The sequence below is a fragment of the Phyllobates terribilis genome, unplaced genomic scaffold, assembly GCF_046119375.1.
Source record: "Phyllobates terribilis strain yellow unplaced genomic scaffold, ASM4611937v1 Scaffold_267__1_contigs__length_2608826, whole genome shotgun sequence".
NCBI lineage: Eukaryota > Metazoa > Chordata > Amphibia > Anura > Dendrobatidae > Phyllobates > Phyllobates terribilis.
Genome location: NW_027363027.1, coordinates 1,532,216 through 1,604,304, shown reverse-complemented (window position 1 = coordinate 1,604,304; position 72,089 = coordinate 1,532,216).

The following is a 72,089-nucleotide window of genomic DNA, read 5'->3' as shown; positions in this document are numbered from 1 at the left end:
AAAGAACACAGATACACGCTGTATAAGACAATGGGATGGAAACAAGATTTTAAAAGGAGTTATCAAACACTTTTATACTCCACTGGATAGGTCATTAATATAAGATAGGTGGGGGTCCAACCATCGGCCCCCCGATGATCAGCTGTCATCACCTCTGGCAAGATGCAGGCAATGTTCAAAGTGGAACAAAACCGCTCCGTACACTGCGGCCGCTGCCGGGTGCAGACCAGCTATTGAGGAGTACCGGAGGTGATCTGCAGCACCAGGCAGTGGCCACTGGGGTGCGCTCTGTTCACAAGTTACATCCGGCCGTTGCCAGAGCTATAAACAGCTTATTGGTGGGGAGCCAAGAGTCAGACCCACAACGATCTGATATAGACCACCTATTTTATGCATAAATCATCAGCATTAAAGCATTAGAGAACGTCTTTAAGAGCCCTGCATTTGACGCGCCCCTGGGCCTGTGTCACGCTGCGTTGCGCATGCGGGAGCCTACCCGGAGCCGGATCAGTGGAGGGTTGTAGTCTCGTGGCGGTGACCCGGTCCGTGCCCAGGGAGTCAAACTAGACGGCAGTCTATTAGTAGTAAATAGTTGATGACTACGCCACCCGTTGAGTGCAGCCAGGGAGCTGCTGCTGCAGGGCAGACCGCTGAGGCCGGTGGTAAGATTGTGCAGCGTGATAGTATAACCCCCAACGGGAGGGGTATGGCCTCAGGGCAGCCGACGTGGATGATGGGGGTAGCAGGAACCACTCAGAGACGGTACGGTGTAGTTCAGGGTCTTTACTGGTAACAACGATAGACCCTCCCGGAGTACTTGCTAGCAAACGGGGCCTGGTCAGTCTTTGAGCAGATGGGATCTCCCCTGGCCAGGCGTAGTTGTAGGCCTCACAAACTGACTGTACTCTTCTGGCTACCTTGCTAGAAGCTGATGTAAGTAGCCCACGTCCCTGAGTGTACCGTGTGGTGCTCACCCGTATGGCCGGTGACTCGGGGCCTTCTAATGGCTTCCGCTCCACGATGGCGGTGCTGGTCCCACGCGTGTGACCGTGCCTTCGGGCTTCTGGGCCAGAGGACCTGAAATCCCCTGCCTGACGGATTCTGCTGCTGGGTAGAAGTTAGTCCCCACAGCCTCGGACTCCGGGTCCGGTAAAGAATCTTCTTAGTCAGGGCGAGCGCTGCAGCTGCCAGCCCCTGACTCCTTGGAACTCTCCTGTTTCCTATGCTGCTTCTTGTCTCCACTCTCCTTGTCTGACTCACCCTGCCTCAGCCCCGGGTTTATACAGGGGAAGTTCTTCCCCTCCCAAGACTGGGCAGGAGGTGTGGCATGCACAGGATCCCTGACCAAAGGACCTCCCACCTGCTCTCAGACATAACATTACATTACTGTGGAAAACCAGACCCCTGGGGTGCCACATTCCCCCCTAGTGAAATTTAGTACTCCGGGACTAAACACATTTAGAAAAACATAACAACGTATAACAATAACAACACAATAAGAAAAACACATAAGATGGTTGCGGCGTGTCCGCAACCGGGTGCAGTCTTTGAAGAAAAGCAAAGGTGTCCATTTCACCAACACAGGGAGACGTAACCAGGTAGGGGTCTGTCCTACCCCGAGTCCTTAACAGTCTCTAGTCCATCCTGGGTTACGCTCCAACTATATACAAGGATTCCCGGTAAATCCACCAAGGTTTCCTAAAAACAGCTGGAAACACAAAATTATTCACAAGCAACAATACACAGAAAAACATAAATAAAACAATTTATACACTTTAAATTCTCCAGCGTGCGGGTAACTGGCCTCTAGTGGCCCGAGTGGACCTACGGAGCTGACTGTCTGGCCCTGAACTACAGGGTGTAGGAGCTGTCAAGGGTAAACTGGGCAGCTGTCTACCGGCTCTTTGTCTCACTAGGGGTACGGCAGGCTCACTATAAGCAGAGGGTTGATTCTCCTGTTCTGCTTGTGTGGAGTCTTCTGCCTCCTGGACCGGCTGTTCTTCCAGCTCTACCCGTTGCTCCGTAGGTTCTTGGGATGATGGTTGGAGGAAGGTGAGTACGGGTACCACAACTGCACCATTGACTTGAGTCCAAGACTGAGGGAAGTCCCCGAGCACGGTACTAACCATATCTTCCCTTTCTTCCACGGGTCGATGGTCTTCTTGTTCCTCTTCAGGGTTCCTCAGTTGTTCGGGACACTTCTTCAGGTGGTCCCGGGATACAATGGCTGTGGTTTCCCCTCCGTCTTTACTGATGGTACAGACCTTCGGGTTCTCGTGGCTTGAGGGCAGTACGGTGTACGGGTCCTCCTCCCACTGGTCATCCAACTTGTGGAGCCGTCTTTTCCTCTTCAAGACCTGCTCTCCGGGTACCAGAGGAACAGCGGGAGCATACTGGTTGTAAGTCTTCTCTTGTCTTTCCCTAGCCTGACAGAGACTTCGCTCCACGCTCTCTTGTACTCTCCGGTACTGCTGCTGCCTCTCTGTGTCCCAGTCTGTTTCTGGTGAAGTGTCCTCAGGTGTCAGGACTCCCATTTCCAGGTCAACAGGTAACTTACCAGGTCTCGCCCTCATTAGGTAAGCCGGGGTACAGTTGGTGGAACCTACCGGGATGTGGTTGTATAGGTCCACCAGATCGGGCAACTTCTCAGGCCACAGACTGCGTTCTTCCAGGGGCAATGTTTTTAGCAGATCCATTACCACCTGGTTCATTTTTTCACAAAGTCCATTAGTTTGCGGATGGTAGGGTGTCGTCCTTATCTTCCGGCAGCCATACAGATTGCAGAATTCCTGGAAGACCTCCGCTTCAAAGGCAGGTCCCTGGTCCGTCAGCACTTGGTCCGGGTACCCGTGTGGACGGCAGAAGTGCTGCTGGAAGGCTCTAGCTGCTGTTTGAGCCGTTAAGTCCTTGACGGGGACGACAACCAAGAACCGGGAGTAATGATCCACGATGGTTAACGCGTAGACGTAGCCACTTCTGCTTGGGGTCAGTTTTACATGATCCAAGGCTACCAGTTCCAACGGTTGCTGGGTGACGATGGACTGCAGGGGAGTCTTCTGGCTGGCCCGGTCCTTCCTTCTCAGATTGCACGGGCCACAGTCTCTGCACCACTTCTCGATGGTTCCCCTCATGCCTACCCAGTGGAACCGCTCGCGCAGCAGGAACTCCAGCTTTTTCCACCCGAAGTGTCCAGCTCCGTCGTGGTATGCCTCCATCACCATGGCTGCGTCTCTTCGTGGAACCACTACTTGCCAGAGTAGTTCATGCGTCCGGGAGTTGACCATTCTGCGGCACAACTTCCCCTTGTAAAGGAATAGTCGACTCTTCTCCGCCCATAGTTGTTTGGCTTCCTCCGGAGCGTCTGGTTCAATTCGAGCCTCCGGCCGAGTCAGCATCTCCTTCACCAGTCGGACGGCAGGGTCGCTGTCTTGCGTTTCCGCCCAGTTGTAGTGGGGTAAGGGGTTCAACGTAGCAGCCTGTTTACCCCTTACCCGGTGGGAATACTGGATAGTCCCATGACGGTGGAACGCAGGGAGTTCAACTTCTTCCAGTCCCTCCGGATCTTCTCCTTCGTCCGGCAGGTTGGGCATCCTGGACAGGGCATCCGCGTTAGTATTGGAGCGTCCTACCCGGTATTTGATTGTGAACTCGTAGTTGGACAGACGGGCCATCCACCTCTGCTCCAGGGCACCGAGTCTTGCCGTGTCCAGGTGTATCAACGGGTTGTTATCCGTGTATACGGTGAACCGGGAAGAAGCGAGGTAATGCCTAAAGCGCTCGGTGACTGCCCATACCACGGCCAGGAACTCTAGCTTAAATGAGCTGTAATTCTCGGGGTTCCTTTCGGTGGGTCGCAGTTTTCGGCTGGCATAGGAGATCACTCGTTCTCTCCCCTGCTGAATCTGGGATAGTACGGCTCCTAGCCCGATGTTACTGGCGTCGGTGTAGAGGATGAAGGGCTGGCTATAGTCTGGGTACTCCAAGATTTCATCCCCCGTGAGGGCCATCTTCAGCTGGCGGAAGGACTCTTCTTCTAGCTCTTCCCATTTGAAGGGCGGCTTCTGGTTCTTGGCCTTCCGGGACTGGCCTATCAGGAGGTCCTGCATAGGCGCTGCCTTTTTGGTGAAACCGGGAATAAACCTTCGGTAGTAGCCTACCAACCCTAGGAACTGCCGCACTTCTTTTACGCTGGAGGGGCTTGGCCATCCCTTAATTGCGGTGATCTTATCGGGGTCGGGAGCCACTCCGTCAGCGCTCACCACGTGTCCCAGGTATTGCACCTTTGGTTTCAGGAGGTGACACTTGGAGGGTTTCACCTTTAGGCCGTAACTCGCCAGAGCTTCGAACACCTCCGCCAGGTGTTTCAGGTGGTCCTCATAAGTTTTGGAGTATACGATGACATCGTCCAGGTACAACAGGACCGTCTCGAAGTTTCTGTGGCCCAGACAGCACTCCATTAATCGTTGGAAGGTTCCTGGGGCGTTGCAGAGTCCGAACGGCATGCAGGTGAACTCACTAAGTCCCATCGGGGTGGTGAATGCGGTCTTCTCCCGGTCCGCCTCTGCTACAGGAACCTGCCAGTACCCGCTAGTGAGATCCAAGGTAGAGAAGAAGTTAGCAGACCTTAAAGCAGCCAATGACTCCTCTATCCTTGGTAAGGGGTACGCATCCTTGTGTGTGATACGGTTGGTTTTCCGGTAATCTACACACATCCTCATGGTGTTGTCTTTCTTTTTGACTAAAACTAGTGGGGCTGCCCAGGGGCTACAGCTATCCCGGATTACCCCAGCCTCCTTCATGTCTCTAAGCATCCCCTTGGCGTGTTGGTAATGTGCAGGGGGTACGGGTCGATACCTCTCTTTTATGGGAGGATGATCTCCCGTGGGGATGCGGTGTTCTACCCCCTTGACTCGCCCGAAGTCTAACGGGTGTTTAATAAACACTCTCTCATACTCTTGAACCACCCGATAGACTCCTTGTTTCTGATGTGAGGGAGTGGAATCAGTACCCAAATGTAGTTGCTGACACCAGTCCTCCATGTCTTTCTTAGAGCCGTTACCTTCCTCCGGGTGAGATGGAGGCAAGGGTTCCACAGATTGTATAGAATTTTGATTAGTGGTATATAATTTGGCTAGCGTGGCATACCGGGGCAGGTACACTTCCCTCTCCCCGATATTTATTATGCGAATGGGCACCCTCCCATGGCGTACATTGACCACCCCCCGTGCTGTCAAAATGGTGGGCCTACTGTCTGAGTAAACTGGTTCTACCATTGCCTGGTAATCTCTTCCTCTCAGACCAATAGCTGCCCGGCACCAAATCATCATTTCACTTTTTGGGGGCATGGCAATAGGAAAAGGGTCACACATTCTTACGCTACCAATCTCACCGCCGGAGAGTTCCACTTGTTGCCGTTGCATCAGTGCCCGGATCTCTTTCTGGAGCACCCGCTGCTCGCCGGAGCTGGCGTTCTTGGCAACCTGCTGTAAAAGGAAAATCACCTCTGCAAGACAATTTTCAATTACGTTAGTTCCTAGAGTTATTTTTGGGTGACTCTCATGTTTATCAATATCTACAATGATCAGTCCCTGTGCGGCCAGTTCGACTCTACCGATTTTGAGGGCCACCTCCTTAAATCCGATCTGTGGCACGGGCTGGCCATTGCTGGCGATGATACTCAAGTCGTCGTCAGGGTAGTGGGTAATATCCGAGTCATTCCAGTACTGCTTGAAGAGCACGTACGGGATGGTGGTGACCTGTGACCCGGTATCCAGTAGGGCACTCATGGGAATGCCATCCAGTACCACAGGCAAGACTGGACGTCCTCCCACATATCTGTCGCGCCAGTTCGATGGGCCTGGTGATCTTTTTCCTGGGGGTTGGCCCTCTACCCCAGGTTGTGCCCGTTTAAAGAACAGTACCTTTCCATATGTCCGGGTTGATTGCAGCGGCGGCAGATGGGTCGTCCGTCCTCGCTGTATCGGTCACTGGGTCTTCCTCTGGCCGGTGGGGTCCTCCTTGGTCGACGCCACGGGATGTCCTCCGGTCCGGATGCCAGCTGGATCTTCCCTGGGGTGGAAACCTGTAAAGACTGCACAGTTCGGGTTAGCGCAGCAACGCTCTTAGCTAGCTCTTGGACCTGATGGTGTAGGTCTGGAGCCGGGTCATTGTCCAAAGCCTGCGCATCAGCTCCCACAGGCCCTGCTGACAAGGGCGCCGCCTCCTGGTAGTAAGTGGTAGTGGGGCGTCTGTGGGTCACAACGCCACCTGGTGCCGGTTCTCGGAGCACCCGGATGGCTCTGTCCTTGAACTGTGCAAAGTCCAGATGGGGATCCTGTAAGGCCATTGCCCGCAACTGGGTTCGGTGGGCATTGCAATATAAACCCTCTATAAATTGTTCAGTCAACAGCCTGTCCTCGTTTCCCACCCCATCAGGGTCGGTCTGCTTTATGGCCCTCAGGGCCTCTTGTAGGTTTAGTGCATAGTCCCTTATACTCTCATGCGCTCGCTGCTTGCACCCGTAGAATCTAAGCTTAATCTCGGCTGAGGTGCGGGTATCAAAGGTGTCCTTCAGCCGGGTTAGTATCCCTGCGACAGTCTTCCTCCCAGGTGGCCAGGATTTTACTTCCCTTTTGGCTGCCCCGGTTAGTTGGGCCACCAGGATGCTCACTTTTTGCTCTTCTGTGAGGGGGTACACCTGGAAGAGGCTATCCAGCTTTTCTCTAAAGTCATGCAGGGTATGTGACTCCCCTGAGTACTGGGGTAGCCAAGCTGCTCCCGGGATATAGGGCATGGTGAAGGGCATAACTGCAGCAGCGGTAGCGCTGGCGGGGGTTGGGGCAGTGAAGCTCTCCTCCGTATCCGACATCTTCCTCCCCCCTAGTGGACCGTGGCCTACCTTGCGATGATCCTCTTCCGTAGGCCGCGGCTCCGCAGTGGATCGTCAGGGTTGAGGACCTTCCGTCGCGCTCCTGTGACGTCGGCGTCTGCTGGGCTCCTTCCAGGACCTTACGCAACGTCCGGACGTGAGGCGGGGCTTCAGTTCTCGCGCGCTTTCGGAGTCCACGCCCCTCTTCTTCCCGCGCGGCGTCCCCAAGATGGCGTCCAACGGCGGGAAAACTCCACGGATGGCGGGAAGAAGGCCGAAGATGGCGCCGGATGGCGGGAAACTTCACCGATGGCGGGAAGAAGGTAGAAGATGGCGCCGGATGGCGGGAAACCTCCACGGATAGCGGGAATCTTCACCACTGGTAAGTTTGAACAGTCTTTGCTTTTCAGGCACGCAGTACCCGGTGGTTGCGGGCACGAAATCCTGCCGACTACGCCAAAGTTGACGCGCCCCTGGGCCTGTGTCGCGCTGCGTTGCGCATGCGGGAGCCTACCCGGAGCCGGATCAGTGGAGGGTTGTAGTCTCGTGGCGGTGACCCGGTCCGTGCCCAGGGAGTCAAACTAGACGGCAGTCTATTAGTAGTAAATAGTTGATGACTACGCCACCCGTTGAGTGCAGCCAGGGAGCTGCTGCTGCAGGGCAGACCGCTGAGGCCGGTGGTAGGATTGTGCAGCGTGATAGTATAACCCCCAACGGGAGGGGTATGGCCTCAGGGCAGCCGACGTGGATGATGGGGGTAGCAGGAACCACTCAGAGACGGTACGGTGTAGTTCAGGGTCTTTACTGGTAACAACGATAGACCCTCCCGGAGTACTTGCTAGCAAACGGGGCCTGGTCAGTCTTTGAGCAGATGGGATCTCCCCTGGCCAGGCGTAGTTGTAGGCCTCACAAACTGACTGTACTCTTCTGGCTACCTTGCTAGAAGCTGATGTAAGTAGCCCACGTCCCTGAGTGTACCGTGTGGTGCTCACCCGTATGGCCGGTGACTCGGGGCCTTCTAATGGCTTCCGCTCCACGGTGGCGGTGCTGGTCCCACGCGTGTGACCGTGCCTTCGGGCTTCTGGGCCAGAGGACCTGAAATCCCCTGCCTGACGGATTCTGCTGCTGGGTAGAAGTTAGTCCCCACAGCCTCGGACTCCGGGTCCGGTAAAGAATCTTCTTAGTCAGGGCGAGCGCTGCAGCTGCCAGCCCCTGACTCCTTGGAACTCTGCTGTTTCCTATGCTGCTTCTTGTCTCCACTCTCCTTGTCTGACTCACCCTGCCTCAGCCCCGGGTTTATACAGGGGAAGTTCTTCCCCTCCCAAGACTGGGCAGGAGGTGTGGCATGCACAGGATCCCTGACCAAAGGACCTCCCACCTGCTCTCAGACATAACATTACATTACTGTGGAAAACCAGACCCCTGGGGTGCCACACATTTTCAGAGCCAAACTTCAGTGAACATCTAATAACCAATTACAAGGTCTTTCTTAGGACTCGTTCACACGAATGTATTTTCAGTAGGAAAGTTGTCTGTGGAACAAATGGACGGCACTCAGACCAATGGGATTCAATGGGAAAGTGCAGAGGAGTCATTTTTCTTTTTTGTCACTGATCGAATCTGTGTGTGAGCAAAAAATAAAGAAAGAAAATGGCAGCATGTCCTCGTTTCATCCGTCAGACAAGATTCACCCATTCAAGTCTATGGGTACAGAAAAAAATCTGCTTTATACAGATACATTGCAATCCTGTAGCCCTGGAAACTGTAAATGGTTAAAAAGCCAGATTAGATCTGGACTGCACATGGACGACAAGTGAGGAAAGAATTCTCCCACTTTTCTGGATGAAACTCTGAATGATATTTTATCTGCTTGTGTGAACAGGCCCTTAGAGGTCTCGACAAGACGGAGGAGCTGATCCAGAGTGTCCAGGGAAAGCTAGCAGTCCAGGTAATGGCGGATACGGAGGCAACCATCCACATCGTGCTCCATGCCCTTCTAATCTGACCTCCGTGACAGTGATGCTCAGTGTAAAGCCTGAGCTCAGGAGATGTGGGCTCGGACCCTGTTCAGACACACTGGAACTGATCAATCTCCATTCAACATTATGAAGGTAAACCTGGAGCACTGGCCCCACTCAAATATATTGTATTATGGTCAAATCATTCCCTTTAGGAGCTGAGTGCTGTGTAATAGAGGGGGATAAGGCCCCCCGTATACAGCCATCTATTCTCTGATAGGCGAGAGGGCAGAGACGTCATCTCCTCCTTTCTGATAATGTCCCCTGTATCCTGGTGACAGTGATTGTGCCATCCCAGCAGGTGACACTAGAGCCGCTCCCCGCTCTTAGGCTATGTGCCCATGTAAAACCGTCTGCCATGCAACGCAATGTGAATTGGGATGTGCTGTGCACATGATGCGTTAATTAGCGCGCCGAATCCGCATTGCGCTGCAAAACGCAGCATGACCATTTCTACCGCGATTACGCGGCCATTGAAAAGCAGCAAACCCGCAGGTATATGTGGATTTGCTGCGTTTCAATTAAATTCAATGGCCGAGAATTTGCAGCGTAATCGGGGTGCGTGTGGTACCCAGGATGAAGAAGAGACTACAACTCCTCTTCATCCCGGCTACCAAGCGGTGAAAAAAAAGAAATAAATAAGTTAAAAATAAAAAACCTGTATACTCCCCTCTCCGGTCTGCTCCCGGCGGCGTCCTCTCTCCTCGGCGTCCAGCGGTGTACTGGCAGGACCTGCGGTGACGTCATCTAGTCAGCTGATGGTCACTCGACCGCTGACGTCAGAGGTCAGGTGATGGTCGCGTGACCATCAGCTGACTAGATGACGTCACCGCAGGTCCTGCCAGTATACCGCAGGACGCTGAAGACAGAGAACACCGCCGGGAGGAGACTGGAGACGTGAGTATACAGGGTTTTTTTATTTTTAACTTTTTAATTATTTTTTTTTTTTTACTATAGATGCAGCATTTAAAGCATCTAAGTTGGTCACACAATATAAATCCATGCCGGTTGCATGGATTTATATTGTGTGACCAACTTGTCAAGCACTTTTCCAAGTGATGCTCAAAATCACTTGGAAAAGTGCTTGAAAAAACGCTGAAAAAACGCTGAAAAAACACTTCTCTTGCAGAAAAAATGCATGTAAATCTGCTACGTGGGCACATAGCCTTAGCGTGTATGTGCTGTACTTATCATTCAGGACTGTGCAAAGACCTGCCTGTGACCAAAAGAACAACAAGGCTGTGTGCACACGCTGCAGATTTGGTGCGTTTTTCAATGGAACAGGCTGCCACGAGAGGTGGTGAATTCTCCTTCAATGGAAGTCTTCAAACAGAGGCTGGACAGACATTTGTCTGAGATGGTTTAGTGAATCCTGCATTGAGCAGGGGTTGGACACTAGGACCCTGGAGGTTCCTCCAATTCTAATGTTCTAGGATTCTATGTATAAACACCAGCTGCAATCTTCCATGGAGAAGTAACTGTGGTTTCAGGAGAACTTGCAGCAGAAGGTCTGTGCCTTCCGCTAGCTCCTCCCCCTTCCGCTAGCTCCTCCCCTTCCTTCTTTAAAGAGTATTAATAGCACTAACTGTCATCTATCTCACTAATAGGAAAGTTTGTCTTCACTGAATACAGATTTTACAGATGTTACCGCGAATTGAGACTGAAAGATCAATCCAGCAGGAAAAAGAAGACTTCTCTGATAAGATTATAAAATGTGTAATATTAATTTACAAAACAAAAATTAAAACAACGGTTATTCTTTAACTAGTAAAGCACTTAGGACACGGATTCATTAAGACTGGCCATATTCAAGCTGCTCTTGATGAGGGAGCGTGCTGGAGTCAGACGGTCCAGATTCATTAAGTGGCGCATGAATTATGCGCTTCTGACAAGTGGTGTGTGCACCTTGCCACAAATCTTACTCCAGTCACGGACTGGAGTAAGATTTCTGGTGTAAGGGAAGCCACAGTTCGCTATGAATTAGACAAGCTGTGGTGCCACACTTCCATCCTGCCCCAACTCTGCCCATTTTGGTGAAGCTGGGCAAAACTGACGTGAAAACACCAAACGTCACAGCATTTTTGATCAACTCAATAATGTACGAGGTGTATGAAGCGGAGCCGCGCGTGGACGGGGTGTGCGGAGCGGAGCCACGCGTGTACGAGGTGTGTGGAGCCGCGCATGTACGAGGTGTGTGGAGCGGAGCTGCGCGTGTACGAGGTGTGCGGAGCGGAGCCGCGCGTGTACTAGGTGTACGGAGCGGAGCCGCGCATGTACTAGGTGTGCGGAGCAGAGCCGCGTGTGTACGAGGTGTACGGAGCAGAGCCGTGTGTACGAGATGTACAGAGCGGAGCCGCGGGTGTACGAGGTGTATGGAGCGGAGCCGCTCGTGTACTAGGTGTGCGGAGCGGAGCCGCGGGTGTACGAGGTGTACAGAGCAGAGCCGCGCATGTATGTGTGGCACCCCAGGGGTCTGGTTTCCACAGTAACAGCAATGTTATGTCTGAGAGCAGGTGGGAGGTCTCTTGGTCAGGGATCCTGTGCATGCCACACCTCCTGCCCAGTCCTGGGAGGGGAAGAACTTCCCCTATATAAACCTGGGGCTGAGGCAGGGTTAGAGAGTTCAGGGGGAGAGTGCAGCCAGGAGGGCTGACAGGGAGCTGTGGCTCCGGCTGGGCCCAGCTCCTGGGCCATGCCAGAAGTAGAGACAGAGAAGAGAAGCAGCTATGGGAAGAAACAACAGGAGCTCTGTGGGAGCAGTGTTACAAGGAGTCGGGCTGGCAGCTGCAGAGCTCGCCCTGACTGAGAAGATTTCTTACCGGACCCGGAGTCCGAGGCTGTGGGGACTAACTCCTACCCAGCAGCAGAATCCGTCAGGCAGGGGATTCCAGGTCCTCTGGCCAAGAAACCCGAAGGCACGGTCACACGCATGGGACCAGCACCGCCGTCGTGGAGCGGAAGCTACTAGAAGGCCCCGAGTCACCGGCCATACGGGTGAGCACCACACGGTACACTCAGGGACATGGGCTACTTATACCCGCCTCTAGCAAGGTAGCCAGAAGAGTACAGTTAGTTTGGGAGGCCTACAACTCCGCCTGGCCAGGGGAGATCCCATCTGCTCAAGGACTGACCAGGCCCCAATCGCTAGCCAGTACTCCGGGAGGGTCTATCTTTGTCACCAGTAAAGACCCTGAACTACACCGTACCGTCTCCGAGTGGTTCCTGCTACCCCCATCATCCACGTCGGCTGCCCTGAGGCCATACCCCTCCCGTTGGGGGTTATACTATCACGCTGCACAATCCTACCACCGGCCTCAGCGGTCTGCCCTGCAGCAGCAGCTCCTTAGCTGTACTCAACGGGTGGCGTAGTCGTCCAACATCTACCGCTAATACAGCGCCACTTAGTCTGACTCCCTGGGCACGGACCGGATCACCGCCACGAGACTACAACCCTAAAGAGATCCGGCTCCGGGTAAGCTCCCGCGTGCGCAACGCAGCGCGACACAGGCCCAGGGGCGCTTCAACTTTTGGCGTAGTCGGCAGGATTTCGTGCCCGCAACCACCGGGTACTGCGTGCCTGAAAAAGACTGTTCAAACTTACCTGTGGTGAGGATTCCCGCCATCCGGCGCCATCTTCCGCTTCCTTCCCGCCATCGGTGGAGTTTTCCCGCCATCCGGCGCCATCTTCAGCCTTCTTCCCGCCACACGTGGAGTTTTCCCGCCATTGGACGCCATCTTGAGGACGCCGCGCGGGAAGAAGAGGGGCGTGGACTCCGAAAGCGCGCGAGAACTGAAGCCCCGCCTCACGTCCGGACGTTGCGTAAGGTCCTGGAAGGAGCCCAGCAGACGCCGACGTCACAGGAGCGCGACGGAAGGTCCTCAACCCTGACGATCCACTGCGGAGCCGCGGCCTACGGAAGAGGATCATCGCAAGGTAGGCCACGGTCCACTAGGGGGGAGAAGGATGTCGGATACGGAGGAGAGCTTCACCGCTTCAACCCCCGCCAGCGCCACCGCTGTTGCGGTCATGCCTTTCACCATGCCCTATATCCCGGGGGCAGCCTGGCTACCCCAGTACTCAGGGGAGTCACATACCCTGCATGACTTTAGAGAAAAGCTGGATAGCCTCTTCCAGGTGTATCCCCTCACAGAAGAGCAAAAAGTGAGCATCCTGGTGGCCCAATTAACCGGGGCAGCCCAAAGGGAGGTAAAGTCCTGGCCACCTGGGAGGAGGACTGTCGCAGAGATACTAACCCAGCTAACCGAGGAGGAGCTGCAGTACTACCAATACGAGGAAAGCCAAGAGGACCCGGACGGGTCTGAGGACTACCCTCAGGAGGAAGCACAAAGAGGACATAGCTACTGAAGGGAAGTAGCGTGAATAAAGAGCTGTAAATAGTTACCCGTAAGGGTACAAGGACTGCTGCTAATTAAAATATGGTCCCCGTTGGGATTAGTGAATTGTTCCCCATGTGCCCCTATCTTAAACCAGGCTGAGGACTGTGAGCAGCCATTCCTTATCCCCACTGGCCGAGGACTGAGAGCGGCCATATCCTGTAAATAATTATGTGTTTCTAGTAATTTATGGGAGTCTTTGGTGGATTTACCGGGAATCCTTTGTACATAGTTGGAGCGTAACCCAGGACGGACTAAAGACTGTTAAGGACTCGGGGCAGGACAGACCCCTACCTGGTTACGTCTCCCTGTTTTGGTGAAATGGACACCTTGCTTTTCTTCAAAAATTGCACCCGGTTGCGGACACGCCGTGACCATCTTTATGTGTTTTTCTGATTGTATTATTATTGTTTATACCTTGTTATGTTTTTCTAAAAATATGTTTAGTCCCGGAGTACTAAATTTCACTAGGGGGGAATGTGGCACCCCAGGGGTCTGGTTTCCACAGTAACAGCAATGTTATGTCTGAGAGCAGGTGGGAGGTCTCTTGGTCAGGGATCCTATGCATGCCACACCTCCTGCCCAGTCCTGGGAGGGGAAGAACTTCCCCTATATAAACCTGGGGCTGAGGCAGGGTTAGAGAGTTCAGAGGGAGAGTTCAGCCAGGAGGGCTAAGAGGGAGCTGTGGCTCCGGCTGGGCCCAGCTCCTGGGCCATGCCAGAAGTAGAGACAGAGAAGAGAAGCAGCTATGGGAAGAAACAACAGGAGCTCTGTGGGAGCAGTGTTACAAGGAGTCAGGGGCTGGCAGCTGCAGAGCTCGCCCTGACTGAGAAGATTTCTTACCGGACCCGGAGTCCGAGGCTGTGGGGACTAACTCCTACCCAGCAGCAGAATCCGTCAGGCAGGGGATTCCAGGTCCTCTGGCCAAGAAACCCGAAGGCACGGTCACACGCATGGGACCAGCACCGCCGTCGTGGAGCGGAAGCTACTAGAAGGCCCCGAGTCACCGGCCATACGGGTGAGCACCACACGGTACACTCAGGGACGTGGGCTACTTATACCCGCCTCTAGCAAGGTAGCCAGAAGAGTACAGTTAGTTTGGGAGGCCTACAACTCCGCCTGGCCAGGGGAGATCCCATCTGCTCAAGGACTGACCAGGCCCCAATCGCTAGCCAGTACTCCGGGAGGGTCTATCTTTGTCACCAGTAAAGACCCTGAACTACACCGTACCGTCTCCGAGTGGTTCCTGCTACCCCCATCATCCACGTCGGCTGCCCTGAGGCCATACCCCTCCCGTTGGGGGTTATACTATCACGCTGCACAATCCTACCACCGGCCTCAGCGGTCTGCCCTGCAGCAGCAGCTCCTTAGCTGTACTCAACGGGTGGCGTAGACGTCCAACATCTACCGCTAATACAGCGCCACTTAGTCTGACTCCCTGGGCACGGACCGGATCACGGCCACGAGACTACAACCCTAAAGAGATCCGGCTCCGGGTAAGCTCCCGCGTGCGCAACGCAGCGCGACACAGGCCCAGGGGCGCGTCATATGAGGTATGCGGAGCGGAGTCGAGCGTGTACGAGGTGTGCGGAACCACGCGTATACGAGGTGTGCGGAGCAGAGCCACACGTGTACGAGGTGTGCGGAGCGGAGCCGCGTGTGTACGAGGTGTGCAGAGCAGAGCAGCGCATGTACGACGTGTAAGGAGCGGAGACGCGCGTGTACGAGGTGTGCGGAGCAGAGTCGTGCGTTTACGAGGTGTGCAGAGCAGCGCATGTACGACGTGTAAGGAGCGGAGACGCGCGTGTACGAGGTGTGCAGAGCAGAGCCGTGAATGGACGAGGTGTACGGAGCGGAGCCGCACGTGTCCGAGGTGTGCGGAGCGGAGTGGAGCCACACGTGTACAATGTGTACGGAGCGAGGCCGCGCAAGTACGAGGTGTACGGAGCGAAACTGCGCAAGTACGAGGTGTACGGCGCGGAGCCGCGTGTGTACGACGTGTACGGAGCAGAGCCGCGCGTGCACGAGGTGTGCGGAGTGGAGCCGCGCGTATACGAGGTGTGCGGAGAGGGGCTGCGCGTGTACGAGTTTTACGGAATGGAGACGCGCATGTACGAGTTGTACGGAGCGGAGCCGAGCGTGTATGATGTGTGCGAAACGGAGCCGCGCGTGTACGAGGTGTATGGAGCAGAGCTGCGCATTTACGAGTGTGCGGAGCGGATCCGAGCTTGTACAAGGTATACTGAGCAGAGCTGTGCGTGTACGAGGTGTGCAGAGCGGAGGCGCGCGTGTATGAGGTGTATAGAGCGGAACTGTGCGTGTACGAGTTGTGCGGAGCGGAGCCGCGCGTGTACAAAGTGTACAGAGAAAAGCCGCGCGTGTACGAGCTGTACGGAGCGGGCCGAACGTGTACGAGGTGTACGGAGCAGAGCAGCGCGTGTACAAGTGTGCGGAGCGGAGCCGCGCGTGTAAGAGTGTGAGGAGCCGAGCATGTATGAGGTGTGCAGAGTGGAGCCGCGCGTGTACTAGGTGTGTGGAGCGGAGACACGCGTGTACAAGGTGTGCAGAGTGGAGCTGCGCGTGTACGAGGTGTGCGGAGCGGAGCCGCGCGTGTACGAGGTGTATGGAGCGGAGACACGCGTGTACAAGGTGTGCAGAGCAGAGCCGTACGTGTACGAGGTGTGTGGAGCAGAGCCGCGCGTGTACGAGGTGTGTGGAGCAGAGCCGCGCGTGTAAGAGGTGTGCGGAGCGGAGCCGCGCGTGTACAAGGTGTGCGGAGCAGAGCCGCACATGCACGAGTGTGCGGAGGGGAGCCAATGGTGTACAAAGTGTGCGGAGTGGAGCGGATCCACACGTGTACAAAGTGTACGGAGCGGAGCCGCGCGTGTATGAGCTGTACAGAGCGGAGCCGTGCATGTACGAGGTGTGCAGAGCGGAGCTGCACGTGTACAAAGTGTATGGAGCGGAACCATGCGTGTACAAGGTGTACGGAGCAGAGCCAATCGTGTATGAGTTGTACGGAGCGGAGCCGCATGTGTACGAGGTGTGCGGAGCGGATCCGCGCGTGTACAAAGTGTACAGAGAAAAGCCGCGCGTGTACGAGCTGTACGGAGCGGGCCGCACGTGTACGAGGTGTACGGAGCAGAGCAGCGCATGTACGAGTGTGCGGAGCGGATCCACGCGTGTACAGGGTGTACGGAGCGGAGCTTAGCGTGTACGAGGTGTGCAGAGCGGAGCCGTGCGTGTACGGGGTATGTGGAGCAGAGCCGCGCAAGTACAAGGTGTGGAGAGGAGACACGCGTGTACGAGGTGTGTGGAGTACAGCCGCGCGTGTACGAAGTGTGCGGAGCGGAGTCGCGCGTGTACGAGGTGTGCAGAGCAGAGCCGCACATGTACGAGTGTGCGGAGCGGAGCCAATCGTGTACGAGGTGTGCGGAGCGGATCCGCGCGTGTACAAAGTGTATGGAGCGGAGCCGCGCGTGTATGAGCTGTACGGAGCGGAGCCGTGCATGTACGAGGTGTGCAGAGCAGAGCTGCGCGTGTACAAAGTGTATGGAGCAGAGCCGCGCGTGTACGAGGTGTGCGGAGCGGATCCGCGAGTGTACAAAGTGTACGGAGCGGAGCCGCGCGTGTGCGAGCTCTACGGAGCGGAGCCGCGCGTGGACGAGCTGTACGGAGCGGAGCCGCACGTGTACGAGCTGTACAGAGCGGAGCCGTGCATGTACAAGGTGTGCAGAGCGCAGACATGCGTGTACGAGGTGTGCGGAGTGGACCCACGCGTGTACGAGGTTTGCGGAGCAGAGCCGCAAGTGTACGATTGTGCGGAGCTTAGCCGCTCGTGTACAAGGTGTACGGAGCAGAGCCGCGCGTGTATGTGGTGTGTGGAGCGGATCCGTGTGTGTACAAGGTGTACGGAGTGGAGCCGCGCGTGTAGGAGCTGTACGGAGCGGAGCCGCGCGTGTTGAGCTGTACGGAGCGGAGCCGCGCGTGTACGAGCTGTACGGAGCGGAGCCGTGCATATACGATGTGCAGAACGGAGCTGCGCGTGTACAAAGTGTATGGAGCGGAACCGTGCGTGTACGAGATGTGCGGAGCAGAGCTGCGCATGTACGAGTGTGCGGAGTCACGCGTGTACGAGGTGTGCAAAGCGGAGTTGCGCGTGCACAAGGTGTGCGGAGCGGAGCCGCGAATGTACGAGGTGTGTGGAGCGGAGCCGTGTGTGTATGAGGTGTACACAGCAGAGCAGCGCGTGTACGAGTGTGTGGAGCGGATCCGCGCATGTACGAGCGGAGCTGCGCGTGTACGAAATGTGCAGAGCGGAGCTGCGCATGTACGAGGTGTGTGGAGCGGAGACACGCATGTACGAGGTGTGTGGAGCTGAGCCGCACGTGTACGAGGTGTGCGGAGCGGAGCCGCGCGTGTACGAGTTGTGGAGCGGAGCCGCGCGTGTACGAGTTGTGGAGCACAGCCGTGCGTGTACGAGGTGTGCAGAGTGGAGACAAGCGTGTATGAGGTGTGTGAAGCAGATCCGCACGTGTACAAGGTGTACGGAGCGGAGCCGCGCATGTACGAGCTGTACGGAGCGAGCCACGCGTGTTGAGCTGTACGGAGCGGAGCCGCGCGTGTACGAGCTGTACGGAGCGGAGCCGTGCATGTATGATGTGCAGAACGGAGCTGCGCGTGTACAAAGTGTACGGAGCGGAGCCACGCGTGTACGAGCTGTACGGAGCGGAGCCGTGCATATACGATGTGCAGAACGGAGCTGCGCGTGTACAAAGTGTATGGAGCGGAACCGTGCGTGTACGAGATGTGCGGAGCAGAGCTGCACATGTACGAGTGTGCGGAGTCACGCGTGTACGAGGTGTGCAAAGCGGAGTTGCGCGTGTACAAGGTGTGCGGAGCGGAGCCGCGAATGTACGAGGTGTGTGGAGCGGAGCCGTGTGTGTATGAGGTGTACACAGCAGAGCAGCGCGTGTACGAGTGTGTGGAGCGGATCCGCGCATGTACGAGCGGAGCTGCGCGTGTACGAAATGTGCAGAGCGGAGCCGCGCATGTACGAGGTGTGTGGAGCGGAGACACGCATGTACGAGGTGTGTGGAGCTGAGCCGCACGTGTACGAGGTGTGCGGAGCGGAGCCGCGCATGTACGAGTTGTGGAGCGGAGCCGCGCGTGTACGAGTTGTGGAGCACAGCCGTGCGTGTACGAGGTGTGCAGAGTGGAGACAAGCGTGTATGAGGTGTGTGAAGCAGATCCGCACGTGTACAAGGTGTACGGAGCGGAGCCGCGCATGTACGAGCTGTACGGAGCGAGCCACGCGTGTTGAGCTGTACGGAGCGGAGCCGCGCGTGTACGAGCTGTACGGAGCGGAGCCGTGCATGTATGATGTGCAGAACGGAGCTGCGCGTGTACAAAGTGTACGGAGCGGAGCCACGCGTGTACGAGCTGTACGGAGCGGAACCTTGCATGTACGAGGTGTGCGGAGCAGAGCTGCGCTTGTACGAGGTGTGCGGAGCGGAGCCACGCGTGTACGAGGTGTACAGAGCAGAGCAGCGCGTGTACGAGTGTGCGGAGCGGAGTCGCGCGTGTATGAGGTGTACGGAGCAGAGCCACGCGTGTACGCGGTGTACGGAGGGGTATTGTGCGTCTATGAGGTGTACGGAGCAGAGCCGCGCGTGTACGAGGTGTATAGAGCGGAGCCGCGCTTCTACGAGTTGTACGGAGTTGAGCCACACATGTACAAGGCGTACAGAGCAGCGTCGCGTGTGTACGATGTGTGCGGAGCAGAGCCACCCATGTACGAGGTGTACAGAGCAGAGCAGCATGTGTACGAGTGTGCAGAGCTGGAGAGGAGCCGCGCGTGTACGAGATGTACGGAGCGAAGCAACGCGTGTACGAGGTGTACGGAGCGGAGCCACATGTGTACTAGGTGTACGGAGCAGAGCCGCGCATGTACAAGGTGTGCGGAGCGGAGCCGCATGTGTATGAGGTGTACAGAGCAGAGCAGTGAGTGTACGAGTGTGCGGAGCAGATCCGCGCTTGTACTAGGTGTACGGCGCGGAGCCGCACGTGTACTAGCTGTACGGAGCATAGCTGTGCATGTACGAGGTGTACGGAGCAGAGCCGCACGTGTACGAGTGTGCAGAGCGGAGCCGCGCGTGTACGAGGTGTACAGAGCAGAGCAGCGTGTGTACGAGTTTGCGGAGCGGATCCGCACGTGTACAAGGTGTACGGAGCGGAGCCGCGCATGTACAAGCTGTACGGAGCGGAGCCGCACGTGTACGAGCTGTACGGAGCGGAGCCCCGCGTGTACGAGGTGTACGGATCAGAGCTGCGCGTGTACGAGTGTGCGGAGCGGAGCCGCACGTGTATGAGGTGTACGGAGCGGAGCCGCGAGTTTACGAGGTGTACGGAGCGGAGCCACGCATTTACGAGGTTTACAGAGCGGAGCTGCGTGTGTACGAGGTGTGCGGAGCCGCACGTGTACGACATTTAAGGAGTGGAGCCGTGCGTGTACGAGCTGTAGGGAGAGGAGCCGTGCGTGTACGAGGTGTGCAGAGCGGAGCTCAGCGTGTATGAGGTTGTGGAGCAGAAACACACGTGTACGAGGTGTGCGGAGCGGAGCCGCGCGTGGACGAGGTGTGCGGAGCGGAGCCGTGCGTGTGCGAGGTGTACGGAGCGGAGCCACGAGTGTATGAGGTGTACGTAGCGGAGCCGCACGTGTACTACGTGTAAGGAGCATAGTCGCGCGTGTACGAAGTGTGCAGAGCGGAGCCGCGTATGTACGAGGTGTACAGAGCAGATCCGCGCGTGTACGAGCTGCACGGAGCGGAGCCGAGCGTGTACGAGTTGTACGGAGCGGAGTCGCACATGTACGAGTGTTTGAAGCGGAGCTGCGTGTGTAAGAGGTGTACACAGTGGAGCCGAGTGTGTACGAGGTGTACGGAGCTGAGTCGCGCTTGTACGAGTGTGCGGAGCAGAGTCGCGCGTGTACGAAGTGTATGGAGCAGAGTCGCGCGTGTACGAGTGTGCGAAACGGAGCTGCGTGTGTACGAGGTGTACAGAGTGGAGCCGAGTGTGTACGAGGTGTACGGAGCTGAGTCGCGCTTGTATGATGTGTGCAGAGCATAGCCGCGCGTGTGCGAGGTGTACAGAGCAGCGCGTGTACGAGTGTGCAGAGCTGGAGCGGAGCCGCTCGTGTACGAGATGTACGGAGCGAAGCCACGCGTTTACGAGGTGTATGGAGAGGAGCCACGCGTGTACGAGGTGTACAGAGCGGAGCCGCGCGTGTATGACCTGCACGGAGCGGAGCCGAGCGTGTACGGAGCTGAGTTGCGCGTGTACGAGTGTACAGAGTGGAGCCGAGTGTGTACAAGGTGTACGGAGCGGAGTCGTGCTTGTATGATGTGTGCGGAGCGGAGCCACGCGTGTACGAGGTGTATGGAGCAGAGCTGCGCAATTACGAGTCTGCGGAGCGGAGCCGCGCGTGTACGAGGTGTGCGGAGTGGAGCCACGCGTGTACGAGGTGTACAGAGCAGAGCAGCGCGTGTCCGAGTGTGCGGAGCAGAGTCGGACGTGTACGAGGTGTACGGAGCGGAGCCACGCGTGTAGGAGGTGTACGGAGCGGAGCCGCGTGTGTACTAGGTGTACAGAGTGGTGCCGCGCATGTACGATTTGTACGAAGCTGAGCCGCGTGTGTACAAGACGTACGGAGCAGCGTCATGTGTGTACGATGTGTGCGGAGCAGAGATGCGCGTGTACGAGTATGCGGAGCGGAGCCGCCCATGTACGAGATGTGCAGAGCGGAGCCGCGCGTGTACGAGATGTGCAGAGCGGAGCCGCGCGTGTACGAAGTGTACAGAGCAGAGCAGCGCGTGTACGAGTGTGCGGAGCTGGAGCGGAACCTCGCGTGTACGAGATGTATGGAGCGGAGACATGCGTGTACAAGGAGTATGGAGCGGAGCAGCGAGTGTATGAGCTGTACGGAGCAGAGCCGTGCGTGTACGAGGTGTGCAGAGCGGAGGCGCGCGTGTATGAGGTGTATGGAGCAGAGCTGTGCGTGTACGAGGTGTGCGGAGCCGCACATGTACGAGTGTGTGGAGGCCAGCGTGTATGAGGTGTGCAGAGCGGAGCCGCGCGTGTACGAGTGTGCGGAGTGGAGCTGCGCGTCTACGAGGTGTGCGGAGTGGAGCCGCACGTGTACGAGGTGTGTGGAGCGGAGACACGCTTGTACGAGGTGTGTGGAGCGGAGACACGCGTGTACGAGGTCTGTGGAGCAGAGCCAATCGTGTACGAGGTGTACGGAGCGGAGCCGCGCGTGTACGAGGTGTGCAGAGTGGAGCGGATCCGCGCGTCTACAAAGTGTACGGAGCGGAGCCGCGCGTGTACGAGCTGTACGGAGCGGAGCCGCGCGTGTACGAGCTGTACGGACCAGAGCCGCACGTGTACAAGCTGTACAGAGCGGAGCCGTGCATGTACGAGGTGTGCAGAGCGGAGCCGCGCGTGTACGAGGTGTGCTGAGCAGAGCCACGCGTGTACGAGGTGTGCGGAGCAGAGCCGCACGTGTACGAGTGTGTGGAGCTTAGCCGCTCGTGTACGAGGTGTACGGAGCGGAGCCGCGCATGTACGAGGTGTATGGAGCGGAGACACGCGTGTATGAGGTGTGCGGAGCGGATCCATGCGTGTACAAGGTGTACGGAGTGGAGCCGCACGTGTAGGAGCTGTAAGGAGCGGAGCCGCGCGTGTACGAACTGTACGGAGCGGAGCCGTGAGTATACGACGTGTGCAGAGCGGAGCTGCGCGTGTACAAAGTGTATGGAGCGGAACCGTGCGTGTACGAGGTGTGCGGAGCAGAGCTGCGCGTGTACGAGTGTGCGATGCCGCACGTGTACAAGGTGTGCAAAGCAGAGCCGCACGTGTATGAGGTGTGTGGAGCGGAGCCGTGCGTGTACAAGGTGTGCGGAGCGGAGCCGCGCGTGTACGAGGTGTGTGGAGCGGAGCCGTGCGTGTTCGAGGTGTACAGAGCAGAGCACTGCGTGTACGAGTGTGCGCAGCGGAGCCGCACGTGTACGAAATGTGCAGAGCAGAGCAGCGCGTGTACGAGGTGTGTGGAGCGGAGACACGCGTGTACGAGGTGTGTGGAGCTGAGCCGCGCGTGTACGAGGTGTGTGGAGCACAGCCGTGCATGTATGAGGTGCGCGGAGCGGAGCGGATCCGCACGTGTACAAGGTGTACGGAGCAGAGCCGCGCGTGTACGAGCTGTACAGAGCGGAACCGTGCGTGTACGAGGTGTGCAGAGCGGAGCCGCACGTGTACGAGGTGTGTGGAGCAGAGATATGCATGTACGAGGTGTACAGAGCAGATCCGCGCGTGTACGAGCTGCACGGAGCGGAGCCGAGCGTGTACGAGTTGTACGGAGCGGAGTCGCGCATGTACGAGTGTTTGAAGCGGAGCTGCGTGTGTAAGAGGTGTACACAGTGGAGCCGAGTGTGTACGAGGTGTACGGAGCTGAGTCGCGCTTGTACGAGTGTGCGGAGCAGAGTCGCGCGTGTACGAACTGTATGGAGCAGAGTCGCGCGTGTACGAGTGTGCGAAACGGAGCTGCGTGTGTACGAGGTGTACAGAGTGGAGCCGAGTGTGTACGAGGTGTACGGAGCTGAGTCGCGCTTGTATGATTTGTGCAGAGCATAGCCGCGCGTGTGCGAGGTGTACAGAGCAGCGCGTGTACGAGTGTGCAGAGCTGGAGCGGAGCCGCACGTGTACGAGATGTACGGAGCGAAGCCACGCGTTTACGAGGTGTACGGAGAGGAGCCACGCGTGTACGAGGTGTACAGAGCGGAGCCGCGCGTGTACGACCTGCACGGAGCGGAGCCGAGCGTGTACGGAGCTGAGTTGCGCGTGTACGAGTGTACAGAGTGGAGCCGAGTGTGTACAAGGTGTACGGAGCGGAGTCGTGCTTGTATGATGTGTGCGGAGCGGAGCCACGCGTGTACGAGGTGTATGGAGCAGAGCTGCGCAATTACGAGTCTGCGGAGCGGAGCCGCGCGTGTACGAGGTGTGCGGAGCGGAGCCACGCGTGTACGAGGTATACAGAGCAGAGCAGCGCGTGTCCGAGTGTGCAGAGCAGAGTCGGACGTGTACGAGGTGTACGGAGCGGAGCCACGCGTGTAGGAGGTGTATGGAGCGGAGCCGCGTGTGTACTAGGTGTACAGAGTGGTGCCGCGCATGTACGATTTGTACGAAGCTGAGCCGCGCGTGTACAAGACGTACGGAGCAGCGTCGTGTGTGTACAATGTGTGCGGAGCAGAGACGCGCGTGTACGAGTATGCGGAGCGGAGCCGCCCGTGTACGAGATGTGCAGAGCGGAGCCACGCGTGTACGAGATGTGCAGAGCGGAGCCGCGCGTGTACGAAGTGTACAGAGCAGAGCGTGTACGAGTGTGCGGAGCTGGAGCGGAACCTCGCGTGTACGAGATGTATGGAGCGGAGACACGCGTGTATGAGGTGTGCGGAGTGGATCCACGCGTGTACAAGGAGTATGGAGCGGAGCAGCGAGTGTATGAGCTGTACGGAGCAGAGCCGTGCGTGTACGAGGTGTGCAGAGCGGAGGCGCGCGTGTATGAAGTGTATGGAGCGGAGCTGTGCGTGTACGAGGTGTGCGGAGCCGCGCGTGTACGAGTGTGCGGAGTGGAGCTGCGCGTCTACGAGGTGTGCGGAGTGGAGCCGCGCGTGTACGAGGTGTGTGGAGCGGAGCCGCGCGTGTACGAAGTGTACAGAGCAGAGCGTGTACGAGTGTGCGGAGCTGGAGCGGAACCTCGCGTGTACGAGATGTATGGAGCGGAGACACGCGTGTATGAGGTGTGCGGAGTGGATCCACGCGTGTACAAGGAGTATGGAGCGGAGCAGCGAGTGTATGAGCTGTACGGAGCAGAGCCGTGCGTGTACGAGGTGTGCAGAGCGGAGGCGCGCGTGTATGAAGTGTATGGAGCGGAGCTGTGCGTGTACGAGGTGTGCGGAGCCGCGCGTGTACGAGTGTGCGGAGTGGAGCTGCGCGTCTACGAGGTGTGCAGAGTGGAGCCGCGCGTGTACGAGGTGTGTGGAGCGGAGACACGCGTGTACGAGGTGTACGGAGAGGAGACAATCGTGTACGAGGTGTACGGAGAGGAGACAATCGTGTACGAGGTGTACGGAGCGGAGCCGCGCGTGTACGAGGTGTGCTGAGCGGAGCCACGCGTGTACGAGGTGTGCGGAGCAGAGCCGCACGTGTACGAGTGTGTGGAGCTTAGCCGCTCGTGTACGAGGTGTACGGAGCGGAGCCGCGCATGTACGAGGTGTATGGAGCGGAGACACGCGTGTATGAGGTGTGCGGAGCGGATCCATGCGTGTACAAGGTGTACGGAGTGGAGCCGCACGTGTAGGAGCTGTAAGGAGCGGAGCCGCGTGTGTACGAACTGTACGGAGCGGAGCCGTGCGTATACGACGTGTGCAGAGCGGAGCTGCGCGTGTACAAAGTGTATGGAGCGGAACCGTGTGTGTACGAGGTGTGCGGAGCAGAGCTGCGCGTGTACGAGTGTGCGGTGCCGCACGTGTACAAGGTGTGCAAAGCAGAGCCGCACGTGTATGAGGTGTGTGGAGCGGAGCCGCGAGTGTACGTGGTGTGTGGAGCGGAGACACGCGTGTACGAGGTGTGTGGAGCGGAGCCGTGCGTGTACAAGGTGTGCGGAGTGGAGCCGCGCGTGTACGAGGTGTGTGGAGCGGAGCCGTGCGTGTTCGAGGTGTACAGAGCAGAGCACTGCGTGTACGAGTGTGCGGAGTGGATCCGCGCGTGTACGAGTGTGCGCAGCGGAGCCGCACGTGTACAAAATGTGCAGAGCAGAACAGCGCGTGTACGAGGTGTGTGGAGCAGAGACACGCGTGTACGAGGTGTGTGGAGCTGAGCAGCGCGTGTACGAGATGTGTGGAGCACAGCCGCGCATGTATGAGGTGCGCGGAGCGGATCCGCACGTGTACAAGGTGTACGGAGCGGAGCCGCGCGTGTACAAGGTGTATGGAGCGGAGCCGCGCGTGTACGAGCTGTACGGAGAGGAGCCGCGAGTGTACGAGCTGTACGGAGCGGAACCGTGCGTGTACGAGGTGTGCAGAGCGGAGCCGCACGTGTACGAGGTGTGTGGAGCAGAGACACGCATGTACGAGGTGTGTGGAGCAGAGCCGCACGTGTACGAGGTGTGTGGAGCGGAGTCGAGCGTGTACGATGTGTGTGGAGCGGAGACACGCGTGTATGAGGTGTACGGAGCGGAGCCGAGCGTGTATGAGGTGTACGGAGCAGAGCCGCACGTGTACAAGGCGTGCGGAGCCGCGCGTGTACAAGGTGTGCGGAGCGGAGCCGCGCGTGTACGAGGTGTGTGGAGCGGAGCTGTGCGTGTTCGAGGTGCACAGAGCAGAGCACTGCATGTACGAGTGTGCGGAGCGGATCCGCGCGTGTCTGAGTGTGCGCAGAGGAGCCGCGCGTGTACGAAATGTGCAGAGCAAAGCAGCGCATGTACGAGGTGTGTGGAGCTGAAGACACGCGTGTACGAGGTGTGTGGAGCTGAGCCGTGCGTGTACGAGGTGTGTGAAGCACAGCCGCGCGTGTATGAGGTGAGCGGAGCGGAGCGGATTCGCACGTGTACAAGGTGTACGGAGCGGAGCCGCGCGTGTGCAAGGTGTAAGGAGCAGAGCCGTACGTGTACGAGCTGTACGGAGCGGAGCCGCGCGTGTACGAGGTGTACGGAGCGGAACCGTGCGTGTACGAGGTGTACGGAGCGGAGCCACGCTTGTACGAGGTGTACGGAGCGGAGCCGCGTGTGTTCGAGGTGTACAAAGCGGAGCCACGCGTGTAGGAGGTGTATGGAGCAGAGTCTCCAGTCTACGAGGGTGCGGAGCGGAGCCGCGTGTGTACGAGGTGTACAAAGCGGAGCCACGCGTGTAGGAGGTGTATGGAGCAGAGTCTCCAGTGTACGAGTGTGCGGAGCAGAGCCGCGTGTGTATGAGATGTAAGGAGCAGAGCCGCGAGTGTACGAGGTGTACAGAGCAGAGTCACACGTGTATGAGGGGTACGGAGCAGAGCTGCGCATGTACGAGGTGTACGGAGCAGAGCCGCGCATGTACGAGTGTGCGGAGCGGAGCCACGCGTGTACGAGTGTGCGGAGCGGAGCCACGCGTGTACGAGTGTGCGGAGCGGAGCCGCGAGTGTACGAGGTGTACGGAGCAGAGCCGCGCGTGTACGAGGTGTACGGAGCAGAGCCGCGCGTATACGAGTGTGCGGAGCGGAGCCGCGCGTGTACGAGTGTGCGGAGCCGCGGGTGTACGAAGTGTACAGAGCAGAGCCGCGCGTGTACGAGTGTGCGGAGCGGAGCCGCGTGTGTACGAGATGTAAGGTGCAGAGCTGCGCGTGTATGAGTGTGCGGAGCGGAGCCGCGAGTGTACGAGGTGTTCGGAGCAGTCACGCGTGTATGAGGTGTACGGTGCAGAGCCACGCGTGTACGAGGTGTACGGAGCAGAGCCGCGCGTGTACAAGTGTGCGAAGCGGAGCCGCCCATGTACGAGTGTGCGGAGCAGAGCCACGCGTGTACGAGGTGTACAGAGCAGAGCCGCACGTGTACGAGGTGTACAGAGCAGAGCAGCGAGTGTACGACGTGTAAGGAGCGGACCCACGCGTGTACGAGGTGTATGGAGCGGAGCCGCCCGTGTATGAGGTGTGCAGAGCGGAGCCGCGCATGTACGAGGTGTGCAGAGCAGAGCCGCACGTGTACGCGGTGTACAGAGCAGAGCAGCGAGTGTACGACGTGTAAGGAGCGGAGCCACGCGTGTACGAGGTGTATGGAGCGGAGCCGCACGTGTATGAGGTGTGCAGAGCGGAGCCGCGCATGTACGAGGTGTGCAGAGCAGAGCCATACGTGTACGAGGTGTACAGAGCAGAGCAGCGCATGTACGACGTGTAAGGAGCGGAGCCACGCGTGTACGAGATGGAGCGAAACCGTGCGTGTATGAGGTGTGCGGAGCAGAGTCGCGCATTTACAAGGTGTGCAGAGCAGAGCAGCGCGTGTACGAGGTGTACGGAGCGGAACCGCACGTCTACGATGTGTGCGGAGCGGAGTGGAGCCGCACGTGTACAAGGTGTACGGAGAGACGCCGCCAAGTACGAGGTGTACGGAGCAAAACTGCGCAAGTACGAGGTGTACGGAGCGTAGACGTGCGTGTACAAGGTGTGCAGAGCAGAGCAGCGCGTGTACGAGTGTTCAGAGTGGAGCGGAGCCGCGCATGTACGAGGTGTACGGAGTGGAGCCACGCTTGTATGAAGAGTACGGACCGGAGCCACGCGTTTACGAAGTGTACGGAGCAGAGCCGCGCGTGTTCGAGGTGTACAGAGCGGAGCCGCGCGTGTACGAGTGTGCAGAGCGGAGCCGCGCATGTACGAGGTGTGCAGAGCAGAGCCGCACGTGTACGCGGTGTACAGAGCAGAGCAGCGAGTGTACGACGTGTAAGAAGCGGAGCCACGCGTGTACGAGGTGTATGGAGCGGAGCCGCACGTGTATGAGGTGTGCAGAGCGGAGCCGCGCATGTACGAGGTGTGCAGAGCAGAGCCATACGTGTACGAGGTGTACAGAGCAGAGCAGCGCATGTACGACGTGTAAGGAGCGGAGCCACGCGTGTACGAGATGGAGCGAAACCGTGCGTGTATGAGGTGTGCGGAGCAGAGTCGCGCATTTACAAGGTGTGCAGAGCAGAGCGTGTACGAGGTGTACGGAGCGGAACCGCACGTCTACGATGTGTGCGGAGCGGAGTGGAGCCGCACGTGTACAAGGTGTACGGAGAGACGCCGCCAAGTACGAGGTGTACGGAGCAAAACTGCGCAAGTACGAGGTGTACGGAGCGTAGACGTGCGTGTACAAGGTGTGCAGAGCAGAGCAGCGCGTGTACGAGTGTTCAGAGTGGAGCGGAGCCGCGCATGTACGAGGTGTACGGAGTGGAGCCACGCTTGTATGAAGAGTACGGACCGGAGCCACGCGTTTACGAAGTGTACGGAGCAGAGCCGCGCGTGTTCGAGGTGTACAGAGCGGAGCCGCGCGTGTACGAGTGTGCAGAGCGGAGCCGCGCATGTACGAGGTGTGCAGAGCAGAGCCGCACGTGTACGCGGTGTACAGAGCAGAGCAGCGAGTGTACGACGTGTAAGAAGCGGAGCCACGCGTGTACGAGGTGTATGGAGCGGAGCCGCACGTGTATGAGGTGTGCAGAGCGGAGCCGCGCATGTACGAGGTGTGCAGAGCAGAGCCATACGTGTACGAGGTGTACAGAGCAGAGCAGCGCATGTACGACGTGTAAGGAGCGGAGCCACGCGTGTACGAGATGGAGCGAAACCGTGCGTGTATGAGGTGTGCGGAGCAGAGTCGCGCATTTACAAGGTGTGCAGAGCAGAGCGTGTACGAGGTGTACGGAGCGGAACCGCACGTCTACGATGTGTGCGGAGCGGAGTGGAGCCGCACGTGTACAAGGTGTACGGAGAGACGCCGCCAAGTACGAGGTGTACGGAGCAAAACTGCGCAAGTACGAGGTGTACGGAGCGTAGACGTGCGTGTACAAGGTGTGCAGAGCAGAGCAGCGCGTGTACGAGTGTTCAGAGTGGAGCGGAGCCGCGCATGTACGAGGTGTACGGAGTGGAGCCACGCTTGTATGAAGAGTACGGACCGGAGCCACGCGTTTACGAAGTGTACGGAGCAGAGCCGCGCGTGTTCGAGGTGTACAGAGCGGAGCCGCGCGTGTACGAGTGTGCGGAGCGGAGTCGCGTGTGTACGAGATGTAAGAGCAGAGCCGCGCGTGTACGAGTTTGCGGAGCGGAGCCGCGAGTGTACGAGGTGTACGGAGCAGAGTCACGCGTGTACAAAGCAGTACTGCACGTGTACGAGGTGTACGAAGCAGAGCCGCGCGTGTACGAGTGTGTGGAGCGGAGCCGCCCGTGTACGAGGTGTACCGAGCGGAGCCGCACGTTTACGAGGTGTCTCTGCATACAGCTGAATTTTACCACCACAAAAGGACTAGATGGACTCTGGCTAGCAACAGAAAAAAAATTATATTTTTTTTACTGTGCATACAAATCAATTTCACCCCCAAAAACTGATAAGGTGGGCTACTATTGCTTGCGCTATCACACTGGCAAATTATAAAAATATATTTTTGTGTTCTGCACTCAGCTCTGTATAACAGCTGAATTTCAATCCCACAAAATGAAAAGGTGTGCTAGTCTTTATTAAAGCCATAAAAATTAAATAAAAAGTTGAATAAAATGTAACACTAAAGCCAAGTTCACACAACATGAAGACTGCATTTTTTTATGCAGGTGTCCGCACCATACAACAAAATAACAATCTTATTATTGTGTGTTTGCTGAGTTTCTTTTGAGTTTTCCCCCTTAAAATGTGTTTTGGTGAAGCTGTGAATCTACATTTTTAATACTACAGAGAAACTTAGATTTTTGAGCTTAAAAATGTTTTTTTTTTTACAGGCTCCACAGAAGCTTATATATATAAAAAATAAAAAAAATGCATGAAATCCGCACAGTTCAGCAGCGTCTTTAGACTCACTGCAGGCGTAGATTTCATTAAATCACATCCACTGCACTTGCACATTTAGGCCGTGTTCAGATGTAGCATAAGTGCTGTGTTTTTTCAGCTGCTTTTTTGGAACAGTCATTTTGCAGCATTTAAATGGCCAAGAAAAGTGGATGTGATTTCATGAAAACGGCTCTGTGGTCTAAAGACGCCGCTGATCTGTACGGTTATGGTTTATTTTACGTCTGGAGACTTCTATGTGGAGCCTAAAAAGAGAGAAAACGCAGGTAAAAAGACTGCAGGTACCTTAAGAGCAGAATCAAAGCTATTCTGTATTATAACAAAAAATGAACAATGCGGCTTCACATCTGCACCAAAAAACATCAAATAAGGGGGAAAAGGCATAAAAAAATGCAGCAAATACGCAATAATCAGAAGATTGTTATTGTGTAGTTTGGTGTGGACATCTGCAGAAAACAAAAAAAAAATACAGTATTTATTCAACATGTGAACACGGCCTTGCAGACACAAAAAAGCCAATGTCAAATAGTGAAGCTACATAAAGATGAGAAAGTGGAATGGACAGAAAATAAATCCATAGATCCCAAGAGAAAGAAGCACGACGCACAGATGACACCATGCCAGCCTCATCAAAAGTCACGCCGGATGAGGTAAGGTCAGTAGTGACGCATGAGCGTGTTCTCTTAACCCTTTCACAGAATACGCTCAGGTGCTGCCTGAGTATTTTCGGCATCTATGCTCGAGCCGCCGCGGCTGCATGTGTCGCGGCTGTTAGACAGCTGTGACACATGCAGGGATTGCATGTTTGTTAGGCAATCCCTGCATGTGTCACAGCTGTCTAACAGCCCCAGCGGCCCGAGCATAGATACCGAGCACGCCGAAAATACTCGGGCAGCAGCCGAGCATGCACGGTGAAAGGGTAAACCGAGCACGCTCGTGCAACACTATAGGTAAGAGATTCGTGGCCTCCTGTCCAGCGTCCCAAGAATTGATCCTCTCAGCTCTAGTTCCAACTGTCCCGGATACGGTGAACAGCCCCGTATAAATAAACTAGCTACTGTGAGCGAAATACGCTCTCTTCTACGCCTTCCGAACTCCAAATTAATAAGATTTGTTTTACGAGCGCTCGGGAAATCAATACAGCACAGCCTTGTATGGTGACTAGAAAAGACTTCTGCTTTATTAGCACATGTGGCACTTTAAATAGGGTCAGAGACAAAGGAATAGTTCCCTCTGACCTATGAACCAATAGTAACCTTAAGGGAGTGAATAGTAATGTGAAACCTCACTACCCATCAGTGTTACCTGATGACCATTACATAAGAGTGAAAACAAAATGGATACCACAGACAAACAAGATGGATTCTTTTCTCTCACACTACTGAATCCATTCTACACCCGGGTGGCGAGCATCTTTATTGGTATATGGTCTCCCATGCTGGTATGTGCTGCCCCCCTCCTGGTATTTGTGCTGCCCCCATCATCCTATACTGGGATGCATGGCACCCCTCATCCCCATTGCTGGTATGCGTGGCACCCCTCATCCCCATTGCTGGTATGCTTGGCACCCCTCACCCTCCAATCCTAGTATGCGTGGCACCCCTCATCCCTATTTTGGTATGTATGGAGCCCCTCATCCCCCAATCCTGGTATGTATGGCGTCCCTCATCCCCCAATCCTGGTATGCATGGGGCCCCCTCATCCCCCAATCCTGGTATGCATGGCGTCCCTCACCCCCCCAATCCTGGTATGCATGGCGTCCCTCACCCCCCCAATCCTGGTATGCATGGCGTCCCTCACCCCCCAATCCTGGTATGCATGGCGTTCCTCACCACCCAATCCTGGTATGCATGGTGTCCCTCACCCCCCAATCCTGGTATGCATGGGGCCCCTCACCCCCCCAATCCTGGTATGCATGGGGCCCCTCACCCTCCAATCCTTGTATGCATGGCGCCCCTCACCCCCCAATCCTGGTATGCATGGCGTCCCTCACCCCCCAATCCTGGTATGCATGGCGTCCCTCATCCCCCAATCCTGGTATGCATGGCGTCCCTCACCCCCCAATCCTGGTATGCATGGCGTCCCTCACCCCCAATCCTGGTATGTGTGGCCCCCTCATCCCTTTCACGCTGCACACACATACAAAAAAATAAACACTTATACTCACCTTTCTTCCCTGTGCTCCAGCGCTGCTGTGTCCTGTTCTGCCGGGGGAGGAGTGCGGCGCCGGAGTACGCGCGTGCTCATACTGCGCTGTCCGGTGCCACTTTGCTGAAGACACACTGCAAATGTGTCTTCAGTAAAATGGCGCCGGATAGCGCTATGCACATGAGCTGATCCGACGCCTCACTCCTGCCCCGGTCTCCGGCGAGAAGAGAAGCGCCGCTGCAACGCTCCTCCCGGTCAAGTAAGTATATAAGTATGGCGCCGGAGAACGCGGTATGTGTTCAGTGTCTCGGCATACCGCGATCTCCGGCGCCATACACTCCTCTTACCTGTAACGGCTCCATGCGTTCTTCTGTCTAGAGCCAGACTGTGCAGGCGTGTCGCACTAGCGCAGACTATAAAGGCTTCAGACAGAGGGACGCTTAGCCGATTATATTATAGATATAATTATAACACTGTTTATCAATGTACTATATTTTGTAGCTGTGGTGCTCTTTCAGTCATATTTTGATTTATTTTTTTTATCTGCAGCATGTGGTCTGAAGAGCGGCAGGCACAATCTAGTACCGTCCTCCCGTGTGGTCTGAGGCACGGCAGGCACTATCTAGTACCGTCCTCCCGTGTGCTCTGAGGCACGGCAGGCACTATCTAGTACCATCCTCCCGTGCGGTCTGAAGAGCGGCAGGCACAATCTAGTACCGTCCTCTCGTGTGGTCTGAGGCACGGCAGGCACTATCTAGTACCGTCCTCCCGTGCGGTCTGAGGCACGGCAGGCACTATCTAGTACCGTCCTCCCGTGTGGTCTGAGGCACGGCAGGCACAATCTAGTACCGTCCTCCCGTGTGGTCTGAGGCACGGCAGGCACTATCTAGTACCGTCCTCCCGTGCGGTCTGAGGCACGGCAGGCACTATCTAGTACCGTCCTCCCGTGTGGTCTGAAGCACGGCAGGCACTATCTAGTACCGTCCTCCCGTGCGGTCTGAAGCACGGCAGGCACTATCTAGTACCATCCTCCCGTGTGGTCTGAGGCACGGCAGGCACAATCTAGTACCGTCCTCCTGTGCGGTCTGAGGCACGGCAGGCACAATCTAGTACCGTCCTCCCGTGCGGTCTGAGGCACGGCAGGCACAATCTAGTACCGTCCTCCCGTGCGGTCTGAGGCACGGCAGGCACTATCTAGTACCGTCCTCCTGTGCGGTCTGAAGCACGGCAGGCACTATCTAGTACCGTCCTCCCGTGCGGTCTGAAGAGCGGCAGGCACAATCTAGTACCGTCCTCTCGTGTGGTCTGAGGCACGGCAGGCACTATCTAGTACCGTCCTCCCGTGCGGTCTGAGGCACGGCAGGCACTATCTAGTACCGTCCTCCCGTGTGGTCTGAGGCACGGCAGGCACAATCTAGTACCGTCCTCCCGTGTGGTCTGAGGCACGGCAGGCACTATCTAGTACCGTCCTCCCGTGCGGTCTGAGGCACGGCAGGCACTATCTAGTACCGTCCTCCCGTGTGGTCTGAAGCACGGCAGGCACTATCTAGTACCGTCCTCCCGTGCGGTCTGAAGCACGGCAGGCACTATCTAGTACCATCCTCCCGTGTGGTCTGAGGCACGGCAGGCACAATCTAGTACCGTCCTCCCGTGCGGTCTGAGGCACGGCAGGCACAATCTAGTACCGTCCTCCCGTGCGGTCTGAGGCACGGCAGGCACAATCTAGTACCGTCCTCCCGTGCGGTCTGAGGCACGGCAGGCACAATCTAGTACCGTCCTCCCGTGCGGTCTGAAGCATGGCAGGCACTATCTAGTACCGTCCTCCCGTGTGGTCTGAGGCACGGCAGGCACTATCTAGTACCGTCCTCTCGTGTGGTCTGAGGCACGGCAGGCACTATCTAGTACCGTCCTCCCGTGTGGTCTGAGGCACGGCAGGCACTATCTAGTACCGTCCTCCTGTGCGGTCTGAAGCACGGCAGGCACAATCTAGTACCGTCCTCTCGTGTGGTCTGAGGCACGGCAGGCACTATCTAGTACCGTCCTCTCGTGTGGTCTGAGGCACGGCAGGCACTATCTAGTACCGTCCTCCCGTGTGGTCTGAGGCATGGCAGGCACTATCTAGTACCGTCCTCCCGTGTGGTCTGAAGCACGGCAGGCACTATCTAGTACCGTCCTCCCGTGTGGTCTGAGGCATGGCAGGCACTATCTAGTACCGTCCTCCCGTGTGGTCTGAAGCACGGCAGGCACTATCTAGTACCGTCCTCCCGTGTGGTCTGAGGCACGGCAGGCACAATCTAGTACCGTCCTCCCGTGCGGTCTGAGGCACAGCAGGCACTATCTAGTACCGTCCTCCCGTGTGGTCTGAAGCACGGCAGGCACTATCTAGTACCGTCCTCCCGTGCGGTCTGAGGCACGGCAGGCACAATCTAGTACCGTCCTCCCGTGTGGTCTGAGGCACAGCAGGCACAATCTAGTACCGTCCTCCTGTGCGGTCTGAGGCACGGCAGGCACTATCTAGTACCGTCCTCTCGTGTGGTCTGAGGCACGGCAGGCACTATCTAGTACAGTCCTCCCGTGTGGTCTGAAGCACGGCAGGCACTATCTAGTACCGTCCTCCCGTGCGGTCTGAGGCACGGCAGGCACAATCTAGTACCGTCCTCCCGTGTGGTCTGAGGCACAGCAGGCACAATCTAGTACCGTCCTCCCGTGCGGTCTGAGGCACGGCAGGCACTATCTAGTACAGTCCTCCCGTGTGGTCTGAAGCACGGCAGGCACTATCTAGTACCGTCCTCCCGTGTGGTCTGAGGCACGGCAGGCACAATCTAGTACCGTCCTCTCGTGTGGTCTGAGGCACGGCAGGCACAATCTAGTACCGTCCTCTCGTGTGGTCTGAAGCACGGCAGGCACAATCTAGTACAGTCCTCTCGTGTGGTCTGAAGCACGGCAGGCACTATCTAGTACCGTTCTCCCGTGTGGTCTGAGGCACGGCAGGCACTATCTAGTACAGTCCTCCCGTGTGGTCTGAAGCACGGCAGGCACAATCTAGTACCGTCCTCCCGTGTGGTCTGAGGCACGGCAGGCACTATCTAGTACCGTCCTCCCGTGTGGTCTGAGGCACAGCAGGCACAATCTAGTACAGTCCTCCCGTGTGGTCTGAAGCACGGCAGGCACTATCTAGTACCGTCCTCCCGTGTGGTCTGAGGCACGGCAGGCACTATCTAGTACCGTCCTCCCGTGTGGTCTGAGGCACGGCAGGCACTATCTAGTACAGTCCTCCCGTGCGGTCTGAGGCACTATCTAGTACCGTCCTCCCGTGCGGTCTGAGGCACGGCAGGCACTATCTAGTACCGTCCGACTTCTTTACAGCACTCTAGGGCATACAGGTGGTGGTCGTACTTTATATGGGGAAAAACAGGTGACAGGTTCCCTTAAGGCTGTGTGCCCACGATGCATTTTTTAAGCAAAAACGCTGCAGAAACGCTTAAAAAACGCATGATAGAAGGCCTGCCATGGTCCCCAATGATAATCCGCATGTGCTGTGCACATGCTGCGGAAATTTCCACTGCGGATCATCATTGCGGAAAAAAACACAGCACTACCAATTATTTTGCGGAAGTGCAGCGTTTTCGCCGCCACTTACTTGCATTAGATCGCATGGATTACGCATCACTGTATATGTAGATGCGCATTCCATGCGTTCTAGTGTGCGGATGGTACCCAGGTATAGAGGAGAGGAGACCGTCCTCCGGACCTGGGTACCATAGAAAACTGTAAAAAAAAAAAAAAAGAATAAAATAAAAAATAAATATATATTTACCTTCTGGCGGCCCCCGCTGCACTCCTCCTCTCATGCCGGCAGTTCGCCATGTACTGAAGGACCTGCGCTGACGTCATAGTCATGTGACGGGTCACGCGACGCTGACGTCGGCAGGTCCTTCAGTGTATCGCTGCCGGCAAGGGAGAACGGAGGGAAAGCAGGACACCGGGGGCCATCAGAGGGTAAGTATATATTTATTTTTTACCATTCTTTCGGTCACACTATATAAATCCATGCCGTTTGCATGGATTTATTTAGTGTGACCAAGTTGTCAAACACTTTCCAAGTGATGCTAAAATCGCTTGGAAAGCACTTGACAACCCGCATGCGGAAATGCATGTGAAGAATGCTTAAGGCTGTGTGCCCATGTAGCGTTTTCCAAGCGTTTATGCTGTGGAATTTCTGCAGCGGAAACGCTTGTTAAACGCTAGGTAATCCGCACCCCATGGTCCCCAAGGGGATTCCGCATGTTCTATGCACATGCTGCGGATTTTTCCGCAGCGTTTATGCTGCGTACAAAAATCTGCAGCATGTCATTTAATTTTGCGGAAGCGCAGCGGAACTCCCGCCATTGACTTGCATTGAGACGCATAGAAACCGCGACTGTACATTTGTACAAGCGGCTTCTATGCGTCTCTATGTGCGGATGGTACCCGGTTCTGGAGGAGAGGAGACTCTCCTCCAGACCTGGGTACCATTGTACCTGTAAAAAAAGAATAAAATAAATAAAGTTTATACTCACCTTTCCGAAGGCTTCTCTCTGAATGCCGGCATCGCTGAAGGACCTGCGGTGATGTCACAGTCATGTGACCGCAGGCCCTTCACCGCTCTGTCTCGCGATATGCCGGCATCCAGGAAGCAGAGAGGAACGAGCGCTGCAGCCACGCCGGGGCCTCGGGGGTGAGTATAGCTTTATTTGTTTTCATTTTTATGGTTCACACTGTATAAATCCATGCTGTTTGCATGGATTTATACAGTGTGACCTAGTTGTCAAGCACTTTCCAAGTGATGCTATCACCTGGAAAGCGCTTGTCAATCTGCATGCGGAAACGCATGTGAACCCGCATGTATTCTGCAGGAAAAACGCATGCACAATCTGCATGTACAATCCGCATGCACAATCCGCATGGACAATCCGCATGGACAATCCGCATGCACAATCTGCATGTACAATCCGCATGCATTTTTTTCTGCCAGGGCGATGCAGAAACGCTCAGGAAAAAATCCTGAGCATTTCTGCATCGTGGGCACACAGCCTAAAGCAGGTTTTCATCTATGCAGCTTGTACAAGTGAACTTCATTGTTTGAAAAGTGGGTTACCTGTCTAAGCCATGTTATTATAGTACCTTTTATATGGTTTACACAGGTGCATCATGGGCTTTTCCTGCCCTATGAGTAAAATGAAAGGCTAAAATACAATGTGGAAACTTAATCAGAGAAATGTTTTATTTACATTCAGAACAAGTTTAAAAGAAACAAAATAACCATTACCACAGAAATCTCAAACGTTTAATTGTAGAAATATTATAGAAATAACATTTTACCATTATGTATAGAAATAATTCTAATTTTATAAAAGTGCATTTATGGGAGGATTGTGGGTAAGGTCTTTGGCTTTGCCCCGACCCCTCGGCCTGCCTCCGGTGTCTGATGTCTCAGCGTCCTGGAACTGAGATCATGATGCCTGCTTTGGATAGCAAATCAATAGCCTTGAAAAACCCAGGAATAAGTGAAGGGGGTCTTTGGGGAAAGTGGTCTCGAAAACAAGGCAGCGTGGAAAAATCTATTTTGTGGCTGTAGGCGACAACGTCTCAGACCCAAGCGTTGTTGACTACCGAGAGCCACTCATCCTGGAACCAAAGGAGACGGCCGCCCACCCCAAGAACCATCCCAGGTGGGAATCTTCTAGATCCGGGCCTGGCAGACCAGCGCTGGTGGGTTCGTTGATGCCAGGAGGGGGCTAGCCTAAAGGAAGGTCTCTTCTTTTCCTGGTGGGCCGGAGTGTTGTCCTTTTGGTTGCTTTTCTACACTGAAAATTTCCGAAAGGACCATAACTGGACTGTGCGTCTCTTGGGAGGAGGGCATTTGGCCCTCTGTTGCAGAAGCAAAATACTCTTACTCCCCATGGCATTAGAGATCATCTTATCTAGCTCTTCGAAAAGGCGGGAGCCCTGGAAGGTGAGGCTGGTGGACTTTTTGGAAGCTGAATCTACGTTCCATGATTTCAGCTATGAGGCCATGTGGATGGTGATGTTGCCGGCTGCCAGGGCTGAATAGGGGGCTGCAGGGGGGCGGGCACACTCTCCTTATGGGGTCTCTGGGGGGATATAATGTTTGCAGGGGGCCGTCTGCTGGGACGCGCCCCCACCACAAGCGTGCATCCTCCGCCACCCCCCCACCACAAGCGTGCATCCTCCGCCGCCCCCCCACCACCAGCGTGCATCATCCGCCGCCCCCCCACCACAAGTGTGCATCATCCGCCGCCCCCCCACCACAAGCGTGCATCATCCGCCACCCCCCCACCACAAGCGTGCATCATCCGCCGCCCCCCCACCACAAGCGTGCATCATCCGCCGCCCCCCCACCACAAGCGTGCATCATCCGACGCCCCCCCACCACAAGCGTGCATCATCCGCCGCCCCCCCCACCACAAGCGTGCATCACCCCCCCCACCACAAGCGTGCATCATCTGCCCCCCCACAAGCGTGCATCATCAAGCCCGCAGCATCCCCCCAGAGCCCCCACAAGCTCGCAGCATCCCCCCCAGAATGCTTCCAGAGCCCGCAGCATGCCCCCAGCATCCCCACAGAGCACCCAGAGCCCGCAGCATGCACCCAGAGCCCCCACAAGCCTGCAGCATCCCTCCAGAGCAACCACCAGCCCGCAGCATGCCCCCACCAGAGCCATAGACATACCACCCCAGCCAGCAGCATCCCCACAGAGCCCCCACACGCGTGCATCATCCGACCCCCCCCACCAGAGCCCCCACACGGGTGCATCATCCCCCCCCCCAGATTACCTCCAGAGCCAGCAGCATGCTCCCACACAACCCGCACCAGCCCCCCAGAGCCACCACGAGCCCGCAGCATCCCCCCACAGACCCGCAGCATCCCTCCAGAGCCCCCACCAGCATCTCCACGAAGCCCCCACAAGCCCGCAGCATCCCTCCAGAGCCACCACCAGCCCGTAGCATGCCTACAAAGCCCCCACCAGAGGCATAGACATGCCACCACAGCCTGCAGTATCCCCAGAGCCCCACACGCGTGCATCATCAGCCCCCCCCACACGCATGCATCACCCCCCCACATAGCCCCCACCAACCCGCAGCATGCCCCAAGCGTCCCCACAAGCCCGCAGCATCCCTCCAGAGCCATCACCAGCCCGCAGCATGCCCACACAGCCCCCACCAGAGCAATAGACATGCCACCACAGCCCGCAGCATGCCCCCAGCATCCCTCCAGAGCCACCACCAGTCCGCAGCATTCCCACAGAGCTCCCAGAGCCCCCACACGCGTGCATCATCATCACGCACGCTCGTCGTCATCATCATCATCATCATCAATCACACGCGCGCATCTGAGTGCAGTCCCATTTTTCACGGATTGACGTAACGGAGAAGATGGAGTATTTTTTTTGACCTATGTCTTGTATCTTGTTTTGTGTCACTTTAAGTACAGTTCTGGCCAAAGTCTTGTGACTGATACAAATTTTGGTGTTCACTTCAGTGTTTTTAGATCTTTTAGTCAGATGTTTCTGTGGTTACTGTAGTACAATTATCAGCATTATATAAGTTTTACACTTTCATTGACAAATACATCAAGTTTATGGAAAGATTCAATATTCAGTGTTGACCCTTATTTTTCAAGACTCGTTCCCTTCGCCTTGGCAGCTGGATATCGGCTGCTGGGCCAAATCCTGACTGACGACGGACAATTTTTGTCTAATCAGTGCTAGGAGCTCACTACATACATTTCTGTTTGTCCACCCACTTTTTGAGGAGTGACCACAATCGAATTGAGATCTGGAGAGTTTACTGGCCATGAACCCAAAATGTCAAGGTTACCCAGACACTTAGTTGTCACTTTTGCCTTGTGACATATTCTCCGTCATGCTGGTATATGCATTGTTAATCACCAAAAATGCTCCTGCTGTGTTCTTAGGTATAATTGTGAGTGAGCCCACTCCCTTTTGATGATGGATAACTCCACACATGACTCGTCTCGGGTGCTTTACTGTTGGCATAACACAGGACTCAAAGTAGCACTCAGCTTTTCTTCTCCGGACATTCATTCTTCCATATGTCCCTAACAGTTTGAAGGGGGCCTTCATCAGGGAAATAACTTTACCCCAGTCCTCTGTAATCCAATCACTGTAGTTTACTGCATTTTATAATCCTGTTCTTAATCTTTTTCATGGAGAAAAGTGGTTTCTTTGCTGCCCTACTTGACACCAGCACAGCCTCCAAAATCCTTCTCCTCACGGTGTGTACAGATGCACTGACGCCCGCCTGCTGCCATTCTTGAGCAAGCTCTGCACTGATGTTGAACCAATTCCATAGCTGAATCCTATGTAGGAAGTGATACAGGAACTTGCTGGACTTTCTTCGGAGTCCTGAAGTCTTCACAGCAAATTAACCTCCCCCTATTAAGTTATTATTTTTTATAGTGCCATTTATTACATGGAGCTTTACATGTGAAAAGGGATATACATAGCAAAAAACAAGTACAATAATCTTGAACAAAAACGAATCACCGACTGGTACAGGAGGAGCGAGGACCCTGCCCGCGAGGGCTTACAGTCTACAATGAATGGGTGAGGATACAGTAGGTGAGGGTAGAGCTGGTCGTGCAGTGGTTTGATGGAGCGGTGGTTACTGCAGATTGTAGGCTTGTCAGAAGAGGTGGATCTTCAGCTTCCTTTTGAAGGTTTCCACGGTTGGCAACAGTCTGATATATTGGGGTAGCGAGTTCTAGAGTAGGGGGATGCATGGGAGAAATCTTGCATGCGATTGTGGGAAGAGGAGATAAGAGGGGAGTAGAGAAGGAGATCTTGTGAGGATTGGAGGTTGCGTGCAGGTAAGTACCGGGACACTAAGTCACAGTTACAGTTATATGAAAAAGTTTGGGCACCCCTATTAATCTTAAGCTTAATGTTTTATAAAAATTGGTGTTTTTGCAACAGCTATTTCAGTTTGATATATGTAATAACTGTTGGACACAGTAATGTTTCTGCCTTGAAATGAGGTTTATTGTACTAACAGAAAATGTGCAATCTGCATTCAAACAAAATTTGACAGGTGCATAAGTATGGGCACCCTTATCATTTTCTTGTTTTAAACACTCCTACCTACTTTTTACTGAGTTTTTTTGGTTTTGTAACCTCATTGAGCTTTGAACTTCATAGCCAGGTGTATGCAATCATGAGAAAAGCTACTTAAAGTGGCCACTTGCAAGTTGTTCTCCTGTTTGAATCTCCTCTGAAGAGTGGCATCATGGGCTCCTCAAAACAACTGTCAAATGATCTGAAAACAAAGATTATTCAACATAGTTGTTCAGGGGAAGGATACAAAAAGCTGTCTCAGAGATTTAACCTGTCAGTTTCCACTGTGAGGAACATAGTAAGGTAATGGAAGAACACAGGGACAGTTCTTGTTAAGGCCAGAAGTGGCAGGCCAAGAAAAATATCAGAAAGGCAGAGAAGAAGAATGGTGAGATCAGTCAAGGACAATCCTCAGACCACCTCCAGAGAGCTGCAGCATCAACTTGCTGCAGATGGTGTCACTGTGCATCGGTCAACTATACAACGCACTTTGCACAAGGAGAAGCTGTATGGGAGAGTGATGCGAAAGAAGCACGCCACAAACAGAGTCGGCTGAGGTATGCAAAAGCACATTTGGAGAAGTCAATTTCTTTTTGGAAGAAGGTCCTGTGGACTGATGAAACCAAGATTGAGTTGTTTGGTCATACAAAAAGGCGTTATGCATGGCGGCAAAAAAACACAGCATTCCAAGAAAAACACTTGCTACCCACAGTAAAATTTGGTGGAGGTTCCATCATGCTTTGGGGCTGTGTGGCCAATGCCGGCACCGGGAATCTTGTTAAAGTTGAGGGACGCATGGATTCCACTCAGTATCAGCAGATTCTTGACAATAATGTTCAAGAATCAGTGATAAAGTTGAAGTTACGCAGGGGATGGATCTTTCAGCAAGACAATGATCCAAAACACCGCTCCAAATCTACTCAGGCATTCATGCAGAGGAACAATTACAATGTTCTGGAATGGCCATCCCAGTCCCCAGACCTGAATATCATTGAACATCTGTGGGATCATTTGAAGAGGGCTGTCCATGCTCGGCGACCATCAAACTTAACTGAACTGGAATTGTTTTGTAAAGAGGAATGGTCAAAAATACCTTCATCCAGGATCCAGGAGCTCATTAAAAGCTACAGGAAGCGACTAGAGGCTGTTATTTTTGCAAAAGGAGGATCTACTAAATATTAATGTCACTTTTCTGGTGAGGTGCCCATACTTATGCACCTGTCAAATTTTGTTTGAATGCAGATTGCACATTTTCTTAGTACAATAAACCTCATTTCAAGGCAGAAACATTACTGTGTTCAACAGTTATTACATATATCAAACTGAAATAGCTGTTGCAAAAACACCAATTTTTATAAAACAATAAGCTTAAGATTAATAGGGGTGCCCAAACTTTTTCATATAACTGTATATGGAGGAGACAGGTTCTGGATGGCTTGGTGTGTCATGGTTAGGGTTTTTAACTGGAGTCTCTGGATAATGGGGAGCCAGTGAAGGGATTGACAGAAGGGAGAGGCCAGGGAATAGCGGGGGGGACAGGTGAATTAGTTGGGCAGCAGAGTACAGTTATCTGACAGGAGAAAACAAACTTCTTTGCCATGCTTGCCGATGGGGCGAGGGGTGTGGGAAAGGTGGAATCCAACGTATGAAAGTGCAGCTGGAGAGGCCATGTCAGAGGGGGTGAGTCAGGTACCATTGATGCCAAGGAAGGAAAGTTTGTTAGTAATGAAAAGGTCATGGATGTAGGAAAGTTTGTTGCAGACGGAGAGAGCGTTCCATAGAGCTCCTGTTAGTGGGATTGGGGAAGCGGGGGACCCCACAGGCCATGTTTTCAGAATCTCCTTAGTATTGCACAGGTGAGAGAATTCCTGATGCCTTGATGATACTTCAATCACCTGTGTAATACTAAGGAGATCCTGAAAATATGACCTGTGGGGTCTGTGAGGATGGGGTTTGGGAAACACTGCGTTATACCTTTTGTGTATCTGTTGTATGGTGGCAGAAGGTGCCAAGCACCCCCTGCTTTGGGCAGAGGGGGGGGTATGTAAGGTTGCTGCCGGACAGGTCGTGGACGGGAGGTATGTGTCCCCGAAGTGCCAAGCTTTGGTGATGTAGGACCCGGAGAAGCAGGCTCCAGCACACATAGTGTAGGGAGTTAGTGGGCCCGGATTAAAGGGCCGAGTTTTACGAGCAGCTGAAAGAGCTGTTATGTCTTGTTTTCCTGCTTGGTTTATGGACATTTAATAAACCACCAGTTTGTTTTGGAACCTGCGGACTGCATTCCTGTGTGAACTTGCGCCTACCCAAGAGCTGATCCGTCACAGCACGTATATGATGCACCGCAGACTAAATTCTTAATGATCCAATAAATGGTTGATCTAGGGGCAATCTTACAAGCAGCAATGGCCTTGCCTGCAAAGCAATGATGACTGCACATGTTTTCTTGAAGGTAATCAGAAGACAATGATTTGAAGCACCAGCCTGCTCTTGGAATTCAGTAAGCATGACTGTGGAAATGGGGGTTTTGTGGTTAAGTAATTTCTTTGGGAAAAAATTAATATGCATTTTTTTTTTTAACAATTCATCTGATCATTCTTCATAACAATCTGCAGTTAATGCAAATTGACACTATAAAAACTGAAGCAGCAAACTTTATGAAAGCCAGAATGTGTTTCAGTCTCCAAACTTGACGACTGTGTATTATTGTGTTACCTCTTTTGTATATTATTGTCACCTCTTATCTTGTGTATCGCTTCTCTTTTCAGTTTGTTAGCCACATTCTGCCAGGCGAGAGCTTGTGGGCACAATCATGCGGCTGGTGATTCTTGATGACTATGCCCTGGCCAGCGAATGGGCAGCAAAATACATAAGTAATCGCATCGCCCAGTTCAATCCTGGACCTGACCATTACTTCACACTTGGGCTCCCCACAGGTAATGTGCCTTTTATCTATCTTTATCCAGTTTTCCACGAGTTGGTTCAAGCATTTTAGTTGTGGATTGAACTATTTTTGCACATGTGAATTACGAGAATTCCTCCCGAGTAAGTCAGATGTGTACGGCAAAGCTTCATAGAGGAGGGAGACTCCAAGTTCACTGCTGAACATCTGCTCTCTCCATGTTTCGTTGCGATCTACCAGTGTCTCCGTAAGATTTGGCCATTCTCTACTGTTATATGCAAGTGACGCGCCCCCTGGGCCAGTGTTGTTGGGGATGCCCGGAGCCGGATCAGATGGGGGTTGTAGTCTCCGAGTGGCTGTGACCCGGTCCGTGCCCAGGGTGTCAAGCTCAGTGTGTGGCAGTCCTTACTGATGTTACTAAAGTTCTTTATGTCGACTACGCCACCCGTTGAATTGCGGTCACTACGGCCGCCGCTGCAGCAGGGTCCGCTGAGGCTGATGGTGTTTGTGCAGCTTAGGTAGTATAACCCCCAACGGGAGGGGTATAGCCTCAGGGGGTCAGGTGCAGAGGATGGTGGTTGTGGAAGTGCAGGGAAGATGGTAATGAGAGTCAGAGTCGGGTTGTGCAGTTCAGGGTTCTTTACTTACTGCTGTTCTTGTACCGGTCACTCCGGCCTTAAGTGACCACCCGAGCCGTGCTGCGTCCACCAGGTCCTGGACTCGGCCAACCCCCAAGTAGTTCTGGAGCATGGTTCTGAGCTCCCTTTCTGTCCTGTCCTCGTCTCTGGCCTTCCCCACCAGGGATCCACCTAAGTCCGGCTCCCTCGGGCCTCTTGTTGGCGAACCCTTGTCTCTGGGTTCCCTGACCCTATGCGTGGTCTGCCTTCCGGGTGGATATAGTGGGTGGCCGTGGCAGATTCTGCCCACGGCCTCCGGTTCCTGGCTAAGGTGTGCTGTAGCCTCTGCCAGCTTGGGATCCGGTACCCTGTTGCCAACTCTTCACCCTTTGATTTAGTTTGGGTTCTTGGAGTTCCTTCTTTCTCCCCCTCTGGGTCTTTCTTTCTCCTCTCTCACTCTTGGCTCTGGGGCTGCTCTGCTCCTCTGCTTTCCTCCACTCCTCTGCAAAGACTTACTGACTGACTGACTTCTCACAGACTGACCCTGATCTAAGATGGTGCCCACCTTATATACTCCCTCTATGTGTGAGCTCAGGTGACCAGCACCCAATGAGCTCCTAACTTTACCCAGGCTGCTCCCCCTATCTGCCCCTACACTACTGGGATGTACCACCCCCCTCCCACTCCAGCCAGGAACAGACACTGTCGTACCTGCACATTTCTAAGTGGGAGTACCGTTGGTCTGCTCCTCGGAAATGGGATGTGTGTAGTGCATGCAGCTAACTGAGCTCAGTTCCACACTCCATCCTTACCCGGGAGTGGAATATCACACCTCTGGGTTGAGGTGCAATACCCCTGTAGCAGCCGAATCCTCAGGGTGCTACATTCCCCCCTGGTAAATCACAGCACGTCCTCGGGCTGTAAGATATAAACAACATCCAAAACATACAATTTTTTTTCATAAACATAAACATATAAAACATCTAAAACATCATATATATCAGCATAAACTTTTCATATAAACATTCTTGTCTTCTGGTACCTCCGGTCACGGTGCAACTTGTGACCGGGTAAAGTGCGACAGCCTCTTGAAGAAACACGGTTTCCTATAAAACCGGTAGGGGGCGCTTTAGGAAGCGCAACTATATACAAGGGGATATGGCCGCTCTCAGTCCTCGGTCAGTGGGGAAATGGGACACACTGGAACAGTTCACACTTGTCCCAACGGGGACCATATTTTAACTAGCAGCAGTAACAGTTCTTATACCCAGACGGGTAACTTTATACAGTCTCTTCACTACCGTACTTCAACGACGGCGTCCTCCTGCTCTTTCTTTGTGGACAGTTTCAGTTTCAGACCCGTCCGGGTCCTCTTGCTCCTCCTCACACCGCAGCTCCTCCTCCGTCAGGCGATGCACATGGAGGGCGTAGGGTCCTTTGGCACACTTGTGCCGGGTGAAGGTGACCTCGTCCCCTAAATACAGGTCACGACCTCTGTGTCCCTCCGGTAGGTGGGACTCAACGTCTCTCCTGGTCACGAAGACGTCGCCTGGGGTGCGGTGATCCCTGATGAAACCCCACCCATGCTGCAGATTGAACTTTATCACAGTCCCGATGGTACGGGGACCATGCGCTGCACGGGGGTTTCTCCTAGTCCGGCTCTTCTGCTCCGCGCTCCTTATTTGGGCTTGTTGTTCCCGGACCCGCCTCTCTCTCCGCTCCCTCTCAAAGACCTCGAGCTGCTGGCGGCAGCACTCTGCACGCTCCGCTGCGGCTGCCCGAGTCTCCTGAGTGAACCCCATGAGGTCTTCTCCGGTGGGATCCCACTCAAACTGGGTCTCTTCTAGCGGGGGCGAGATCCTCTTCATGGGCTTTGGAGCCGGGATCAGGGGTTCGCACATGGCCCTTGCTTTTTGCAGCTCCAGCTGGATGTATTCCTGGGGCCATACGAAGGGCTGCCCATCCGGGCACGTATGCTGGGCGAACAGGTCCTCACCCAGGTGCGGTACTTTAGGTGTTATGGGCGCCGTGGTGGTAGCGGCGCCCGGGTTAATCAAGCCTTGCGACCAGGCCTGGGGCACCTTGAAAGTAAAGGGCACCGTAAGAACGGCGGCGCCCTGTGTTACTTGGCCCTGCGACCAGGCCGGGGGCTCCGCGGAGGTAGGGGGCGCTGTTGGTATTGCGGCGCCCGGGGGTACTAGGCCTTGCGACCAGGCCGGTGGTATTTCCTGCTTGGCCACGCTCGAGGTCGAGGCGTGTGACGTCACAGGGGTCGCGGCCGCAGTTTCCGGTTGAGGCCTAGTCGGCGGCGGTGACGATGCAGCGACGGGCACGGCAGGGGGAATTTCGGGCTCTGCGACGGGGAGCTGGGGCAGGCACGCGGTTTCCCGGCTCGGGGTAGAGACGTCCCCTTTACCTGCCTCCGTCCGTTCAGCTCCCTTCTCGGCGCCGTCTCCTGCCTTCATTCCTCCTGCGCCATCCTCAGAGGCGGTCTGTCTCCTCGTCTCGGGCGGCGTGCTCCGCTGACGGGTTTCGGTCTGCTGGGCCATCTCTCGGCTCCACTCCGCCAACGTCTCTCGCTGCACCCGGGCCATCCTCCGTGCGAGGCCCTCCAACGCGGTCTGTGCACACTCCCGGTCTCGGGGGAGCTGTGCTAGGATCTCCAGCAGGCCTTCTGGAGTGGCGACCTGCAACAGGCTCCTGACCACTGGGTCGGTGCTGCCTGGAGTGGCGGCCCGCATCAGGCTCCTGACCGCTGGGTCGCTGCTGCCTGGCTCTCCCTCCATCTCCGGGTAGGCTCTCTCTGGACTCTCTTCCAGACGTCTTGTCTCCGGGTGCGCTCTCTCCAGACTCCTCCAGGCGACACCCATCTTTGTTCTCTTCTTCTGTCTCCGCCCACATCGAGGGTGGTCCCGGGGCAACTTCAGTTCCAGGGGCAGTTCTCTTACGCTGATGGACACTTCCAGCATCACAGTCTCTGTTGGTGGGCGCGGTTTCCGCTTTTGGCGCCATTCTTCGACCTGGCCCACGATGGGAGGTGGCCTCTTGCCACCCTCTGGCACGCCCATAATGGCGTCCGCTCTTCCAAGGCGGGAAATCTTCGGAAATGGCGGGAATCGTCTCCCAGTGGCGGGAAACTCCATGGATGGCGGGAAAAAGCTGCAAATGGCGGACAACCGGCGGGAAACGACCTGTGATGGGGCCCGATGGCAGGGACCCTCAGGAACCGGCAGGAGACTTCTTTTTAAGGTAACGATGAACTTTTCTTCAGGCACGCAGTACCCGGTTGTTGCGGGCACGTAATCCTGCCGACTACGCCAAAGTTGACGCGCCCCCTGGGCCAGTGTTGTTGGGGATACCCGGAGCCGGATCAGATGGGGGTTGTAGTCTCCGAGTGGCTGTGACCCGGTCCGTGCCCAGGGTGTCAAGCTCAGTGTGTGGCAGTCCTTACTGATGTTACTAAAGTTCTTTATGTCGACTACGCCACCCGTTGAATTGCGGTCACTACGGCCGCCGCTGCAGCAGGGTCCGCTGAGGCTGATGGTGTTTGTGCAGCTTAGGTAGTATAACCCCCAACGGGAGGGGTATAGCCTCAGGGGGTCAGGTGCAGAGGATGGTGGTTGTGGAAGTGCAGGGAAGATGGTAATGAGAGTCAGAGTCGGGTTGTGCAGTTCAGGGTTCTTTACTTACTGCTGTTCTTGTACCGGTCACTCCGGCCTTAAGTGACCACCCGAGCCGTGCTGCGTCCACCAGGTCCTGGACTCGGCCAACCCCCAAGTAGTTCTGGAGCGTGGTTCTGAGCTCCCTTTCTGTCCTGTCCTCGTCTCTGGCCTTCCCCACCAGGGATCCACCTAAGTCCGGCTCCCTCGGGCCTCTTGTTGGCGAACCCTTGTCTCTGGGTTCCCTGACCCTATGCGTGGTCTGCCTTCCGGGTGGATATAGTGGGTGGCCGTGGCAGATTCTGCCCACGGCCTCCGGTTCCTGGCTAAGGTGTGCTGTAGCCTCTGCCAGCTTGGGATCCGGTACCCTGTTGCCAACTCTTCACCCTTTGATTTAGTTTGGGTTCTTGGAGTTCCTTCTTTCTCCCCCTCTGGGTCTTTCTTTCTCCTCTCTCACTCTTGGCTCTGGGGCTGCTCTGCTCCTCTGCTTTCCTCCACTCCTCTGCAAAGACTTACTGACTGACTGACTTCTCACAGACTGACCCTGTTCTAAGATGGTGCCCACCTTATATACTCCCTCTATGTGTGAGCTCAGGTGACCAGCACCCAATGAGCTCCTAACTTTACCCAGGCTGCTCCCCCTATCTGCCCCTACACTACTGGGATGTACCACCCCCCTCCCACTCCAGCCAGGAACAGACACTGTCGTACCTGCACATTTCTAAGTGGGAGTACCGTTGGTCTGCTCCTCGGAAATGGGATGTGTGTAGTGCATGCAGCTAACTGAGCTCAGTTCCACACTCCATCCTTACCCGGGAGTGGAATATCACACCTCTGGGTTGAGGTGCAATACCCCTGTAGCAGCCGAATCCTCAGGGTGCTACATTAGCGTGTGCCAATTTTCCAAAGGAACAAGGAGATTGAGTAGCTCAACAGCCTCTTGCCACTGATCGGCAAACAAATTTGGAGAAAATAATTGGACAAAGCCTGAAGGACGCTGTAATGCAGGGCTGTGTTCTGGGGGATCGATGAAGACATAAGAAGCATGATCTGTGCTGAACAGTATGGATGGTAATCCAAAGCCTCCATAACCAAGCTTGGCGTGGAAGGCACTCGGGATATAGGAGTGTGAGTTGGGGGTCTCCCAGTGGTAATACAGTTGGAATCACTGCCTTATTAATACAACGGGGAACTGTTTTTATTTCAATTAACAATTTAAAGGGGTTGTCCGTACCCTACACTGATTTAATCCTAAATCTCTATTTAATTTAATAATCTACCGTATTTTTCGGACTATAAGACGCACTTTTTTCTTCCAAAATTTTGGAGGAAAATGGGGGGTGCGTCTTATAGTCCGAATGTTGGGGGGGGTGTATATATATATGTGTGGGGGTAGCGGGGCACAGGAGGCAGCGGCCGCCCGCTGCAGCCGACACTGTCCCCGCTGCTTAAGAAAATGAATATTCACTGCGCTGCGACTCCTGCTGCTGCCGGAATCGCCTGTGCCCGCTGTTAAAGGGCATGAATATTCAACCTCTCTCCACGCCCATGGGCGTGGGGAGGGGGTGAATATTCATGCCCTTTAATAAGCGGGCACACGCTATAGCCCGGCAGCAGCAGGAGCCGCAGCGCAGCTAAGCTGTGTGCCGGCTATGAAGGAGAGTGAAGTCACTGCTCCCCGCGCACACAGACCCGGCATGGGGAGCAGTGACTTCCGGCAGCTGATCTCTCCATGTGAGCCGTGCATGGCAGTGACGTCATGCGCGGCTCACAATTTAGAGATCAGTGCGGGCAGACAGGATGCAGCGCTGGAGGAGAGAGAAGAAAGGTGAGTATGAGTGTTTATTTTTTTTTATGTGCAGCCTGATGGGGATTAGGGGGACCATGCATACCAGGGTAAGGATGAGGGGGCCATAGATACCAGGGTAAGGATGAGGGGACCATACATACCAGGGTAAGGCTGAGGGGGGCCTTACATAACAGGATAAAGATAAGGGGGCCATACATAACAGGATAGGGATTAGGGGGGCCATGCATACTAGGATAGGGATTAGGGGTGCCATGCATACTAGGATGGGGATTAGGGGTGCCATGCATACTAGGATGGGGATTAGGGGTGCCATGCATACTAGGATAGGGATTAGGGGTGCCATGCATACTAGGATAGGGATTAGGGGTGCCATGCATACCAGGACTGGGATTAGGGGTGCCATGCATTCCAGGATAGGGATTAGGGGTGCCATGCATACCAGGACTGGGATGAGGGGTGTCATGCATACCAGGACGGGGATGAGGGGTGCCATGCATACCAGGATGGGGGATGAGGGGTGCCATGCATACCAGGATGGGGGATGAGGGGTGCCATGCATACCAGGATGGGGGATGAGGGGTGCCATGCATACCAGGATGGGGGATGAGGGGTGCCATGCATACCGGGACAGGGATGAGGGGTGCCATGCATACCGGGACGGGGATGAGGGGGGGTGCCTTGCACACCGGGACGGGGATGAGGAGTGGCATGCATACTAGGATGGGGGATGAGGGGTGCCGTGCATACCGGGATGGGGGATGAGGGGTGCCGTGCATACCGGGATGGGGGATGAGGGGTGCCGTGCATACCGGGATGGGGGATGAGGGGTGCCGTGCATACCGTGGATGGGGGATGAGGGGTGCCGTGCATACCGTGGATGGGGGATGAGGGGTGCCGTGCATACCGTGGATGGGGGATGAGGGGTGCCGTGCATACCGTGGATGGGGGATGAGGGGTGCCGTGCATACCGTGGATGGGAGATGAGGGGTGCCGTGCATACCGGGGATGGGGGGATGAGGGGTGCCGTGCATACCGGGGATGGGGGATGAGGGGTGCCGTGCGTACCGGGATGGGGGATGAGGGGTGCCGTGCATACCGTGGATGGGGGATGAGGGGTGCCGTGCATACCGGGGATGGGGGCATGAGGGGTGCCGTGCGTACGGGGATGGGGGATGAGGGGTGCCGTGCGTACCGGGATGGGGGATGAGGGGTGCCGTGCATACCGTGGATGGGGGATGAGGGGTGCCGTGCATACCGGGGATGGGGGATGAGGGGTGCCGTGCATACCGGGGATGGGGGGTGCCGTGCGTACGGGGATGGGGGATGAGGGGTGCCGTGCGTACGGGGATGGGGGATGAGGGGTGCCGTGCGTACCGGTATGGGGGATGAGGGGTGCCGTGAGTACCGGGATGGGGGATTTTGTCAGAATTGGGTATTACTCCTATACCAGTGTCAGCAGAAGACCCCCTTCCCCCTTAAAAGTGCATCATGAACAATTTTTTGCTTAATTTTTTTTTTATTTTCCTCCTCTAAAACCTAGGTGCGTCTTATGGTCCGGTGCGTCTTATAGTCCGAAAAATATGGTAATTGCTTTTCTAATATACTTTAATTAGAAGTTAATCTAAATTTATCTAACTGGGGTGTGTTTGTATGTGTGTATATATTTTTTTTTTTTTTACCAACTTCCTGTTTGATAACATTTAGTTTGAAAATCCCCAGTGCATCCTGGGATATGAAGACGGATGTGAACAGGGAGCAGAGGCTGCTGTCCCTGCTGCTGCCTCTTTCCCCACCCTGAATGAAGCGTCATCAGTGATGCCTGTTTCAGGGGCTGGGCTAGTCCCTGCTACTCTGCGCATGTGTCGGTTGTCAATTCTAACTCTCAGTGGCTCAGCAGGATCTTGTCACTGTGCAATATTCTTTTTAATGCGCAGCGTCAGGGATTCCTCAGAGACGACACCTGGGAGATCACGCAATATCTCACCCTGCCATCACTGTGTCACGGATTTCGTCCGGAATCGCGAGCACACGATCCAGATTACTCGACAGTTCAGCAGTTTTTGGGGATTGCGAATCTCAAGAATGCTACCTCCCGGAAGCTAAAATACGATAAATGAGGGGCCCGGTGAAGAAAGCCATAGCAAATTCGGTCATGTCCCTTGGAGGTGCAATGTACCTGTTGGGTACCCTGATATCGTGGGTTCTGTGAGCACAATACCATTCCAGGGTTTTACAGTGGGATCTGCTACATAATGAAGTTTCTCTTAAGGGGCACTTGGAAGGGAAGATGTCCTTATTAGTGTTGAGCCAACCCCGTAGTGTTCGGGATCGGTTCGTCGAACACCGGGATGTTCGTGGAACTGTTCGTCGAACACCGTTAAAACCAATGGCAGGCAAACAAAAACACATAGAAACACATAGAAAACACCTTCAAAGGTGTCCAAAAGCTGACAAACTGCTCAGAAGACACTCTCTTTAAAAAAAAAAAGCCGGCCGGCTATTCAGCAGCGGCATACACCGGTACCCGACAATTTAGACAAGAAGGAATAGAGCATCACACATAGATTAGATAGATAGAAACATGTCAGTCACATATATAAGAAGTACAGTGACAGTGTTGGTTACTGTACTTGTCACTTAGTGTTAAAGGATTTATTAAAAAAAATATTAGTGTTTTCATGCACCGTCTCTTTAAAAAAGCCAGCCGACAATTCAGCAGCGGTACCCGACAATTTATAACAGAAAGAATAGAGCATCACACATAGATTAGATAGATAGAAACATGTCAGTCACATATATAATAAGTACAGTGATAGTGTTGATTACTGTACTTCAGAGACACTGCAGAGCGCAAGCATGCCTGCACTCTGCAGTGTCTATGAAGGATGGCATGCTGGATGGCATCGCTCAGCTGTGATCCAGCCTGTCATCTCAATGCCATCCCAGCGTGGGAGAATTCTCCTGCTCAAGCGCTGAGCGCTGAGAATTTTCCCACGCTGTCAGTGACGTGCATGAGGTGAGCTAAGTTCATTGGACATGAGCTCACCTCATGCACGTCACTGACAGCGTGGGAAAATACTCCTGCACTCACCGCATGCGCAGGAGAATTTTCCCACGCTGTCAGTGACGTGCATGAGGTGAGCTGAGTTCATTGGACATGAACTCGGCTCATCTGGATGCCGTCACAGCCAGACACTGAGGAGCGCAAGCATGCCTGCGCTTCTTAGTGTCTGCCGCATGGCAAGCTGGATGGCAGCGTTCTGCTGCGATCTAGCCTATCATGTGAATGTAGCAGAGCTGAAGCTGTCGTGGGAACCATGGAAAGGTAAGGATGATGTTGCTTTATTATTTTACTTTTATTGCAGGAGATCGTTGGCTTCAGCTGGAATGGGCGTGATGGTAAGTATGGTTTAATTTAGAACAATAAAGAATTGTGTGTTTATTTCAATTAAAGGACTTTATTCTGGGTGTTTGTGTTTTTTTGTAACTTGGACTATGGGGTTAGCAATGGGGGTGTCTTATAGACACCTCTCCATTACTAACCTGGGCTTGATGTCAGCTGGCATTATAAGCTGACATCAACCCCAACCCTATTACCCACTGCTACCGCTACAGGGCAGTGGGAAGAGCGAGGCTAAGTGCCAGAATTAGCGCATCCTATGGATGCGCCATTTCTGGGGCGGCTGACGGCTGGTGTTTCTAGCCTGGGAGGGGGCCAATATTCATGGCACCCTTCCTGGGCTAATAATATCAGCCCCCAGCTGTCTGCCTAGCCTTTGCTAGCTATTAAAATAGGGGGGACCCCACGTCATTTTTTTGGGGGTCCCCCATTTTAATAGCTAGTAAAGGCTAGGTATTCAGCTGGGGGCTGATATTAGTAGCCTGGGAAGCTCCGTGGGTATTACCCCCTTCCCAGGCTTCAAACATCTGCCCCAGCTGTCTGCTTAACCTCCGCTAGAGACTAAAATTACGGGGACCCCCACGCCAATTTTTTTTTTAATAAATCCTTTATTTTAACACTAAATGACAAGTACAGTAATCAACACTGTCACTGTACTTCATATATATGTGACTGACATGTTTCTATCTATCTAATCTATGTGTGATGCTCTATTCTTTCTGTTATAAATTGTCGGGTACCGCTGCTGAATTGCCGGCCGGCTTTTTTAAAGAGACGGTGCATGAAAACACCAATATTTTTTTTAATAAATCCTTTAACACTAAATGACAAGTACAGTAACCAACACTGTCACTGTACCTCTTATATATGTGACTGACATGTTTCTATCTAATCTATGTGTGATGCTTTATTCTTTCGGTTCTAAATTGTCGGGTACCGGTGTATGCCGCTGCTGAATTGACGGCTTTTCATGTTTCACTGTGAGCACTGTTCCCATCGATTTGGGCAACCACTGTAATGCCACAACCACCATGGCTGTGGCATTACAGTGAGTGGCAGACAATCCCTGCATGATTGGTGCTCTAAATAGCACCAGACATGCAGGACACGCTTTTGGTGCATGAACAGTTATCGAACATAACCTCGAACAGCCGAATTTTTTGCAAATCGTTCGCGTTCTTCGAACGACTCGAACACCGCCCAAAACAGCTCGAATTTGAGATTGGCGAACAGTTCTAGTCGAACACCGCTCATCTCTAGTCCTTATCACCCCGGTCAGTAAAATATTTATAGAGGTTAGGCTCATCCTGCCACCAATCTCGAGGGGTTCCCTGGGTACTTGGGGTCACTAGCACAATTACCACAGATGCGAGTCCCAGAGGGTGGGGAGCCCAGGTGACCTGGTCAGATATCGAAAAGGGTCTCTCCTCCAATGCAAAAGAACTTCTGGCGGTAGACAAGGCGGTGAATAATTTCTTACCTTTCCTTCAGGGCCAGAATGTAAAGATCCTCTTGGATAATCTAGTTGCGGTAGCATATGTGAACCACCAGGGGGACACATGGTCAAGATTGCTGATGAGTGACAGATCATCTCTTCCAGATTACAGAAAGTCACCTCCTTTCCCTGATGGACCTCCATATAAGGGAAAAAGAAAACACCAGAGCAGATTTCCTAAGCTGCTATCCTCTGATGCAAGGGGAATGGGAACTAAATCAAGGAATTTTTACCCAAATAGACGAAGATGGGGGGGTGGGGGGTCCTCCGGTCAGGTTGATCTGTTTGCCACAAAACTAAATCGGAAGACAAAGATCTTGTGTTCCCTAAATCCCCTAGCTGTGGATGCTCTCCTGATACGTTGGGATTTCAGCCTGGCGTATGCCTCCCCCTGGTTGGCTCTTCTTCTCATAGTCATAAGAAAGATCAGGGAGGACAAGGCCAGGGTTCTGCTGATCGCAGCCTTTTGGCCCAGGAGGCCCTGGTTCTCATGCCTGAGGAGCATGTCCATCTCCGATCCTTGGGTTCTTCCAGAGATTCCGTATCTCCTCAAGCAACTGGCCTCCACTTGACGGTGTGGAACTTGAAAAGACACTGCTAAATCGGAAAGGTTTTTTCCAAGGTCTAGTAACCATCCTGATGCACAGCAGAAAACCTGGGGTTGATGGGGGGGGGGAAGGCACCAATAGGAAAAATCTTGGCGTTTTTACAAAAAGGTCTTGAACTAGGGTTATCCACCAGCACCCTTAAAGTTCAGGTTTCTGCCTTGGGTTCCCTATATAGATGTGATCTAGCGGGTAACTACTGGGTTTCTCGGTTCATTAAGGCAGCTTTTAGATCTAGACCTATTATTAAAAGCAGCTTGGTTCCCTGGGATTTAAATTTGGTTCTAAAGGCCTTGACTAGCTCGCCGTTTGAGCTAATAGTCAGCAACCCTTAAATCCCTCTCCCTTAAGACCGCTTTGTTAATAGCTTTAACCTCGGCCAGGAGCATTAGTGACATCCAGGGCCTGTCTATGGCCTTGCCGTTTACTCAAATTCTGGATGATAGGCAGGATCTAGTCTAAAAATCACTCTCTCTCTCCCTAAAGTAGCCACTCATTTCCACAGTCTTCAGGAAGTCCTCCTACCCTCCTTTTGTCCAAATCCTAGTAACCAGAAAGAGGCGGAGTTACATACGTTAGACGTGAGGAGATGTGTGGTTAGGTACCTTTCAGTTACCAGAAGCTTTAGGAAAGATAACTCGCTGTTTATATCCTACCAAGGGGCAAGAAAACGGTCTAATGTCCACCATAGCTAGATGGAATAGGGAGGCCATTTCTCTAGCATATACATCTAGCGGCAAGGAAGTGCCAGGAGGGTTGAAGGCTCAGTCCACCCGGGCTGTGGTGACCTCCTGGGCTGAGAAGACAGGTGTCTTGATTAGAAGACATATGTAAGGCTGCTACCTCGTCCTGTCCCTCTACATTCCATAGACACCCCCATATCTAACCTATATAGTATCGGCTGACCTCACCTTTGGGAGAAGAGTGTTCCAGGCTGTGGTCCTTCAATAGATTACTTCATCCCTGTAATTCTCTCGTGGTGCTGTCATGGTCGACCGATAAAATCATAAGTTACTTACCGGTAATGGGATTTTTCGGAGACCATGACAGCACCCTTACATTCCCTCCCTTCACCTTTGTGGGAGCACTCCCCTTTTATAAATTATAATCTCACACTCAATAGGTGTCGTGTGGTATGGCAACTTTGTGATTGTTTGCTGTGTTCATTAACCTGGCGGTCCTCTCAGTGCTCTGTAATCCAAACTGAGGCGGGAGAGAGGCGGCGCCCTTTTAAGCCTGTAGGTTTCCTCTCCTTGGTGGGCGGATCCCCTCTCTCGTGGTGCTGTCATGGTCTCTGAAAAATCCCGTTACCGGTAAGTAACTTATGACTATTCATTTGATGGAGCAATCAAAAAGTTGTACCCCAAAATGGTAAGTATTAAAAACGGTCTAAGAAAATTGAAACACGAGCCAAACAATTTGTTTGCAAAGTTTAGAATTGTTTAAAAGCAGTGAAATGTTTTTGTTTTTTTTTCTTCTGCACCATTTCACTTTATTTGGAGTTCATTACCCTTTTTTCTATATCTTGCACAGTAAAGTGAATGGTGTCATTCAAAAATACTGTAATTTTGTACCACAAAATACACCTCAACCCTGCTGTATTGAATAGTGTCTGTGTTATTCACTATATAATATGTTGTTTTTTATGGTATACTCATGTATAGTGACTAGTGATGATCGAGCGTGTTCTATGAACCCCTTCGGCGAGCACGATGTCTAACAGCCGTGACACTTGCAGGCACGGCGACATTAAAAGAAATGCCGAGCATGCCAAAATACTCAGCGAGCACCCGAGCGTGCTCGCCGAAGGGGTTGATAGAATACACTCGATCATCACTAATAGTGACCAGATACCTCTAAGGAATCTTTTTTACTGGTGCTTGAAGTGCAAATTTTTGTAGCGCTAAAGATTAAGTAGTATGCAACTATGTGAACTGCAATTGCCATTTAATAATTTAAGGGAATACATCAGATATACCCCTCCCTCCAATTCCCATTCATGACCATGCAGGATTTGGAAAGCTAAATCCATAGACACCTCTATATCTTTTATCTGTTGCTGCATTTCTGAGTGCTCTGGGTGTAACGGAGCACTTACCGAGCCTCAACCTTCCAAGGTTGCTTCCCTGCCCAGCACCAGCCTCTTTATCTTGATTGATAGCTTACTTTCTGATTTTCCTTGCCTGGTGACTGGCGTCCCAAAAAACTGTGAGTTATCATTGACACTGAGGCTAAGTTCCCACCACGAGCTTTCAGTGAGCTTCTGATGTTACAGATTTAAAGAAAAAAAAACAAGTAACCTATTTTACTTAATAGGCGCAGGAATGCTGTAGAAAATCTGCAGCATCGAAAACTCATCAAAAGCGATGGGAACGTAGCCTAAAGAGAACGGATGCTTACTGTGGGAGATAATCTCAGGAGACAGAGACTTAACTCCTCAATTACATGTGAACCAAAATTCTGATTACTTAGGAGTGCAGCAACAGGTAGAAGATATAAAAGTGTCCATTGGTTTAGATTTACATGTCAAAGGCCTGCATGCCCACATCTGAGGTCAAACAGATTTCCTTTTAAAATTAGTGTATTGCTTTGAACTGGAGCTATTGCTCAATCAGTAGCGCCACACACAGTCACAAGGTAGCCCTAGCCTAATGGAGCACCATAGACACTAGCACTGGGAACTTTCCCTCCGTACACGCAAAACATACACAAAAAAAAGCAATTTGGCACGTTATTAATTATTTATGTAGATTTCTAGAATGAAATGTTGGATCTCGTACGAGCTCGATCCTTGTTTTTCACAGAACTCATATCTATTATAGTCTAGGGCTGTTCACATATTTCTGCGGATCGCGTATTTTTCACCGAAACACGTTCACCTGTCGGATTTTGATCCAAATCAAAGTTTAGAACTTCTCGGATGCAAAACAAAGCTGATGAAAATCGGTCTTTTTTTTTTTTTACCTACAAGAGAAATCACTGTGGTCTGAATGAGGCCTTACTCTATTATTTATTTCTTAAGCAGCGTTCATTCCAGGCTGCTGTACACATGAAGAGGGTTTACACACATAAAATACATATATAAAACACAGAAACAAGCTAACCTTGACAGACTAGTATGGAGGGGGACACTGCCACCACGAGCTAACAGTGTGGATTCTGGGGTCTCGCTCCTTCCCTCAGGGTGTATTCCAAAAGCCGCCTCCAATAAGCAAGTTCTGGACAAGCTGCAGGTGGAGAGGGAGCCCGGATTACGGTGAAGGCCCAGACTGCGTCTCTGGTTTACACTTACGAGGGAAAGAAGTATCTCCTGAACCTGATCCACACTCCGGTGAGTGTGACGTTTCTTCTTGATTTGTTTCTCTGTGCTCTTGTTGCAGATGTTCAGATACTGAATGAGTTATACAAAATGCAGCAGCTGCAATAATAATAATAATAATAATTTATTATTTTACAGGGAGGGCCATTTATATGGATACACCTAAATTAAATGAGAATGGTTGGTGATATCATCTTCCTGTTTGTGGCACATTGGTTTATGGGAGGGGAAAACTTTTCCAGATGGGTGGTGACCATGGCGGCCATTTTGGATCCAACCTTATTTTTTCAGTGGGAAGAGGGTCATGTGACACATCAAACTTATTGAGAATTTCATAAGAAAAACAATGGTGTGCTTGGTTTTAACGTAACTTTATTCTTTCATGAGTTTTGTACAAGTTTATAACCACTTATAAAATGTGTTCAAAGTGCTGCCCATTGTGTTGGATTGTCAATGCAACCCTCTTCTCCCACTCTTGACACACTGATAGCAACACCACAGAAGAAATGCTAGCACAGGCTTCCAGTATCCGTTGTTTCAGGTTGATATCACCAACCATTCCCATTTAATTTAGGTGTATCCATATAAATGGCCGACCCTGTAGATCTAACACTGTTTTGTTTTTTTGTATACACTGTGTTCCAAATTATTATGCAAATAATATTTTCTCAGATTTTACCAAATTACCTATATGAATTGCAGTCATTGTAATTTTCCAGTCAAATAACTATTAGAGTACAATTGAAAGGTTTTTGTACAAAGTGCCTATGATAACAGTATATTTAAAAAAAAATAAAAAACTCAAACTGCACTCAAAATGCATGTTCCAAATTATTATGCACAGCAGAGTTTTCAACCTTTTCATTTTAATAAAGAACAAAAAAATGGTCATTTTTGAAATTATAAGCATTAGCAGGTTATTACAACCTGAAATCAAACAGTTTTCAACTAAAAACTTTATTCTAGGTGATGTTACATTTGCACATAGGACCCCTTGTTCGAAAGGAGCTTCTGAACTCTCTCGTCCATTGAATTTGTCTGGTTTAGGATGGTTTCTGCTTTAATTGTTTTGCATGAGGATGTGCTTAGATGTGAACTGCCTCCTGCCATCATAGACACTCCTTTTGATGATGCTCCAGAGGTTCTCAATGGGGTTGAGGTCAGGGGAGCATGGGTGCCACACCATAAGTTTGTCCCCTTTTATGCCCATAGCAGCCAGAGATGCAGATGTGTTATGTGCAGCATGAGACGGGGCATTATCATGCATGAAATTATCTCGATGGTCCAGATGGATGGAGTGGAGGATGGCTGCTTGATGGACACCCCATGCAAACACGGCTACGGCGCCAGCAAGGAGGAGGTGGAGTAATGTTTTGGGCTGGAATCATGGGGAAAGAGATTGTCGACCCTTTTAGGATCCCTGAAGGGGTAAAGATGAACTCCATAATGTATGTTGAGTTTCTCAAACAGCACTTCCTTCCATGGTTCAAGAAGAACCGTGCATTCCGCAGCAAGATCATTTTTATGCATGATAAGGCCCCGTCTCATGCTGCACATAACACATCTGCATCTCTGGCTGCTATGGGCATAAAAGGGGACAAACTTATGGTGTGGCACCCATGCTCCCCTGACCTCAACCCCATTGAGAACCTCTGGAGCATCATCAAAAGGAGTGTCTATGATGGCGGGAGGCAGTTCACATCTAAGCAACAGCTCTGGGAGGGTATTCTGTCCTCATACAAAACAATTGAAGCAGAAACCATCCAAAACCTGACAAATTCAATGGATGAGAGAGTTCAGAAGCTCCTTTCGAACAAGCGGTGCTATGTGCAAATGTAACATCACCTAGAATAAAGTTTTGAGTTGAAAACTGTTTGATTTCAGTTTGTAATAACCTGCTAATGCTTATAATTTCAAAAATGACCATTTTTTTGTTCTTTATTAAAATGAAAAGGTTGAAAACTCTGCTGTGCATAATAATTTGGAACATGCATTTTGAGTGCAGTTTGAGTTTTTTATTTTTTTTTAAATATACTGTTATCATAGGCACTTTGTACAAAAACCTTTCAATTGTACTCTAATAGTTATTTGACTGGAAAATTACAATGACTGCAATTCATATAGGTAATTTGGGAAAATCTGAGAAAATATTATTTGCATAATAATTTGGAACACAGTGTATTACAGTGGTGGCCAAAAGTATTGGCACCCCTGCAATTCTGTCAGATAATACTCAGTTTCTTCCTGAAAATGATTGCAATCACAAATTCTTTGGTATTATTATCTTCATTTAATTTGCTTGCAAGGAAAAAACACAAAAGAGAATGAAGCAAAAATCAAAACCTTGATCATTTCACACAAAACTCCAAAAATGGGCCGGACAAAAGTATTGGCACCCTCAGCCTAATACTTGGTTGCACAACCTTTAGCCAAAATAACTGCGAACAACCGCTTCCGGTAACCATCAATGAGTTTCTTACAATGCTCTGCTGGAATTATAGACCATTCTTCTTTGGCAAACTGCTCCAGGTCCCTGATATTTGAAGGGTGCCTTCTCCAAACTGCCATTTTGAGATCTCTCCACAGGTGTTCTATGGGATTCAGGTCTGGACTCATTGCTGGCCACCTTAGACGTCTCCAGTGCTTTCTCTCAAACCATTTTATAGTGCTTTTGGAAGTGTGTTTTGGGTCATTGTCCTGCTGGAAGACCCATGACCTCTGAGAGAGACCCAGCTTTCTCACACCGGGCCCTACATTATGCTGCAAAATTTGTTGGCAGCATAGGCGGATTATAATGAGGGCAATCTGGGCTACCGCCCAGGCCACCGAGCCTGCAGAGGGCCCGCGGCTCCGGGCGGGGTGTCTAATGCCGGATTGCCCTCATTATATGTGCGGGCCACCGCGGCACATACCGGTAGCAGTGGCGGGAGGGGGGGCCCCGGACCGCTCCCCCAGCAGCGGCCGCCGCTACTTCTTCATCGGCCGGGCCAGCACTGCAGCAGTTAACTTCCCTGTGCTGGCCCAACCGCGTCACTGCTAGGAGACACGGCCCCGTCACTGCTAGGAGACACGGCCCTGTGCGCTGTGATGTCACGCAGTGCGCGCCCGGCCTGCACTGCTGCAACGGAGAAATCAGAGCAGGCAGGAGGAATGGAGCCGGGGGATGGTGAGTCTGTGTCTGTATGTATGTACAGTCATGGCCAAAAGTTTTGAGAATGACACCAAAATTATATTTTCCCATGATCTGCTGGCCTCTGGTTTTTATTAGTGTTTGTCTGATGTTTATATCACATACAGAAATATAATTGCAATCATATTATGAGTACCAATAGGTTATATTGACAGTTAGAATGAGTTAATGCAGCAAGTCAATATTTGCAGTGTTGCCCCTTCTTCAAGACCTCTGTAATTCTCCCTGGCATGCTCTCAATCAACTTTTGGACCAAATCCTGACTGATAGCAGTCCATTCTTGCATGATCAATGCTTGCATTTTGCCAGAATTTGTTGGTTTTTGTTTGTCCACCCGTCTCTTGATGATTGATCACAAGTTCTCAATGGGATTAAGATCTGGGGAGTTTCCAGGCCATGGACCCAAAATCTCTATGTTTTGTTCCATGAGCCATTTAGTTATCACCTTTGCTTTATGGCAAGGTGCTCCATCATGCTGGAAAAGGCATTGTTGGGCGCCAAACTGCTCTTGGACGGTTGGGAGAAGTTGCTCTTGGAGGACATTCTGGTACCATTCTTTATTCATGGCTGTGTTTTTAGGCAAGACTGTGAGTGAGCCGATTCCCTTGGCTGAGAAGCAACCCCACACATGAATGGTTTCAGGATGCTTTACAGTTGGCATGAGACAAGACTGGTGGTAGCGCTCACCTCTTCTTCTCCGAATAAGCTGTTTTCCAGATGTCCCAAACAATCGAAAAGGGGATTCATCAGAGAAAATGACTTTGCCCCAGTCCTCAGCAGTCCACTCCCTGTACCTTTTGCAGAATATCAGTCGGTCCCTGATGTTTTTTCTGGAGAGAAGTGGCTTCTTTGCTGCCCTCCTTGAAACCAGCCCTTGCTCAAAGAGTCTCCGCCTCACAGTGCGTGCAGAAGCACTCACACCAGCCTGCTGCCATTCCTGAGCAAGCTCGGCACTGCTGGTAGTCCGATCCCGCAGCTGAAACAGTTTTAAGATACGGTCCTGGCGCTTGCTGGTCTGTCTTGGGCGCCCTGGAGCCTTTTTGACAACAATGGAACCTCTCTCCTTGAAGTTCTTGATGATGCGATAGATTGTTGACTGAGGTGCAATCTTTGTAGCTGCGATACTCTTCCCTGTTAGGCCATTTTTGTGCAGTGCAATGATGGCTGCACATGTTTCTTTAGAGATAACCATGGTTAACTGAAGAGAAACAATGATACCAAGAACCAGCCTCCTTTTAAAGTGTCCAGTGATGTCATTCTTACTTAATCATGACTGATTGATCGCCAGCCCTGTCCTCATCAACACCCACACCTGTGTTAATGGATCAATCACTAAAACGATGTTAGCTGCTCCTTTTAAGGCAGGACTGCAATGATATTGAAATGTGTTTTGGGGGTTAAAGTTCATTTTCTGGGCAAATATTGACTTTGCAAGTACAGTAATTGCTGTTAAGCTGATCACTCTTTGACATTCAGGAGTATATGCAAATTGCCATTACAAAAAATGAAGCAGTAAACTTTGGAAAAATTACTATTTGTCTCATTCTCAATACTTTTGGCCATGACTGTATGTATGTATGTATGTGTGTGTGTGTGTGTGTAGGCAGATATCATTGTGTGATGTCTGTTTATATGTATTTTTGTGTTTCAAATGTGTTTATGCTTGTATGTATATGTCTGTATATGTTTGTGTGTGTGCGTGACTGCATGCGTGACTGCGTGCGGCCTCCTGCTGAGTATAGTTGGCGCCGTGCGGCCTCCTGCTGTCTCTGGGGGGGGCGCCGTGCGGCCTCCCACTATGTATAGATGGCACCGTGCGGCCTCCTGCTGTATATAGATGGCGCCGTGCGGCCCCTGCCTTGTATAGATGGTGCCGTGCGGCCTCCTGCTGTGTATAGATGGCTACATGAGGCCTCCTGCTGTGTATAGATGGCTATGTGCGGCCTCCTGCTGTGTATAGATGGCGCCGTGCGGCCACCTGCTGTGTATAGATGGCTATGTGCGGCCCTCTGCTGTGTATAGATGGCGCCGTGCGGCCTCCTGCTGTGTATAGATGGCGCCGTGCGGCCCCCTGCTGTGTATAGGTGGCGCCGTAAGGCCCCCTGCTGTGAATAGATGACGCCGTGCGGCCCCCTGCTGTGTATAGATGGCGCCGTGCGGCCTCCTGCTGTGTATAGATGGCGCTGTGTGCCCTCCTGCTGTGTATAGATGGCTACGTGCGGCCTCCTGCTGTGTATAGATGGCTACGTGCGGCCTCCTGCTGTGCATAGATGGCGCCGTGCGGCCTACTGCTGTATATAGATGGCGCCGTGCGGCCTCCTGCTGTGTATAGATGGCGCCGTGCGGCCCCCTGCTGTGTATAGATGGCGCCGTGTGGCCCCCTGCTGTGTATAGATGGCGCCGTGCGGCCTTCTGCTGTGTATAGATGGCGCCGTGCGGCCCCTGCTGTGTATAGATGGCGCCGTGCGGCCTCCTGCTGTGTATAGATGGCGCCGTGCGGCCTCCTGCTGTGTATAGATGGCGCCGTGCGGCCTCCTGCTGTGTATAGATGGCGCCATGCGGCCTCCTGCTGTGTATAGATGGCGCCGTGCGGCCTCCTGCTGTGTATAGATGGCTACGTGCCCCCACCTGCTGTGTATAGATGGCGCCGTGCGGCCTCCTGCTGCCTCTGGGGGGGACGCCGTGTGGCCTTCCGCTGTGTATAGATGGCGCCGTGCGGCCTCTCGCTGTGTATAGAAGGCTACGTGTGGCGTTCCGCTGTGTATAGATGGCTATGTGCGGCCTCCCGCTGTGTATAGATGGCTACGTGTGCTCAATATTGAGTCATACAATTAATGTAAGGCTATGTGCCCACGATACAGAAATGTTCCGGATTTTTTTTGAGTGTTTCTGCATCTCCCTGGCAGAAAAAACGCATGCGGATTTTACATGTGGATTGTACATGCGGATTTTACATGCGTTTTCCTGCCAGGGACATGCAGATGTGAAGCGTTCTTCACTTACATTTCCGCATGCGGGTTGACAAGCGCTTTCCAAGCGACTTTAGCATCACTTGGAAAGTGCTTGACAACTTGGTCACACTATATAAATCCATGCAACCAGCAAGGATTTATATAGTGTGACCGTAAAAGAATGGTAAAAAATAAAAAAATATATACTTACCTTCTGATGGCCTGCCGATGTCAGCGGTCGCGTGACCCGTCACATGACTAAATGACGTCACGGCAGGTCCTTTTCAGACCATCGCGAGCTGCCGGCAAGCCAGGACGCATCGCTATGGAGACCGGGGGGCCATCAGAAGGTAAGTATAATATTTATTTTTTATTTTATTCTTTTTTTACAGGTTCTATGGTACCCGGGTCCGGAGGAGAGTCTCCTGTCCTCCACACCCGGGTACCATCCGCACATTGAAACGCATGGATTCCGCATCTACAGATGCAGGGATGCGGATTCCATGCGTTCTAATGCAAGTCAATGGCGGCGAAAAGCCGCGCTTCTGCAAAATAATTGCTAATGCTGCGGATTTTTCCGCAATGATAATCCGCAGCGGAAATTTCCGCAGCATGTACACAGCACATGCAGATTATCATTGGGGAACATGGCAGACCTTCTACCAAGCGTTTTTTAAGCGTTTCGGCAGCGGAATTGTCGCTGCGGAAACGCTTAAAAAACGCATAGTGGGCACACAGCCTAAAAAAAGATATTATAATTAATATTGTGCCAAATTAATTTCACGTGAACTATCACATGATTTATCACAGGGGATCATGTGACATGTCACGTGATAAATCAGGTGTGTGTGGGGGGGGCCCGTGCCTTCTAAACTGCCCCTGGGTCCTTGCTCCTCTTAATCCACCCCTGGTTGGTAGTCTTCAGACTTCATAATGCCATGCACACGGTCAAGCAGTCCAGTGCCAGAGGCAGCAAAGCAACCCCAAAACATCAGGGAACCTCCGCCATGTTTGACTGTAGGGACCATGTTCTTTTCTTTGAATGCCTCTTTTTTTTCCCTGTACACTCTATGTTGATGGTTTTTCCCAAAAGCTCGACTTTTGTCTCATCTGACCAGAGAGCATTCTTCCAAAACGTTTTAGGCTTTATCAGGTAAGTTTTGGCAAACTCCAGCCTGGCATTTTTATGTCTCGGGATAAGAAGTGGGGTCTTCCTGGGTATCCTACCATACAGTTCCTTTTCATTCAGACGCTGACGGATAGTACGGGTTGACACTGTTGTACCCTCAGACTGCAGGGCAGCTTGAACTTGTTTGGATGTTAGTCGAGGTTCTTTATCCACCATCCGCACAATCTTGCGTTGAAATCTCTCGTCAATTTTTCTTTTCCGTCCACATCTAGGGAGGTTATCCACAGTGCCATGGGCTTTAAACTTCTTGAAGACACTGCGCACGGAAGACACAGGAACATTCAGGTCTTTGGAGATGGACTTGTAGCCTTGAGATTGCTCATGCTTCCTCACAATTTGGTTTCTCAAGTCCTCAGACAGTTCTTTGGTCTTCTTTCTTTTCTCCATGCTCAATGTGGTATACACAAGGACACAGGACAGAGGTTCAGTCAACTTTAATCCATGTTAACTGGCTGCAAGTGTGATTTAGTTATTGCCAACACCTGTTAGGTGCCACAGGTAAGTTACAGGTGCTGTTAATTACACGAATTAGAGAAGCATCACATGATTTTTCAAACAGTGCCAATACTTTTGTCCATCCCCTTTTTTAGGTTTGATGTGGAATTATATGCAATTTGGCTTTAGGACAATTATTTTTGTGTTTTTTCATTGAAATCAAATTAAATGAAGATAATAATACCAAAGAATTTGTGATTGCAATCATTTTCAGGAAGAAACAGAGTATTATCTGACAGAATTGCAGGGGTGCCAATACTTTTGGCCACCACTGTATTTCATGCGGCAGAAGTTAGCCTCCAGCAATGGAAGAGGGAACCGAGAAAGTGTAGAAAATGCTCTATCATGGCAGCAGTGTTATGAGACATTGGAAATGCACGATCAAACCTACCTCCCATCCACAACCTGTCCGGCAGCAACCTTACATACACCCCCCCTCTGTCCAAAGCCGGAAGGCTTGGCACCTTCTGTCACCATACAATAAACCCTTGACAAGGCAGCGGCATTCCCATGTTGTTTCCCAGGCCTATGCTCTACCCGGAAACTAAAATCTTGTAGAGCCAGGAACCACCTAGTCACTCTGGCATTGTTTCCCTTCTTTTCTCGCATCCACCTCAATGGGGCATGGTCTGACACTAACCTGAACCTTCTACCTAATAGGTAATACCTCAGTGTCTAACGCCCACTTAATGGCCAAACATTCTTTTTCTACAATGGAGTAGTTCTTCTCACAAGCGGAGAGCTTCCGACTGAGGTATTTTACAGGGTGTTCTTCTCCGTTAACCTCCTGGGACAAGACAGCTCCCAGCCCGACATCCGATGCATCCATCTGGACCACAAACTCCTTGGAGAAGCTGGGTGCCAACAAGACTGGTTGTTTACAGAGGACCAGTTTCAATTCCTGGCAGGTCGCTTCTGCTTCCGGGGCCCACTTAGCCATAGCTGACTTCATCCCTTTCAGAAGATCCGTCAGTGGGGCTGCTATCAGGGCAAAGTTTGGGACAAATCTTCGATAGTAGCCCACAATGCCTAGAAACGCCCTGACCTGCTTCTTCGAGAGGGGCTGTGGCCAGTTCAAGATCGCCTCGACCTTATTTATTTGTAGTTTTATTTCCCCTCTACAACCACGTACCCTAGGTACTTGGCTTCCTCCATCCCCATGGCACATTTCTTCGGGTTGATAGTAAAGCCCACCTTCCTTAGGGCATCAAGTATGGCTTGAACTTTGTCCAGATGACTTTCCCAGTCCTGGCTAAATATGACGATGTCATCTAGGTAGGCCGCTGCATACTGTTTGTGGGGTGCTAAGATCCGGTCCATGGCTCCCTGGAAGGTGGCCGGAGCTCCCTGCAAACCAAACGGCATCCTGACGTATTGGCGTCGAGAAGGCTGTCTTCTCCTTGGCCTCTTTGGACAGGGGAATTTGCCAATATCCTTTGGTGAGGTCCAGAGTGGTGATGTACCGAGAGGGTCCTAGCCTTTCGATAAGCTCATCTAACCTAGGCATTGGGTAGGCGTCGAACTTTGAGACCTCGTTCAGCTTCTTATAGTCGTTGCAAAACCGCCATTCCCCATCTGGTTTCGGCACTAAGACTATAGGACTGGACCATCCACTTTTGGACTCTTCAATGACTCCCAGGTTAAGCATCCGCCTTACTTCTTTAGAGATCACCTCTCTGCGGGTTTCGGGGATCCGGTATGGTTTTAGATTGACGCGAACATGAGGCTCTGTGAGAACCTCATGCTCTATGACCTGAGTGAGTCCTGGCAACTCCGAAAACATGTCTTTATTTCGCTGTAACAACTCTTTGCACTATTGCTTTTGGGCACATGACAGTGACTCTGCCACCTTGACCTCTTTCACATCGGCCTCAGCCTCAGCCACTAAACAGGGAGCTTCCGCAGGCTCTCTATCTGGCTTAATCAAGTTAACATGGTAAATGTGGTAGGGCTTCCTCTTCCCTGGTTGGTGGATCTTATAGTTGACTTCCCCCACTTTCTCTACCACCTCATAGGGGCCCTGCCACTTGGCCATGAACTTGCTCACCACTGTGGGACTAGCACAAGCACTCGATCTCCTGGGTTGAACGATCTCACCCTGGCCGACCTATTATACACCCTGGACTGTGCCTCTTGTGGCTTGAGGAGGTGCTCCCTCACAATGGGCATCACATGGGCAATCCTCTTTTGCATCTGGGCAACGTGCTACACCACTCTCCTATAGGGAGTGGTCTCAGCTTCCCAGGACTCTTTCGCCACCTCCAGGAGTCCTCGAGGGTGTCGTCCATAGAGTGGTTCAAACGGGGAGAAACCTGTGGAAGCTTTGGGAACTTCCCTCATGGCGAACAACAGATAGTCCCAGTCTCGGCCATCCTTTTCCACTGCTTTCCTCAACATTGCTTTCAAGGTTTTGTTAAACGTCTCGACCAGTCCGTCCGTCTGGGGATGGTACACGGAGGTTCTCAGTTGTGCAATGTGCAGTGTCTTGCACAATTCCCTCATGACCTTCGACATAAATGGAGTTCCTTGGTCTGTTAGGATCTCCTTAGGCAACCCGGTTCTTGAAAACATGTGGACTAACTCCGGGGCTATACACCTGGCGGAGGAGTTTCGTAGTGGTACGGCCTCCGGATACCGGGTAGCTTAATCTAATACCACCAGGATATACTGATGCCCTTGGGCGGACATGACCAGAGGCCCCACTAGACCCATTGCTATGCGTTCGAATGGAACCTCGATGACTGGTAGTGGCACTAGGGGACTGCGGAAGTGGGCCACTGGGGAGGTTATCTGGCATGTGGGGCAGGAACGACAATAACTCTATATTTCTCTATAGCAACCTGGCCAGTAGAATCTTTGGAGGATCCGTTCTTGAATCTTGTCCCCAGGTGACCACCCAACACATAAGAATGAGCCATGTCTAACACCCTGCGTCTATAGGGCCCTGGCACCAGTAACTGTTCTATTACCTCACCCCTTGGCTTGGTTATTCTGTACAGCAAATCCCCATTCACAGCAAAATGAGGGAACCGAGTGTCAGCCTCCGGTTCCTGAGGCACCCCATTTAACACAGTAACATTTTCAAAGGCCCCTTTCAGAGTTAAATCCCTGAGTTGGGCAGTTCCAAAGTTTCCCTCGGACACCTCCAGCTCAGGGATATTGGCCTCAGGGGATGCTACTTCATCCTCATTGTTCACCAGCACACACATGGGAAACTCATCTACTATGTTCTGCGGGTAAGTTTCCTTAGGGGCGATCTGGCTGTCGTCCAAGCAGCCAGGTGTCCCCGCTTTCCCCCACATTTCCCAGAATAATGCAAAGTCACGTCCAATTATTATGGGATGCAATAGGTCCTTAACGACCGCCACTTCATGAGATGTGGTGCCACAGTCTGTGTTTACATCCACCTGGGCCACAGGATAGTTCTTAGCGTCCCCATGGATACACCGGACACCCACCACCTTCCCAGGAACCAGCCGATGAGGGAGTGTGGCCCTTATCAGGGTCACCAAACTTCCTGAGTCCAATAGTCCAGAGACTTGTGCCCCTTTAACTGACACTGAGCATGCCTGAGGGACCTCGCCATGTTGACGAACCGCGCTGCAGGCGGGGTAGGCAAAATAAGAGCAACGCCGGCCCATGTTGCAGTCCATTGGTTCAGCGTTTATGGGACACCGGGCGGCAATATGGCCAGGGGTATGACATCTCCAACACACCATATTATGGGGTGGGACCTTGGGCAGCAACTCAGACCCCTCCTGAACTCTAGGATGCCCCCCAGGTGTGGCGCTAACTCCCTTCTTTTGGGTGTCCGCCACCTTTTGGGAACCCCAGTATTGAGAGGCTACGACCCCTTGTTTTCCCAACGGACTCTCAACCGCCTGGTATCTTTCCACCAACCCCACCAAGTCATCAGCATTATGGGGATCTCCCTGGGCAACCCAGGATTTCACCGACTTCGGGAGAGAGTGTATAAACCTGTCTATAACGACCTCTATCTCATATCATAGGACTATCTATCATCTATCTTTTATCTATCCATCTATCTATCTCATATCTATCTATCTATCTATCTATCAATCTCATATCTATCTATCTTCTCCACTTTTTATTTGGTCTCAGGTATGACTTTCATATTACCCACGACTGTTACTTGCCACAGGTGAGTTTTAACGAGCATCACATGCTTGAAGCAAAGTTGTTTTTCCACAATTTTGGAAAGTGCCAATTTTGTCCGGCCCATTTTTGGAGTTTTGTGTGAAATTATGTCCAATATTCCTTTTTTTCTCATTTTTTTGTGCTGTTTCAATACAGACAAAGGAAATAAATATTATAACAATTGTGTAACAAAACATGTGTAATTGTAATAATTTTCTGGGAGAAATACTTCACTTTCTGGAACAATCTCAAGGTTGCTAAACACTTCCGGCCATGACTGTGTGTATATATGGGCCCTCAATAAACCATCCCTCCCAAGGAAAAGGCCACAGCAAGGGTCAGGAATCGGTGGCCTTCCCTCTCCGAATCTTAGGGAGAGACGGTTGTGCTTCTAGCATCCACCTAGGCTGCCACCGCAGTGGAACTAATAGCAGGGTTGCCAACTGTCCAGAAATTCTTGGACAGTCCATAAAAATAGGGCACTTTTTTCCCTGTCCGTAAAAAAAAATGTGATGCGTCCATAATCTTTCTGAAGCTGGAGAGACTTGTTCAGATGGAGGGAGATGTAGGGGCATCATATTGTGTATAGGGAGATGTAGGGGCATCATATTGTGTATAGGTATCATATTGTGTATCTGCATGTGTGGAGACATCATACTGTGTATATGGAGCTGTGAGCACATCATACTGTATTTAGGGAACAATGAGGGAATCATACTGTATACAAGGAGCTGTGGAAACATCATGCTGTGTATAGGGTCTGTGGGGTCATCATCTAATATATATAATCGTCTTATCCCGTCTGTCTGTCTGTCCTTCTGTCCAGGAAATCCTGCGTCGCTGATTGGTCCGGCCGCGGCCAATCAGTGACGCGGGATTTTAGAAAAAGGTGGCGGCCGTTAGCGGCTCATCAGCCGCACGGAGGTCAGCGGCGATGCAGCCGGTAGATGACCGGCGCTAGCCGCTCATCTCCCGGCTGCTCTCAGCAAAAGTACCGCGACCGGCGGCGAAGCTGACCTCCATGCGGCTACCATCGGGAGATCAGTGGCTAGGGCCGCTGGGGGAGCGGCGCCGCCAGTCGGGATACTTCGGCTGTGAGCAGCCGGCCATCTCCCGGTTCCTCGCAGCGGAAGTATC